The sequence below is a fragment of the Micromys minutus genome, assembly GCF_963924665.1.
Source record: "Micromys minutus genome assembly, chromosome: 16".
Taxonomy (NCBI): domain Eukaryota; kingdom Metazoa; phylum Chordata; class Mammalia; order Rodentia; family Muridae; genus Micromys; species Micromys minutus.
Genome location: NC_137985.1, coordinates 11,749,924 through 11,810,871, shown reverse-complemented (window position 1 = coordinate 11,810,871; position 60,948 = coordinate 11,749,924). Strand labels below are relative to the sequence as shown.

Genomic DNA, 60,948 nt, shown 5'->3' with positions numbered 1-60,948 from the left:
AAGGATAACCAGGAGGGACCTGTGTGGTCACACTCCAGAGACTTCTCACTAAGCAAAAGAAGCCAAGCAGTACTCACTTTGTCCTTCTCTAAACTTATTCAGTCAGAATACATCCTTTCCTGCAAGTATAGAATAGCATCAAGTGAAAAGAGGTGGGGACAGCTTAGGGAGAGCAGGAGTAAACAATGAGGCCAGGCCAGGACACGGGACACACACACACACACACACACAAAAACCAAGATCGATACCCAGTGTAAGACTATTATCTCCTTTATTCAAAAAATAAATATTTCACCTTGAGTCAACATATTTCAAATCCCATCAAGCACAGAGAAGAGAGGCTGTCCCCTTAGAAAGTTGTGAACGGGAGCCGGGAAGCATGCTGCTGGATGGGAGGGCGGCTCTGACCCAACAGCCTCACCCAGAGAGGCCTCCTCTCCCCAGGTGCAGCTATGCATCGATTTCAGGAGAAAAAGGGACACAGACGCCAGCACGCACACACACACACACACACACTGCTTTGAAGTCTGAAAGGCACATGAAGTGGACCATCAGGTAAATGGCACATTCACTGATAAAATGCTCCTTATTCCCCCCCCCCCCAAAGTAGAGAAATATTGATCAAGTCAAAGACAAGAAGAGACAGGGCACTCCTGCTCAGAGCTCGGCATTGCGGACATCTCTGCAGAGGAAAGCCGGAATGAAGGTGCTCACTCGGTGACGGCGGGGCGCGTGGCCACGTACACAAACACGACAATGAGGAGCACCACCACAGCCAGGGTAGGCAGCACCACAGTGGTAATCTGCTGCCGGGCCTCCTGCATGGCCTGCTTCCGCTCCTTCTTGTCCTTGGATGTCTCTTTCTTTGGCTTCCCTTTGAGCTGACGCATCTTCGCTAGATAATGCTGGAAAGATATGTCCAGACAGGGCCAGAAGAAAGGGCCACACTCCTCCGTCCAGGCAGGAGACCTGTGCAAGGAGAAAACTGTGGTCAGGAAGGAATGGAACAAAGGCTATAAGAAATCTCAGGGCTGGAGACTGGCACTGCACCCATGAGGGCTTGTGCTCAGACCCCAGCATCCACACCCTAGGCCGGGAGTGCCTGAACATGGGAGCGCCTGAACATGGGAGCAGAGGCAGCAAAAGATGAAGACACCCTACACCTGCTCTGGCCTCCTTTGTGTAGCAAACATGCCATCCCGAAGGGAAGCTCCTTTTAAGACTCAGGAAGTTCAAAGGGGAGAATCATAAAAACTTTATCAGGAAGTCCCAGAAGTTGACCAGATGGATAAGGCTGTCCCCTCCCCTAAGTTACATAAGCAGTGAGTAAGGACCTCTGAGGAGACCCAGGACAGATGAGCTGGACCGCCTGAACGGGCTCTGATCCGTAGATCTGCCTGCGAGTTGTACAGAATGCTCCAGGGCTGTGGGAAGTGGGTGGGGTTTCTGTGACGCAGCTTCCTTCCTACCACTCTGCTCCTGTAGGTGACCCTGAACTTACTAGTTCACTAAGTTGGTCTCCACAGTTCCCTCAGGCTGGCCCACAGCACCTGAGTCCCTGCAGTAAGCTGCCACTCTAGCCAACGGTGCAGTGTCTGATTCATGAGGACAAGAGGACTGGGGAGACAAGATCCCAGGAAGACTCTCTGTTCACACCTGCCCACGTGTAAGGATGTCAACCGGGGGCTGCTGTGGAAATATCCAGGAGATAGCGGAGAGACTGAAGCTGAGTCTGCCTGCAGATCTTCAGTGAACTAGGGAGGTCACCACAGCAAGGCACACAGAGGAGGACCTGGACTGAACCCTGTTTACACAGTGCAGCCTGGAAGCTGTGGGTCAGGAGACATGAAGAAGAGGAAAAGAAACTGAAATGAATGCTCAGGGCCCAGGAAAGCCAGGGTCACTACTAAGATGACAAGAAACAAGGCCAATACAAGCTGTACCATTAGTCACTGCACCAAGGCTGCTGTGAGGAATTTCAACAGGGCATGAGCTTGGTTGTAACCAACTGCATACAGCTACCAATGTCCCAAATGATTTCTTGTCTTGGAAGAGCATGCTTCAGAATTAAGTGGGCATGTTTCTTCCTTGAATTTTGTCATAAAACAAGTTGACTAAACACACTCAAGGCACAGCTGATTACCATGTTGGCGAAAACACCTCCATATTCCCCCAAACTGTAAAGAAAGACGGCACACATTTTGAAAAGCGAAGTGCAGACAGCTGGCTTGAATTTCTCCTGGAAGATGGTATGGCCAGAAAGAGTTTTCTGATTTTATTTTCAGGATGAGGGTAAGCAGAATGAGTCCTGTTGCTAACGATGGGTGAGAAGATCAGAGCTGGGAGTGGACTTGCAATGGAGAGAGGACAGGGAAGATGCTGATGAGGGACAGGAGGGTGGGTCCACACAGGAGGGTGGGTCCACACAGGAGGGTGGGTCCACACAGGAGGAGAGACAGGAAGTGTAGTTCTGCCCAGGAAGTGACATGGCAGTGGGAGGTCTGAACTGAAGACATAAGAGGGGTGGTTCTGCCTACCTGGGTAAGGGTAAGGTTGAACTGGAAAGTTCGGGGGAGGGGGTGCTTGTTTGTTTGTTTTGGGAGTAAACTAGGAAAGTTAGCTGATTAGGAGGCTGGTCTAAGGCAAGGGAGGCTTGAAATAATTATAGCAAAAGGAAAACGACCCAACAGGGAGAAATGGCCCACGTGGTAGGCCCTGCTCTGTGAGCACACTGGACTCCAAGGGCTAGTCTGAGAGCCTAAACCTGCTGTTCTTCTGGGTCAAGGCTGTACCTTGTAGATGTCGCCACAACTTTGGAAATGCGTAGCTTTCTTCAAAAAGAAACAGAGTCAACTGGCCTGCAATTCTGGAGTCTGAGAAGCATGATGAGCCACTATGGTGGGACAAGCTTCTGCACAGAGTGTGCCCTTGAGGCACACAGAAGAAGGAACTACAGAAGCTACTCAGTACCCTGTGTGACAACAGTGGGGACCAGGATATGGTGGCAATCAGGAACAAAGAGGCAGCCTTCAAACCTGGAAGAACCAAGCTCAACCAAGGCCTGTGTTCTTGGGTTTCTAGCAGTTTCCGTGGTGATAAATGCCTCTTTCGCCATGAGCTCACTCTGATGTTCTCTGCACTGAACACGGAATAGAGGTAGAATCTAAGTATTCCTCCAGAACCCCCGCTTACTCCAGAAGGGAGCACACTCCACTGCCAACCCCACGTTCTGACTATAAAATGCCACCACCTTCTGGGCACACCACACAGACCTTCCTGCCCTGGGCTGTCTCTGGGGCCACATTTGATGGGCCTTGCAGAGAGGAAGAAGGAGGCTAAGCTTAAGCTGGCCATTTCATCAGGCTTCCCCGAGACTGACCCCCGGTAGGATTCCCTATACATGCACACTGCTACATTCTTGGACGGACCTTTAGCCCAGTGTGGAGATCACTGTGTGCATACCTGATATACCCAGAAAGATGGAAGGAAGCTGACGCCACCAGTTGGTCACACAGCCTCTAGCTCCCCTAACAGAGGAACCAGAAACATCACAAACACTGGGTTCTACCTGATTCTACTGTGACTTCACAGGCTATGTCCCACCCCACCAATGGAAGCCTATGGCAACTGGCCAACTCTGGAATTCCAAGTGGCCAGTGGGTGGAGATTGGATGTAGGGCTGGGTGTGTGGAGGAGATGAGGAACTGCTATGGTTATGATTATGACATTAGTCTCCCACACATGTGCACACTGATGGACACACACTTAGATATGTATGTGATGTGTGTGTGTGCAATGTTCTTAAATGACTTCTTTCTCCCCATTTTAAAGATCATAAAGTATATGGCACTGAATCCTAGTCGGGCAGCAGCTGGAATCAGGAGCCTGGCTGAGAGCAGGGCCGAGTCTCAGCTCTGCCACATATACTTACAAGACCCCAGGTGAGGTGCTGAGTTTTTCATGACCTGACTTTCCTCTGTAGATGGGATAGGAAGGCTGCTTTGTTGAGTTACTGAAACACCAGAGCCAACCTACTACCTGTAGTAGCCAGTGCATTCAGTGGGCCACAGAGTGCAGTGCAGTGGGAATCACACAGAGGCTTACAGCCCAGAGAGGGCCGTCTTTGTACAAGAGGCTGGAAATCTGACCACATCTGCTGCTTTGTTTTGTTCTGTAATTTACTGCATAACTATGGAAATAGAATCCTCCCTTTCTCTTTCCCTCAGTAAGAAATCAGCTGCTGGGCAGATGTGTTCAAAGGCTGGTTCCTGCTATCAAGGGCAGGCTAAGAGAACAAAGATTACTCCCAATCCCTCCATCCCACACCGGCTAAGCTCAGCTCTGCCTGGCACTGAAGCCTGAGCATTTAACCCTCTGCCAGCGGACTGGAGGGCTAGCTCACAGTTGCCATGAGCAATGTTCTTGCCGAGACTGAGTTTCATCTACAGTATCCACATAGGGCAGCTCTAGCTGCCCGCAACCCTCTCCAGGGAATGTGATCCCTTCTTCTGGCCTCCACAGATGCCTGTACTCAACTGCACGTACCTACACAGACATAACTTAGGAAACCTTAAATGTGGCTGATCCCAAAACAAGCTGTGCGTAATACCAACTACATTTTGATAGATTACTGCCAAAAATGAAGAATGTAAAATACCTCACTAAAAAGTTCATAATACATACTGATTACATGTTGAAATGATAATATTTTGGATACTCGGGCTTAGATAAAGTTAGCCTCACCTGTTTCCTGTCTTAATTTGGCTCCTGGAGACATTTTAATTTCCTGAGAAGCTTGAATAACACTCAGCAAGAACTGCTGAGCTTGAATAGTACAGTAAGGAGTCCCAATACAGGCTCCACCCACAACAGGGTTCCAGGCCTTTCACAGCCTAGTGCCATTGGTTCTCCCAAGCCCCTCACAGCAGCATGACCCTGTGCCACTGACACGCTGGAGAACCTATGCCCACAATTAATCCAGTACTTGCCCCTGAGCACCCTCCTCCAGGTATTGTCAGCTGCTACAGCCCCCCACAACCCCGGCCAATCTCAATCACTCTCAACCTCCCACCCTTGACTTCTCAGGGACTGCAAATGTATCTTGGTGGCAACGTAACCGCCCCTCCCCGCCCCCGGGGCTCGAACTCCACAGACTCAGTGTGCTGAATGGAGGATCAAAGCCAGACTGAAGCAGCTGTTGAGCAAACCATGAGTGGGAAGAGCTGAAGGAAGGAGCTTGTTTTGTGTTTACCACAGTCCTGCAGGACTGCCACTTTTACTATGTTAGATGATGAAATTCAGTAAGATAAGTACAGTGAGTTTTCCAAGTTCAAAGGCTATAAGGAACAAGTACAAAGTCAACTGCAAGGAAAACCCACAATAAACATATGGAATAGTTAACAAGGAAATAATTGGCTCAGGATCTGAACTCAGACCCCGATTCAAAGCCACCAATCCTCTCTGTTACTCCTTGGAGCCACCAATCACCTCCAAGTAAGAACAGTCGCTACTGTTTCCCAGGCACCTCCCCTACTAGCAGTCTACCAACACGCAACTATACCATAGAAAGAGGCCCGAGTGAGAGGCACGGCTGTTTCCAACCTAGCTCCTGCAGCTCAGGTACTGCTTCATACATCTGCTCCCGAAGAGCCAGGGTGTGAGGGCTGAGAAGCTCCCAAGAGCCTCTTGGTCAGCGCAGCTCTCTCTGCCCATCACTACACCCGCCCAGGACACATGAAGGCGGCCAAGAGGTAGAGATGTGCCCACCCCGTACAGATTGGCCTGGCCTTGGGTCTGTGTTACGTTGCTGAGGACTGTGGCACTCTATATGACCACTCAACACATGGTGGGCAGAGACTCTCCTGTTCTCCGTGTAGACCTCACTTCCCAAGCACCACAGAAGATAGTCTCCGGAGCCTCTTTCTCCTACTGAGATCACTTCACTCCACTCTGCCACACAGAAGGGGAAAAGGGCAGGCAGGTTACTAGGGAGACTGAGGAAGATGAAAAACCTGACTCCCGCTGAGCACCTGTTGCTAACATAAGTGCTTTCCTGAAAACATACACAAGAACAATGACAGCCATGCAGGTGCCGGCTCCTCTGTCCTCTACCGCTGAAAGCCAAGGTCGGGAAACACGACCAGACTGAGGGGACCAGAACTACAGACAGAAGCACGCCTCACAGTGAGAGAAGAAGAATGAATAAGACACCGTTTGTCAAACCAGGATCAGTCATGTCTAAGAAGAAATCCAAGAACACAGTAACTTCTCAGTACCTTAGGTGGGTGACGTTTCTTAGCAGCTGAGGTTTGCAAAGTGTTTTCCTGAGCACAGCCTTACTTAACAGGGGCAGACATCGCACGCAGAGCAATTAAGGGCATGGCAGGGTCTCAGCCCTACCTCAGGACTTCTAGGGACAGTGGCCCTGGATGACCATATCCCTCTTAGACCTTCAATTATTCCATTGTGAATTAGAGATTTAAAAAAATACCTCTGATTCAACTATTTCTTAATGTACACTATACATTGGGACAAGGACCCAGCTGGGAACTAAGCAGGAAGAATTCTTCACTCACAGGAAACAGGAGCTAGACAACTGGCCTCCAGGAGGCTAACTTTCTGGTGAATGGCAGGAGAGGGCTCCAGGAGAAAGGGACCCTAGAAGAAGGTAAGGAACAGCCTGTTAAGATTTCTGGGATGAACTTCTGGGCGGAGAGCAGAGCAGAGTCCCCTGGTGGGCATGTGTGGCGTACCTCATCCTAAGCCAGAGAGCAGCGAGGCTGCAGAGGGCTGCAGAGAATCTGCCACCCCTCCCTTCAACCCCCCAGTCCCTACCTGTTACTGGGCCCTCCTGGCTGCCATATTCTTCCCTATATAATCCAGCCATTTGGCTACTGGTTCTATTTGTACCTTTGGGCCTCCTGGCTATGCACCTGGTTCCCCTGCTCTCCCCTGTCCCATGTCCTTCCCCTTCCTCACATGGCTCTGGGTCATGTCCACTCCAAATTCTCCCAGAAATCCTTGCCTCTGGCTGCACTCTCCCACAAATCTATAACTTTTCTCCTCCACCACACTGAGAAGCAGTCATGGTCCTTTCTTTTTTATTTTATTTTATTTTACTCAAGCATCATGCTGAAAAATCGGAACACTGGAACAGGCCAAGAGCAAGATGAAGACCCACAAACCATCTGCTAACGTTTTACAAGAACTCTATGGGAAAATTCTCCAGAGGCAAAGACGGAAGCAAGGGGCTCAGTGATGAATCTAACGAATCCTTCATGTGTGGTATGGTGAACTGGTCCAGGGGAAGGACACCTATGGTCGCATGCTGGGTGTACCTCGAAAGACTGATGGGGAACATGGTATGAAAGGCAGAAACAGACTAAAGACTGATCTGAACAACAGACCTTGGTGGAGAAGACACTGGAGTGGAAGACACAGGTTAACAGGAACCTGGACACAACTGTGAGAGCCCATTAGAGCACATCAAGACTCTGAGCAGGTAGCTGAACAAGGCCTTGTTCAAGGAGAAGCTGGTCTAGTCTCGGGAGCTATGGGAGAAGGGAGATGGTTTGAGAAAGCTGATGCAAATGCACAGGGTCCGAGAACCATGCTCTGCTACCAGCCAATGCATGGACCTTGGGGAGTTAAAGGAGCAGCAAGATAAGAGGGTCAGGAAGAATGAGTGGGCCAGGCGTCCTGCAGGCCAAGTGAAGATGGTGTTGGGGAAGGGCTGCCCACTGATGTGGCCACAGGTGGGTCATCAGAGCCTCTGTCAGCCGTGGGGGGGACGAGGCAAGCAGGAAGGAGGAAGAAACCCTCAGCAGACAATCACTCACTGAGGGCTCTGGGCAGCTCACTCTCACCTCAAAGTGGGGTGAGTAGCTGCACCCGGGGAGCTAAGTATGAGAACTACACCGAGTCTAATGCAAGCACCCATCAATCAGTTCTCATGACAGGGAGTAATGGCAAAGCAGCTGTGCAGAAAAGCGTAATACGGGGAGAAAACACCAGCCCGGCAGGCAGGGAGAGCAAGAGCAGAAAAGCCACAGAATGCCTGTTCAGAAGGACGTGGAATTGCTAAGGGGCTATAGTGAATGGTGCAGCCCAAGGCCCAGCTTGTCATAGGCCGTGCATCTCAAAACAAGGTACGCCAACTGCCCCTGAGAGAAGTCAGTGTTAAATCCTCCTTCTACCATGCCCACAGAGACACAGCCTCCCTTCTGACTTTCAGTTATTGCCGTATTTCCCAGACTAACTTATAATTGCATGCATCTCCTGTTTCTGAGAAAATAACCTTGGCTCAGAGGTGTGTGGGTATTGAGGGGACCTCCTGAGCACAGGCTGGTCTCTCACACACCTTCCGTCATCCACAGCTCTGTGTATCAACAAGGGATGAGCTGAATGTCAAAGCTGTGGCCCAGAAGATGGACCTGAACCAATAAGCAGGAGTTACAGAGAGCTAGGCTGGATCCTTCTCTCTCCAGGAGAGGCCAAAGGAGGCAGGAAGGTGAACTGAAGACTGCAGAAGGAATTCTGCAATTGGGTCAAAGAGACAATGCCCATGGCTGCTGCCATTCCCTTCTACTCTGGAGCATTCTCTACCCAATGGAGCGGTTCCTGGAGATGTAAGCAACATCACATGTGAAGGTGCCCAGGAATGTGGCCAGCTTTTCCAAACACCACCATTCCTTAATGGCGTATCCAATCCAAACCCACAGGCATCCTCAACTTCCTCTGCTATTCTGTTGTACATTCAAGACAGCGGGCAAGCCAAGCAAGACCACATCATCTCTCGGCTAATGATACATCAGCTTAGGACTAAGGCAAGGTTCAGGGAGAACCCACTAATAGGTTCAGACCAGTCCACTAGATATACTTAGTTTAAGTCGTTTCTCTAACTTCTCCGTCTGAAATAGGCTGAACGGGGTGATCAGCTCTCTTTAAAGACCAGGTTTGGGGCACTGCCAGTCTAATAATAAATAAAACTTCATTTTATCTGCTCTGTCACCTTCAGATGTCAGGAAACCTTCTGCAACATCAGTCTTGTGCTTATTGTCACATTTCACCAGGGGGCTTTCTGTGGCTCTCACTGACCCCTGACAACATCCTCAGGCCTCCCGCTCTCCCTGGTCACTAGGCCCTCATCCCAGAGAAAAGAAGCCAATATTGAGATTCTAGAGTCAGCCTGGGCTGAGAACACAATGGGTAATGGTTCAGTGTCAAACCAGAGCAGCCTGAGGAACTTCAGTAGTAAGCTCGTTACATTCTCACCCAACAACTATCTGCGTTTGACACTCTTTCTGTCATTTCCCACAGATGGAAACATGTCCTCGAGAGGACATGACACATCACCCTGTGGCTGCCTCACCTGTGGCTGATGCAGTATGTTGTACCCCAAACAAGAAAATGTCTTTTAACCAGAACTTGTCAGCCTGTTCTTGCAACAAGATTTAGGCACACCCCCCTCTCCTTCCTAGACATGACGACAGCCCTTGTGTTCTTACAGGTACAGGGTTCAGCAGCAACCAAAGTACCAGAAACATCAGTGTCGGTTGAACCTCTGAAATGAATGAAAACCTACCTCTAAGCTAAAGTATAGTAAGTAAAGTAGGGAGTGAGGGGCTGTCTGCAGTTTTGTTTTTTAAAAAAGAATAGCGACTGCCTATCCCCAAAACCGTATGTGGGCCCTTCTGGCTAAAGAAATTGCGGCTCGGGCTGGACAGATGGCTCAGCAGTTAAGAGCACTAACCTGAGTTCAAATCCCAGCAACTACACAGTGGCTCACAACCATCTGTAATGAGATATGATGCCCTCTTCTGGTGTGTTTGAAGACAGCTATAGTGTACTCATATATAATAAATAAATCTCAAAAAGAAAGGAAGGAAGGAAGAAAGGGAGGAAGGAAGGAAGGAAGGAAAAAAGGAAGGAAGGAAGGAAGGAAGGAAGGAAGGAAGGAAGGAAGGAAGGAAGAAAGGAAGGAATAAATTGTGGCTCAACCCACCTGCAGGGCTGACCCTGGAGATGAGGACAGACATTTGTCATGAGCCATCGTGCTGGGACCTCCACTCAAACTTCCCAGCACATCCCTCATGGCCATGGCTGATCCACTGTGGTGACCATGATGGCTGACCCATACGCCTAGGAAACAGTCACTATTCACCAGGTGATGCTGATGGTGGAACCTGGCCTCTTGGAACTTGAGCTCCGAGGAAGAGAGCAATAAACGACCATGTGCTGTGTGGAAGCAGTGTTGTGCTGTGAGGAAGGAGCAAGCTGTGAACAGAGGTGGAGCAGGAGGGGCTGGAGCAGGCAGATGCAGGACTGCCTCTCTGATGAAAAGGAGGAGAGGAGGGTATCAGGCAGAAACAGGAGGTGGAGGAGGAGTAGCCTGAAATGTGTCAAGTTCAGAAAGATGGCCAGGGCAGCCAGAGCAGAGGGGCCGATGTGATCAACGGTCTGGAAAGCAGGACTGGAGAGATCAATTCAGAACAAACCAAAGCAGACCCGTGACATGCTGATGCCTGTTATCTGTTCACCGTAGCCACAGGCTCCTCAAAAAAATCAAATATTCTGCAAAAGACAGGCAGTGAACTGGGAGCAATCAACATTTACCAAGTAGTGTGTGTTCATGAGGATTTCCTAAGAGTGGGTCTTGGGGTGGAAGAAGAAAAATGCCCCCCCCCCCAAAAGATGACCTTGGCTACTAAAGTTTATTTGCCATTAAAAATTGATGCATGTTTGGCCTTGAATTTAGACACTGTCTTTTGGTTTAACTGTAAGCTGACTGACTAAAGTGAACACGGAGGGTGGACAGCTTGAGTGAACTATACAGAACAAAGGGCCTTTCGAACATGGAAGGTGGGCTTCCCACCATCTCAGGCTTCCCTACATTCCAGGTCAGCCATGGCCTCTGTCCACTCAGACCTCCATGTCTTCACTATCAATAAGGACTTTCTAACGGCCACGTCAGGGAGAGCTTGTGTGCTCCCTGGCCTTGCCACCGCCACCCACTGCTGCTGACTTACTCATCGGGGGCTCCAGCAATACTAAACCTAGAATCTGAGCTCACTGCCGCCACATAAGAGAGAGCTGCAGACCCAGTGACTTTAGTGCCGCTCTGACCTGCCTCCCAGTCCCTCCCACCGAACCAATCCGCCTCCATGCCTCCCACTGCCAGTGCCACATGGTGCTGAGTGTGAACCTGGCCCCAGAGCAGCCCATCCAGTCACATCTGTCTGCACACAGTGGGCGAACACTGCTACTTCAAGCCTTCCCATCTGACTGCTGTCACCAGCCTGTTCCTCTTGTTAATACAGCTGGAGCTGAAAGCATGGACGTGCCCTGGCCTCCCCTCTGTGACCCCCTGGAGCAGAAGCCCTATCCTTGCCACTCCTCACCCACTTCTCCAGATACAGCCTCTCAGGGACCCTCTCTCCTCTATCCCCACAGCCCTGAATTCAGGCCTGATCTTTGATCCTGAAGTTTGCCAAAACAGGTGCCTAACTGTAAATTCTCCTAAACTCACTACTCTCTCAAGCCCAAGGTATGAAAGCATACCTAAACCCTCTGAAGCCCTGCTCAGATGAGCAGGGTAAAGCATGAAATGCCTGCCCATCCCCCTCACTTCCCCTTACCAGCAGACATACGGCAAACTTCAGAATCGCTGCAGCAGCAGATATGGGAGATGTGACTGTGCTCAGCAGAAAGTACAGATGACTCATCTAAACCCCATTCCTGTTTGAAAGTAGTCACTGGAAACTTTTTCAGCATGAAAATATCACTGGCATAAATATGCATTACTCGATATGCAGGGTTAAAAACCAACCTGTCAGACTAATAATGAGAAAGCCAAGCAAACAATAACTGATCGTTAAATATCTAGATTCCCAGCAGTTAGAAACTGCTAAGAATTTGAGATTTTGCTGACATAGCAGGGCCTGGCGAGCAGTGCCGGAGTGTGTCCACTGGGCCTCTGCATCTCAGCAGCATCTCATCTTCCTGGTAAGTCACTAAACTGGAGTCAGGCCTCACAACGTGGAGTCTAGGACTTTGAGTCTCACGTCCATGAGAACAGATTAAGAGCTGGAGAAATGACTCCACAGGTAGAGGTGCTTTCCGCCAAGCCTGACAATCTGAGTTTGACCCCTGAGAACTGCATGCTGGGAGAGAACCAACTCCCTCGCTGTTCTCTGACCTCCATACAGCCATAGTACATCCCCATCCCAATGCAAACACACAGGATAAATACATAACAGAGGAAAGGACACAGAATGGGACACTGCTGTTTTTCAGGGGATCTTAGGAAGGCAGTCACATTCCAAAGAGAAATCTGACCCAGAACTCACTATATAACCCTGTCCCCATGTAAGGCCCTCCAATCTAGTTCCTGCCTGCTTTCGAGCTCATGCCTGCCCCACACTCACCCACAACTACCTACTTTGCAATCTTGACAGACCTATCCCTCCTACTGTCTAATATAATTGGGAGTTCTCCTCTAAGACCCCACCATAGAGGTCACATGACTTTCTACTCTAAAGGTGAAGAAAGGGCCCTCTGAGCTCTGAGGGCTCCTCGTCACAAGCTCTAGCACAGTGCGTGCGACACCTGTAGATTTCCTTGTGTGGCATCTCATAGTCATTTTTGCTGTGATTCGCCAGTAAAGATTCAAGTTTGAGATCATATAACAGCTGTGTTCATTAAAGACCACCAAAACTGCAGCTGGAATTTTACTATTTCTGTTCATTACCTTGATCAGGAAGCTGTGAAGATGGAGTGTTAGATCAAGAAGGGGAAGTGTGCTGGCATGTGTAAACACTCATCAGAGAAAGTTCAAGGTCAAGATATAAAAAGCCAAGCTGGGGACAGAGCGTGTTTAGCAGGAGGGCTGCACACGCTAGCTTTGCTTTTCCTCCTCCTTAGAAGGTGCTGGGCTTTTCTACCACCAGCTTAGAATTATTGATGAGTTCCTGAGTTACAAAGCTACTGAACATTCTAATGCCAAAAAATTGGGTGAAGAGGACCACTCAGGAATGGAAGGAAGTGTCAGGATGTTATTTCACCATGCATTGCTTGTGAACTTAGGAAGGTCCCAAATAAAATGATCCACCTCTGAGTTACAGGAATTGAAGCTCTGGGGTTGTTAGGAACAAACCACCCTTGATCCATGTCCTAGAACAACAGCCATCCCATGCAAAACATCCTTGAGAGCCTGACATTTGGAAAATCAGTCATAGTGACCTTCAGTCCACACTGTCCTTTCACAGGGTTAGAGGTACAACCCAAGTGCAGGAGGGTGCCACTGACAGGCTGAAGGGGAGGAGGGAACAGGGGCAACAGATGTACTGTTACACTTCATTCTCAGCCCAAAAGGAAGGCAGAAGAGGCAGCCAGTGAGAGGCTCGGCAAACAGGAAGCTGGTGTGGACATGGGAAGGTGGGAGGTGAGTTTGAACCAACTTTCAGAGACACACTGATGCCTCCACGACATGACGGAAGGAAAGGAGAGAGGGTGACCATGACCAGATGACTCTCTAAGTCCTGGTTTAAAAGAAAAGCAAGTTACCTACTATGGGCCTGGCTGAGATGGAGGGGAGAGAAGAGATCTGTGAATAGCTAACCCACAGCCACAGTTAGTTCAAGGTGTCCATGTCATACCCACATTTGCTAATTGCTGAACAGGAAACAGAAAAGGCTACAGAGCCCAAAGGAGTTCTGGGAAATGATAGGCACCCTGAGGTGGTCTCATTACTGCCCCCTTTCTGTGGTCCTTTCCTGACAGTGACCCAGTGTCCCTGCCACTGAGCCAGCTCTGGTGAGGTGCAACCAATGAAACCAAGTCAACTATGAGATGCAACCAATGAAACCAAGTCAACTAGGAGCACAGGCTGCCTCTGGGGCAGCCTCAGCATCACAGGTACTAGACCTTTAAGGTTTAGAAAACAAAAACCTTCAGGTGTCTAACAAGAGAAATGGATAGAAAAACTGATAGATGTGGAATTTTTTTTCAGCCATAAGAGACAAAATTATGTCATTTGCAAGGAAATAGATGCTGCCAGAGATAATCATATTAGGCAAATTTATGCTTTAAAAGGTCTGAAAAAGACAAATTTCAGTTTGCTCTCACGTGTGCTTCCTAGATTTCATGAGGATAGATAAAGTGACGTATGCATATATGACATGCTCGTGAAGTGAGACTGCTTAGGGGAAGAAGGGAATGATGGGTAGGGGTCAAAGGGGACGGTGGAGAGATGTGGGTGAGGGCTGTATACTCACTTATATGAAATGGAAACATACTGTGGAAACTTTTTTTGAATTTGCTTTACGCTACAAGTGGAAGTACACAGCCTGATGTATTCTCAGTCACAGCATCATAGGAGGCTGGGTGACGTCTCGACTCACTACTCCCAGTAAATGCTGCCATCAGCCATGGGCCGTGCAACTTACACCTGAGAGTACGGCCCTGCTTAGAGGATCCTGCTCAGTCCCATGGGCAACTGGTATCAAATACAGAGGAAGGCCTTCCAAGGGAAGAGACCGGAAAGGTCATCCTATTTCAGGAAACAATGGTTCACTGAAACTGCATCCTGCTCTCAAGCTAATCTGCCTCCTTCTGGACCACAACCTGGCCTTGTGCTGTGGCGTCTGTTTTCCAACTTCCCCATCAAAGGACAAATCAAATGTCAGTTGACAATCTGCTTCCTAATTAAAAGTTGATTTTCTTTCTTTAGAAATTCCATTTAACTGAACAATGCCACATGGCAATTCAGTGTGCAGTGCCACCTTGATTGACAAGATCATTTGCAATTATTTTGAAAAGGAAAAAGAAAACACTGTCAGATGCAGCAGGATCAAGTTGATTAGACACTGACTTATGAAGTGTGCCCATGCCACACTCATGAGACTTCACTTGTAGCATTTAGATAAGCGCCAAGTGGAAGGATCGGAAGGAGGAACTGGCAGTGGAGGCAAGGTGCCAGGCTGGCGGTGGAGACTACAGGGTATGGTGGAGGGAAAATTCCCTGAAAGGAACCAGAGGTTGGAAAGGGTGGGAATCCAGGTTGACACAGGTAGCCTACGAGGAATTGAGAAAACAGACTATCTCTACATTGGCTCATGGCCTTGGAGCAAGCTTTGAGCTTCTGAACTTGTTCATTTGTTCACTCACAGTGAAAGAGTACCTCCTGCCTGCCTCCCAGGACTGTAAGGAGGAGGAGACTGGATGCTGTGTGTACAGTTACCTGCAAGCAAGTGGTTGGGCATCTACACCCAAGAGACTGCTGTGGCTGTGGACACCGTGGAAGGGCTAGGAGTTGTCTACCCGGGTACAACCACCATGAAGATGCATCAGAAGCTTCTTTGGAATAACTACTGGGACCATAAACAATTTGAAAACAGGAACCGTCTGGATAGTTTAAAGTAACATGTTTTGCTAGGAAGACAGTTATATGCCGCTGTTTTATTCCGCTGCCTCGAGGCTCAGATGGACGAGTGTGCCAGGCACAACCAGTGAAATTAAGACCTCACCTCACCCCTGACCCCATCCTGTGCAACTTTAATTCAAAACTAGCCCCTGGGCAGACATTTGAGGAAGGTCTTTGATGAGTAAGAAGAGGTCCAGCAGAGAGGGGGCCTGTTTGCCATTCCCCCCACCCCCCAGGAATGAGTAGAGTTTTTACCTTTTCTTCAAATTCAGGAATCACTGCTTCACTGATGTGAGTCAACTGATTCCCAGTCAGGTGACCTCAGTTATTCCTGTGGGGAAATTAGAAGTGAGAGTGTAAGTCTAGAGATGAGCTACCCATCCTGACTCCATCATGCTGAGAAGGCAGACACATGCTTCCCCAAGCAGCAGGGGAGGGAACCAGTCCACTGCCCTATCCCAGAGACTCAGTCCAAGCTGGGGGCCTCCTACGAGCACTCCCAGGAGACTGGTGAGTTTGTTCCCTGCATTCCTGAGAGTCCTTCTGCCAACTTAAACTGGCATGAGAACATCCCTGTTTCCTGCCACCAAGAGTCACTACTGTAAAATAAGAGACCCAGGGCTGGATCCGGAGGAAGTGGAAGCAGAGAGTGAGAAAATAATAGCTTCTGAAATAAAGACATGGGGTGGGGGGTGGGGTGGGGAAAAAAAGGGGGAGTGGCTTAAGTCTCACACCATTGTCTCAAGAGTACTCAAGGAAAAAGCCCCAGAGTGCAGAGCCAAAACACGGTTCCTAAAACCCCAGAGACATGCAAGATTAGTAATGGATGCTCTGATTTCAGGGGAGATGGGCTTAATAAGGGCGGGGCCTGTAAAACACCAACAGCAGGTCAGGAGAACCCAAGAACAGTAAGTGAGTAATGGAACAGACCCCACAACTCAAAGCTAAAACATGACTCAATGCACTGCCTTTTCTGCCTTATCAATGTTCTGTCTTAAGGAACAAACATTTGATTTGCCACCAGGGTTATGGTTTGGCCATGGCTAATTCTGTTTCTGGTGTAGCCCGGCTTACTGATGTGGCTGTCGGCCTTTTGGTGTCTCAGCTAGACTGGGTGGTCTAAAGTGAATTCACTGACCTGATGGTAAACTACTTTATATATTTTTCATTCTATTGAATGTATGCACACAACCATGCATATACATATGCATGCACATATATACATACATTTGCATACACATGTATAGATACATTCACATGCATATATACACATTCACGTTCACATACACAATATGCAAATACATGCACAAACACACACATAAGAACATCCCAGACTTTTGGCCAATGTCCACCACTGGCTATATCTCCCCTTTAGCTGTAGTGCTGGTGAATACACATGTTTCAAGAACCCAAACACCCATGTGTTGTGGAGCTCTGACTGGTAAGACTCTGAGATTAAGATACTGAAGGCAAGATTAGGAAGCAAGACTAGAAAGAGCATGCCATCACCAATTCCTCTGACAACCACCAATGTCAGGTTAAGGCACCCATACTCCACTGGGCAATGTCCGGGCTGGAGTGACCGCACCGTTCTAAGACAACGACCATTCAGAAAACACATAAAGAAGATGTGGCCAAAACTGCCAAGTCAGAAGTGTGGGCTGGAAATATGAACAAAGGCCTAAATGGCCTTCAACCTCTGCAGGTCCTTTGTTTCCTGAAGCTGGCTTACTGGTTACCATGTGCCCAGCTTCTGTGCCTGGACAACAGCTCAGTAGCCCGGCGATTTCCAATATTCAGCTCTCGTGAGCTGGTACAGTAGGGAGCAGGGACAGCAGCTGGCCTGCAACAGTAAGCCCTGGAGTAGTCTGCCACCTGCCCATCCTCGCCTGCTTATCCAACAGAAAGTCTGCCGACCACTGCTTCATCCAGGCCTCAGTTTCCCCCAAAAAACAAAGAGGATGGAAAGACTTACTTACTCATGGAACAAATAATGCTCCAACCAGTGCCACTGCCACCATGTGGCAGAGTGACAAAGTAAGCACAGAGTGGTTAGAAACCTAGTGGTTTCTTGCCACTGGGCTGACAGTTGATCAGGAGTCATTTTGTAATTGAGCACAGACTAGCTCAAAGCAAACTGTCCCCACATGAGGAGTGTAAGACAGCAGACATCTATTCTCAGTGCTGAGGTGACAAGTCTGAAACCAAGCAGGCAGTATACACATTCCCTACAGAGGTTCTCCCCGCCCCCAGCACTGATGGACGGTGGCATTCCTTGGCACCTCTGCCCCCATCTTCTCACTGCTTTCTCCTAGTCACCTGAGTCTGTAAGATGGCATTTGGGGTCTCCTGACTAAACCAGAATAATTCTACCACAAGATCCTCATGTTGGCAAATACTCCCGTTCAGCCCCCAGTGGCTCATTACTGGATCCCTCTCAGGCAAGTTATTGCTCTTACTGTGCAGTCATATCAGTCACAGCTGGGGAGAATACACACAGGTTTCCATAGCCTGAGCAGCACTGGAGCAAACGGGACTCTGATGTGGGCCCTGGAATCAAGCTCAGAGCCAGAAGCCAGGATGAGGCTGGCCCAGGCTCCAGCAGTCACTGCAGGAAAGGAAAGGAGGTAGGCGGCTGGTTCTTGGTTTACATGGCTGCCCTCTTACCCATCCCTTAGGACTGCACATGGCTTTAGCCACAAAACTAAATCAACTGGTTTTCTTTTCAAGTACTACCAAGTAGAGTTTTAAATGTCCAAGTCTGAAAACAAGAACAAAACTACAGACTGCAAGTCACCCTGCTGTTAACATGCGCTCTCTAAAACACTCATCCTCACTGACTTCATGAACTCTCCAGAAGCCTTCAGGCTTTGAAATGAACAGCAAAGGAACTCGGAGACATAGCAGGACAGGACTTCATTTCAAAACAGAAGACCACAGGTCTCTTTGCAAACTCACACCCCAGCCTTAACTGCAGACAACTTCAGAAGAGCCCAGGAGTGTTTAAATTTCAGCCTCGGAAGGGATAGTGCTCCACAGCTGATCTGAGCACTGGCCTTCTCATCTCTCAACTGCTGACAGGAACACAGTAGGTATGAGCCTTCCGGAAGGCTGCTCACCACACTGATTAAAAAGCTAAAAAATCGCATATACCCTTTGAAGCCACAATTCCCTTTCCCAAATTCTACATTAGAAAACAGAACTGACATAGAACAAAACTAGACAGTCAAGGATAGCCTTCCTTACCCACGAGGTAAAAAACACAAACACTTCTTGCCAACAAAAGGAAATTATTGAATAAATAAATGTGGGTGACATAAAAAATTATTAAGCTATTAAAATACAAAATCATGTTATGCACAATTTTCAATAAAAACAACTGCAATAACAGCTAATCTGTAATTGAGATAGGCATTCCACTAAGCATGTAAAGTAGTGTGACACATTCACACACACACACACACACACACACACACACACACTCCCTCACCCCATCAAAGGTTATAACAACTCAGGCGTGCAGGTGTTTCATTTCAACTTCTCAATCAGAAAATGACTGGCTGAGGATCCAGGTTCTTGCTCAAGGTAATCTGGCAATTGTGAGAGGGTTCTGGAAATTTAGCCCACATAGTCCAGCCTCAGAGCCCTTCTTACAGATCTGAACAAGAGCCCCAGAGATGGCAGGCCCTATCCTGAAAGCTGAGAATGGAACTTTATGTGAACAAGCACTTGCAGATGTCATCAACAACCTTGAGATCAGGCCAGCACAGAGTCAAGGCCATCAGAGGCCCGGGAGTGGGAGTAAACCTAGCCTGTGTAACTTAGTGAATCTTTCTCAATATTGGAAAAACAGTTGTTGTATTTAAAAAAAAAAAAGTCTGGGGACACAGCTCAGAAATAGTGCTTGCCTAGCATGCTTGAAGTCCTGGGTGTTGGTTCAAATCCCTATATTATATATATATAATCTGAATGAGCCTTTAATGCTACGGCTAAAGAAACGAGGGACCAACAAATAACCCTAGAGGCAGCTGATGGATCAGTCCAGCTTGCACCTTGATTTGGCACTCTGGTCTCTAGCCACGTGTGCTGTTTAGAGCCACTCCAACAAGTGGGAAGTCATTACAGCAGTTACAAGAAACCCATGCAAACCCCGGGAGTGTGCCGAAACCAATGCAGGAAAGAACGCTCAAGCTTAACGAAAAAAAATGAAAATTTACACACAATGATCTTAATTATGCATACAAAATACACGCCAATACAACAAAATGGTTTTAGTGATTATCCCTGAATAGAAACATGTTTAGCATTATGCTTTTTTATAATCTTTTCCTACTTCCAGAATTAGCCTGAGTTATTTTCACAAAGAAAGGTTTGTAAATTAGCAATTCATGATATTTCTGCAAATCTAATTCAGTCACAAAGACTAAAAATCAAGAGATCCAAAATTTCCTAATTATCATCTTAATTCAGTCTCAGGCCACCACCTGAAAAAGTCAGCAGCCGAGGCCCACCATGCTGTGAGAGAGCCACCAGCCCCATTTCTCAGAACCTGATGTCTCAAGACTCAGATAGAAGCTGTAACAAAAAATGTCGGGCTTTGGAAACACAAGGTAGCCGAGGATGGCGTAGGCCTTGTCTCCATCTAAGCAGACCTGTGGTTCGGAGGAGAAAGACTCGTTCCCAGAGCTCGGTCAGCCCAAAGTCTGCGGCCACATGCCAAGAACAGAAAGCACCAGTAAATGTAATGCGGATGCTTAATTCTCTGTAGATAATGTCACAGAAGGAAACATTAAGTGCCACCCTATTCTTACCCAACCCGGGTCCAAGGTGACTCTGCCTCAAGGCTGATGCTGTCAACTGAGCAGTCACAACAGCCAACTACACGTCACCTGTGCTTTGATCAAACAGACTCACATGATAAATTGTCCTTTTCCCAACATTTAGGCAGCAGTGGACCAAGACGGACAGGAAGATGTGTCTTTTTGATCTGAATCTCCTCACAAGGGGAAACCAAGAGTTGCCGGTTCCCTCCCGGCTGAAGCCAGACCAGGTTCACAGAACACACCACACAGGGTTTTCTCAAGCACATTTATGAATTGTTTGGTCAGCCAATGAGTACATTGCCCATAATGTCTCACATGCCAAAAAGACAAGTTCAATATGCCGCCCTGGAGGTTGACTCAGCCTCAGGTATAGTTGACATCATTATAGTACACCTCCTACAAAGAAATCCCCAGACACACCTGCAGTCTCGGCGACTAGCTAATGTGTGTTGGTGTCTCCAACTCACCCCTCCACTTCACAGTGCACCTGTATGTGTCTAAATGTATGGGAAGAACAAGCACCAGCAGTCAATTTTACTGTCTGGCAAAAAGGAAAGGCCAGGGCTGGAAAGACTTCTTCCAGAGGACATGAGTTCAGTTCCCAGCATCCATATCAGGGTCGCAACTACCTGTGACTCCAAATGCAGGGATTGGAGAGAAAATCCAGGGTACAGGATTATTACCTGAAGAACATCCTCAGGACCCTAGCCCTATGAGCCATCACAAGTTTCACATCACAGATCACTTGCAGACACGGCTTGAGATACATTCCATCCCACAGCTTCCTTGCTCTACTAATACTTTACAAAACAAAAGCCACAAACATTCTCAAAGTAAAAACCTACTTGAGCATTCCCAAATCCTTCCCAACTTAACACCTGCTAGTATCACACACACACACACACACACACACACACACACACACACACACACACACAAACCAACAACAACAAAAAACAAAAAAACAAAAAAAAAAAAACCAAAATCCTGAAACCCCGGAATGCTAAGTGTTTCATCCATTCAGAAACAAGCTATCCATCCCACACCATAAAGAGAAGATGGTGGTGGAGGAACAGGAGGAGGACTACATCTTATACAGCCCAGGCCCACTTGCCTGGGCATGGTGCTGCCCACGGTGGGCTGGGCCTTCCCACATCAATCATTAACCAAGACAATTCTCCACAGACATGCTCATAGGGTAATCTGGTGGGGATAACTCCTCAACTGAGCTTCTCTCTCTAGCGTGTCAGGCTGGCAACAGAAATGAAGCACCACACAACGGATGACCTCCAGGTGACCCTGGGACAGGGTGAATGCTGAGGAGACCACAGTAGCTTCCAGTCAAGCAAACAGTGCCACTCCTCGTAGTAAACGTTCTGGGCTGCAAACAGTTACTTTCAATAGGAATGTGAATCCGGCTGAAGAGACACCGTGGTGCATAAAACACTTACCACACAAGCACGAGAATAGGAATTTCCATCCCAAAAGCCCACATGAAGCTTGGCAGCCATGATCCTGAGATCCCAGCACTTAGAAAGGAAAGACTGGCAGGCCGGCTAACTAGACTAGCTGGAATTGGTGAGCTGCAGGTTCAGTTAGAGATTCCGCCTAAGTAAACAGAGTGGAGCATGACTGAGGTAAAAGACCACCATCAACTTCAAGCCTCTACATGCATGCATATTCATACACGCACACACACCCTCTCACACATGTATGACCATGTACAGACACATGTGTGCAAACACGCATACACACCCATGCAAAACTGCACAACGGATGAAATTTGCTTATTGTTATATTTAACTTAATAAATATTCTAAAATATAAATGTTTCTAGACATGGTTTGTGTAAATCAAAGGTATTCAGATGGCTTAGTTGGAGAAAAGCTCAAGTCCAAAGCTGGGCACAGTGGCAAAATGGGTGGTGGATAAGCAGGTCCCTGGAAGCCTGTGAGTGGGCCAGCCTGACCAGCATGGCTAACAAGAACCTGAAGACCAATAGCCAAGGCTATCCTCAGACTTGTGGATACAGGTACTGTCAATACACAGACCCCTGCCCTATACAGTCACACACACACACACCACACACACACACACACACACACACACACACACACACGCACACACACACGCACACACACAGTGTTCAATACAATCTTAGTAATTTTTAAGACTTAGGTAGCAGAGTCCTAAAACCGAACACTAGTGCAGTGCTGTGGGGTCAGGGATGGGAGAACGGAGGCCAACACTCTGCTGGGTACTCACAAGTCATCTTCCGAGAGGCAACAGAGGAGTGTTAACTCCCACAACTGCCACTGGCAGACTTGCCTTAGAGAAGGAAACAAAAGTGTGCTGTGCCCCAAACAACAGACCAGATGGGAAGTCAAACTGCAGGGCCCTGAAGGCACGTTATTACACCCTAAAAAATGAAATACACATTTCTATAAAAGAGCAGAAATAGAAAAATATTAAAATTTAATGATGGAAGAAAGAAGGAAAGCCAGGTCTTGCAAAACAGACTGTATCCAAATAAAATCCTGCAAAGTAAAAGAAATTGTGGCAACAAAATGCAGGGTTTTAAATCTCTCAAGATGCCCAAATCAAGATGCATTTCAGGCATGTCTGAGAAACAAAACTACAGAAGCCAACGATGAGCAGTAAAGTGGAAAAGAAAGCTCACTGCTGCGAACTCAGCTCTCACTGGACCGCTAGAGGCTAACCTGGGCTTCAGGGTGAGAGCGGGTATCAAAAACAAAGCCAGATAGAGGATAGGTGCATAGATCAGCATGCACATAGTCAGACAGAGAGATGACAGACAGACCTAACCAGAGGAGACAAGGGGAAGGACAGTAAGAAGGAATCGCTGGCTCAGTGGCAGAGCTTGAGTGTGACCTGCACCCCGCTGCTGGAGAAGGGAGAGGAGGAACAGAGAGGGAACATTTTCAGAGTGAGGGATGGCTCTGCAGAGCCAGGTCCGGCTGACCTGAGCAAGAACGTCCTCTGGGAAATATCTGCTTACTCCTACCTAGACTGCGTGGGGCAAACTCACTCTCAGGCAGCTCACACACTCTCTGCTAACTCACAAAGTCTACTGATGGAGCACAAGGGCAACTTGGTCAAGCTTACTGGGCCTCAGTTTTCTTCTCTTCTAACAATGAGGGACCAACACCTCTCCTGGAAAAGAGGGTGGAGGTGTCACAGAAGTGTGGCCCAGGGCAGACACTCCACAAGCAAGCCAGAGATTATCACTGCAGCTTCTCCTCCAGGGACAAAGCAGGATCTAGGGTTCTCCAGTCACCAGCTATTGTAGGCCAGAGGGCTCCCCAAGGTCAGCTCACAGTGTTTCAAAATCCACTAACATCTTAGATACAGAGAAGGAATTTGAATGGGTTTGGCGAGGATCATACATGCCCAGTTGATGAGCGCTGCCCTTGGCCAAGGCCAAGTCCACGTGGCCTTTCTGGTGCCAGAGAGGCTGTATGACAGAGGCTCTGCCCAGCAAGAGACCCAACAGGAAAGGTTAAAGAAATAACTGGCTTCCTGGACAACAGGATGGCAAGTGCCAGGCACCATTCATGCCCCATTCCCTGCCCTGTGTCAGCATCACCTACATGGGAGCTGACAGCTCTTACGACCCACTGGCTGATGGAATACATGGCTGTTTAACTGCTCAGTGTGTGTGTGTGTGTGTGTGTGTGTGTGTGTGTGTGTGCGCACGCACACATATGTATGGAGTGCACACATACATGTGTATGGAGAGGACGGGGTGAACCTCAAGTGTCTTCTTCAGTCTCCACCTAGTTTTCTGATACATGGTCTCTTATGTTTTACCCAGAGTTTACCACAAGATCTTTTCTATGTTGGTACTAGAATTCAAACTCAAGTTCTCATGACTACATAGCAAACACTTCACCAACTGAGCCATCTCCCCAGATCTGAACTGCTCTTGATCTAAGATCCAAGACTCTGTCCAGACTCCAGCAGAGTGGAAAGCATGCCCAATAGGTGTGGATCAGCACCTCAGCGTCCAGTTAGGCTAGATGTTGAGAGGCCTGTAAACATATGGATAAAACCCAAAAGACTTTGACAGAGTCAACGAGATAAAGATAGTCAATTAAATAGATCCTGAAAAGGCCAGGCAGAAAGTCAATTAAAGACTGTTTTGACAGAAATGATCAATTGACTCTTCTCTCTTCTTCAGCTCTGGAATATTTCTGTATTTCCTTGGTATGCTTTTGCCCCAGTGCCTTCAGACAGACAGTAAGTAAACAGGAAACTTTCTTTATAACTGTTTTAAGGCAACTTGTAATGATGACAAGTCACAAAGAGGCCCAAGTCTGAAGTCACCAGTACAGATACAAAGGCCCCAAGGTCTCTCAAAGTTGGTTTATCTAGTGCTGAAAAACCAGTGGGTAAGAAAGAAGTCAGCAGAGAGGACCTAGGAAGCAGACAGAGGCCAGAGGCACGGGCCCTGTCACTACAGACTCTTTGACGTGAATCGGCTCCTAGATTCCCTGAGGAAGGCGCTGCTCCATCTGTCCTTCTCCAAAGTGTGGAGCGATGTATAGGGCTGTCACACACAGCCATTCCAACTTTAATTAATGGCAACATTCACATAAGACACACTCACAAGCACACACAGCCTGCACTGAAACAGTGGCATTGCCTGTGAACCTGGGCCACTTTAAAGTCCTGAGATGATTTTACCAACTGTCCAATGCTGACAATCCTAATGGTGCCATCCTTTGTGCTGTTGCTGGGATGGGTAAATCAGTACACACAAAGCCCTCGCCAACATCAGCCCTGGTTTACAAAAGCACTGTTACACTTGTGTCTCACCATATAGATCTACATGCAGGACCTCCAACTTCACTACAGCAGGACCACCAGCCTCACTACAGCAGGACCTCCAGCCTCACTACAGCAGGACCTCCAGCCTCACTACAGCAGGACCTCCAGCCTCACTACAGCAGGACCTCCAGTCTCACTACAGCAGGACCTCCAACCTCACTACAGCAGGACCTCCAGCCTCACTACAGCAGGACCTCCAGCCTCACTACAGCAGGACCTCCAGCCTCACTACAGCAGGACCTCCAGCCTCACTACAGCAGGACCTCCAGCCTCACTACAGCAGGACCTCCAACTTCACTACAGCAGGACCTCCAGCCTCACTACAGCAGGACCTCCAGCCTCACTACAGCAGGACCTCCAACTTTACTACAGCAGGACCTCCAACTTCACTACAGCAGGACCTCCAGCCTCACTACAGCAGGACCTCCAACTTCACTACAGCAGGACCTCCAGCCTCACTACAGCAGGACCTCCAGCCTCACTACAGCAGGACCTCTAGCCTCACTACAGCAGGACCTCCAGCCTCACTACAGCAGGACCTCCAGCCTCACTACAGCAGGACCTCCAGCCTCACTACAGCAGGACCTCCAGCCTCACTACAGCAGGACCTCCAACTTTACTACAGCAGGACCTCCAACTTCACAACAGCAGGACCTCCAGCCTCACTACAGCAGGACCTCCAGCCTCACTACAGCAGGACCTCCAGCCTCACTACAGCAGGACCTCCAACTTTACTACAGCAGGACCTCCAACCTCACTACAGCAGGACCTCCAGCCTCACTATAGCAGGACCTCCAACTTTACTACAGCAGGACCTCCAGCCTCACTATAGCAGGACCTCCAGCCTCACTACAGCAGGACCTCCAACTTTACTACAGCAGGACCTCCAACTTCACAACAGCAGGACCTCCAGCCTCACTACAGCAGGACCTCCAGCCTCACTACAGCAGGACCTCCAGCCTCACTACAGCAGGACCTCCAACTTTACTACAGCAGGACCTCCAACCTCACTACAGCAGGACCTCCAGCCTCACTATAGCAGGACCTCCAACTTTACTACAGCAGGACCTCCAGCCTCACTATAGCAGGACCTCCAGCCTCACTACAGCAGGACCTCCAACTTTACTACAGCAGGACCTCCAGTCTCACTACAGCAGGACCTCCAACTTCACAACAGCAGGACCTCCAACTTTACTACAGCAGGACCTCCAGCCTCACTACAGCAGGACCTCCAACCTTACTACAGCAGGACCTCCAACTTCACTACAGCAGGACCTCCAGCCTCACTACAGCAGGACCTCCAGCCTCACTACAGCAGGACCTCCAGTCTCACTACAGCAGGACCTCCAGCCTCACTACAGCAGGACCTTCAACTTTACTACAGCAGGACCTCCAACTTTACTACAGCAGGACCTCCAACCTCACTACAGCAGGACCTCCAACCTCACTACAGCAGGACCTCCAGCCTCACTACAGCAGGACCTCCAACCTTACTACAGCAGGACCTCCAACCTCATTACAGCTGGACCTCCAACCTCACTACAGCAGGACCTCCAATACTTTCCATTCCACCTCTTTCTTCCTGGATCTCTGAAAAACTGATTTCAGCATCCAGTGACAAATGTAATGACCTGAGCTTTGAGATGCTGGCTTGAAGCCAGGGCTGAGTAAGGGCAGCAGAGCCCACAGGACTTGGTGAGCACTAGTGAGGGACAGGGAACAGAAAGACCCTCTCAAGTGTCTGCAGTAGTAGTGGTACCATCAGTTGGGGATCCAAAAAGAAGGATCAAGTTCATTCTGAGGGGTCAGAGACTGTTCTTTCCCCCACACCACCGTCACCCTCATAGGGTGGCATCCAGCAAGAGGCTCAGTCTCACAGTAACTGACTGATTGGGTCCCAAATACCACATTCAGATGCACAGTTTCTAGAGTCACTCCCTTACACTGTTCCTGAAGCCACCATTCTAACAGCAGGGGTTACAACTGTTAAGCACTGCCACACAGCTAAGGACATGTCAGCTCCTGTCATCCTCAGCCATTCCTGCTGTGCTGGTGACACAGTGACACTCGGAACAAAGCAGCTGAGTAAGCAGTCATGCCAGCACTCCGGCTGAACCCACTTAACTACACAGCCAAATCCACACGCAATTATTCTGAAGTCTTAGCACCGTTCTCCTTGTTAGAGACATGGAGAACACCGTCCGACTTAGCGATGGCATTCTCTGCTCCCCGGGACATAATTAACCCAGAAAAACATTCTTTAGGCTCACAAAAGGCCATAATTTATCAAGAGCCACTCATTCACCAGAGGTCAGGTCAAGCAACCCCAGGATCACAACTTGAAAGATTAACTGTGCTCACAGCACAATTTGTTTAGAAAATTAATGATATTCAGGACAGTGGATTCATTTGTGCCATGCAGTTAATAAAAGAATTGTGGAAGTTGAAATGCCCCCTCATCTCCTGTTATAGTCACTAAGACATGCAAGCCCAGGGAGTCACTAAAGGTCAGTGTTTACTGCCTACAACTCTTGTGAGTGTCAGAGGGAAAATTTATATTCAGCTGGGACAAGGAAAGGATGTAGCTGAGGGGGAAGAAATAGTGAAGCCTGTACCCTCCCTGAAAAGCCTTGCTCCACACTGAAGTCTTCTTTCACCACATCCCACAGGCAGACACTAACTGTAAAGCACCGATGGTAAACACTCAGCCTTCCGCAAGACAGCAGCTGGGATGTTTGGGGGGAAAAACGGATGAGAAAAGACAGGCTCGGTGGACTCATCTGCAAACAACAATATCCCAGAACTAGAGAGCCCATTCCACCAGTGTGGGCAGACCCCGCCCTCCCCTCACCATGAACCAAGGGAACCTTCCTTAGGCCTTAATAAGCTGCAAGGTGTGTGAAAAGAGAAATAAGGGTAAGGTGAATATGGGTGAATGTGTCTGTGTTCATGCATGCTCATGCGTGCGTGTGAATGTGTGTAGGGGTGAAGAGATGGGTGTATGTATATATGTGTCTAACTGTAGTAGGCAAGCTGTAAGAGCCGAGCTCCGTAGGAAGAGAGAACAAAACCCTTGCCCTCTCCCTTTCTTGGCTTTTTCCCTCCTCTTTTAACTACAGAACCAGGTCAGCCTTGATCTCTGATTCCTCCTGCCTGGGTCGCCCAAGTGCCAGGGAAACAGGTCTGTGCCTCCATGCCAGACTCCCTGCTTTAACTGATGCCTATCTGGCTTTTCTGTTTGACTTCCTTGCTCTGGAGAACCAGCTGTGCCAGGTCCTCTCGAAGACGTCACGAGACTATGTAGACGTCCAGAAGGCTAGAAAAGGGGCATTGTCCTTTTCTTCGAGGACTAACGTAAACCTCTGTGGATGGCGAATGCCTAGCCCAGGTCTCTCCAAACCTTTGCTTCTCTCCAGATGTACCTTGTTCTCTCCTCAAAGCAAGGAGAAAGATGGCTGTCTGCTATGCACTTACAGCATGCCCCGAAATTCCCATCCATCCTCTCCCGACAATCCTAATGGAACATGGTATTTTAGGCCTTCCTTAAATATGCCGAGAAGACAAAGAGCACTTCTCAGACTCATGTGCCTATGGCACAGAGGGACAAGTCAGGACACAGAGGGACAAGTCAGGACATCAGCCTGCCAACTCACTCCACACTTCCTTCCTACACACAGAGTGAAGAGCCTCACCCAAGAGCAATTGTGAGGCCATTGTAAAACCTCACCTTCATGAAGACATGTAGAGCTATCTATCTGAATTTTTGCAGTTGAGGTGAGGCAAGAACCCTGTTTACTGCTAGTAGGAATGTACCCCAGTACATCCATTATGGAAGAAAGTATGGTGGTATCTTAGTTACTGTTCATTTGCTGTGAAGAGACACCATAACCAGGGCAACTTATAAAGAAAAGTATTTAATTGGGGCCCTGCTTGCAGTTCAGAGGGTTAGTTCATCATCATCATGGTGGGAGCATGGCAGCGGACAGGCATGGTGCTGGAGCAGTAGCTAAGACCTTACATCCTGATCCAAGGCAGAGAAAGGATGAGACTGGGCCTAGCCTGGTCTTTTGAAGCCTCAAAGCACACCCTCAGTGACACATCTCCTCCAAGAGGGCCACACAATCCAAAAATACCATGCCTTCTAATCCTTTCCCTGAGGAGTTCCACTAACTGGGATCCAAGAAACAAAACAAATGAGGATATGAGGGTCATTCTTGTTTAAACCACCACAGGATGCTTCTGAGAAACTTCAAACAGAACTACACCAGGAACCACAAAGCAGGCTCTGGGTCATTTCAACCAGGAAAACCAGCAGGACCAGCACAGGCTGCAGACACGCACAACATCTGTGGTTGGACTGTATTCACTCCTTGTCTACATTCTTGTTCTTGGTAAAACCACATTTTCCTGTGGGATAATATGAACCCGAAATATCAAGATGGCATCTTCAGTCTTTAGAGCCCACATCTGCCGCATCTCTTCAGAGGTCGTGCCTGAAGCAGCAACAGCAGATTAAGTAAGACAGACTCAAAAGGAGGCCATGGGAAAGACAAGTAAGCCTGAGAAGCCATGTGGCTTACACCTGAACTCTACATCCCTCAGCAGCTTTCAAAAGGGTTGTGGTCACCAGTGATCACAGAGCTGATGGGGGGCACACAGGGATGCTACCAAAAGACCATGCTGTGCTCCTTTAAATGAAAAACAACACAGTTGAGTGTCTTCAAAGGACAAGGCTGACATTTCTGATATAAGCAAGACACTAACATGGCGGGCAGCTGGCCAATCAGGTAGCGGGCTGGGGAGTTGGCAGGATTCACCAAGCAGGTGTTCAGTGAGGTAGTAACCATGATGAAAACAACTCAATGACTTCATTGTGCATTCCTGTCCAGCAGAGCCAGGAGATAAGCCTGAAATCCGATGGCAGGCGAGACTCCGGCTCTGCGCTCTCAGGGGGCTGACAATGACAGGTAAAGGACCAGATTACACAAGACTGGCTCCGCCAGCTCTTTCCGGCGAAGGAAGAGAGCAGGGGACTGCAGATCACAACATCCTAATCAGGGGCTGCTCCAAGGAAGCACAGGGGGAAAGAGGCAAGGTGTAAAAGCCAGCAGCAGGCAGTGGGATCACCCTCATTTGTAGCCTCCCCAGGTGTGAGACTCCGCCAAGCTGAGACTTGACCTGAACACACCAGGCAAGACACGCGTCAGAACATGCTAGCAAAAGCAGACACCAGCACACCAGCACTATCTCCACACAGCCAGGAAGAGAAAGACATAGTGGATTTAAATTGAGGCAAGAAAAAAAAAGCCGTGATCAGGGCCAACATGGGGCAGAGTAGCTAGCTACAAGTCCTTGCTAGAGAGGGGGACCCCGACAGTGCTGCAGCCTTCACCAAGCCACTCAACCACAAAGGAAGCAAGACACTGGCAGTGAAAAGCAGACTGTTTGAGGCAGCAGGTACCCACAGCAGATGACAACACCCTTGTTTCATACAAATGGTGCTGAAATGTGTATAAACTGAAGACATGACCCCTCCATGACATGTTGGGGTGGGAGAGGTTACTGTAGACAGGAGGAGGAGAGCAGGCAGAGGAAGAGCAGGCAGAGGAAGTAGCAGACTGGGCCGGGCCAGGAGAAGCAGGAGCAGAGGAGAGCTAGAGGGCAAAGATGAAGACAAAGGACCAGGAGAGCACAGCCAGACTAGCAATGCTGGGAAAGGAAAGCTGGGGAGGAAGCACAGGAGCTAGAACAGTTCAGGGTGAGGAGTTAGAGGAGCTGAGAAGAGTCGGGACGGAAGCAAGGACTCTGAAACAGGTCACAGCTTGTAAGGCCTGCAGCCAGCATACCTTTGGTATGCCAATAATCATCACCTCCACAGATGGACAAAGATAATGGTTCCTTTGGTAGAGGGGAACCCTCTTTACAAGTTCCTGGGGAGTGCTGGCTTTTGTCTAACCACCACAATCTGGAGAGATGGAGTTAGGATCCCTAGAGCCCCATGTAAATGCCAAGTAGGTGTGGAAGTGCACTAGCTAGCTAGCAAGACCAGTCATACCAGAGGGCCCTGCCTCAATGAATAAGGTTCAAGATGATCAGGAATGACTCCCAACGTCAATCTCAGGCTTCCATATTTATGAACACTCATATGTGTACACACACACACACACACACACACACACACTCGTACCTATACTCATGCATACCACACACATGTGCAAATGCAAAAAGACAGTAAGGTACTCACCCAAATCATGGAACCAGAGTCCAGTCTTAGACTGGCTGGAAGTCTGCAAGCTTAACCACTAAGCTTGTAGGGACACTATGTTGTTCCCCAGCATGGAGAAGAGATACTATTTCAACTAAACGTCAAGAAAGAAACTGCCTATCATTGGATAATTCTCAGCACGCACACTGTTACCTCCTCACGCACATGGGCACCCACACACAACACTTAACAGAGATAAAGAACAGAACTATTTTAACTTTGGAAGGAAGAGTTCATGGCACTCAAGCCGAAACTACAGGAGTAAGCAGATTCAGACTTGAAAACAAGGGTTGAATGCAGAAACCCGGCACACACTCCTTTGACAAGCCTGGAGTATGTGTGGGTGGTCGACCATGGCCTTGGTGTACTGCGGGGCAGTTAAGGCCAGAGAATGATCTCAGAACCCTGTGTTTGCCAGCCTCCAGATAGTCCAGTAAAACTATCGCTAGGCTGGGGAAAAAAGCCACCAGGTTCCCCCTTGCAACTGTGATACCATTTTAGAAAATAAAAGGCACCAGCTGAGCCAAGCAGCTTCATTGGTTGAACGCCAGCACAGCCCCACTTCCCCATCTACGCCTGATGTTCCGTGTTCTCTAAAGTACAAAACCAGGACATTTCCTCAGCACACACCTACTCCTCTCAACAGCCTTTCCTTCCCTGGTCACCACCAAACCCCAAGTTAAGCTTCAAGTTCAGTTCCAGAGTTCTGGAAGGGGCCTCCTACAGGGGCATGGCTCCAGTGGCACTCTGAAACCTACCATGACTCTGGCCATTTTTCTTAACACTAAACACAAAACCAAGAGCAGCAGGTAGTATGTATAGATGCTAGGCACTGTGCCAAAGGCTTTGGCTTGAACCATCTCATTTCATCTCTGGTATCCCTGAGGTAAGCGTCATTTTCAGGCCCAGCTTTAAGATGGAGGACTTTTCCAAAGTCGCCTAAGAATTCATACCCAGGTTTCTCAATCTTCTCAGTCAGAGTTTTTAACGGCCACTCGACACTATAGTAGTCTGCCCTCTGAGGCATCAACAAATAGATCCATAAAATAAATTCACAGTAGGTAAATTCCCCCACACAGGGCATCATGGGGGAAGGACCAGAGTGCAGGGGGACCAGGAAGCAAAATGCCCCAGGAAGGGGGGAAATGCAGATGATTTGGGGAAAAGACGAATGGGTTCTCACAAAACCAGGTGTGTCCCGTGGCAACATGAGTGTGACATCGGTGACATCCGTACAATCTTCCCTGGCTGACAAGGCGAGTTGGGATAATTCACCTCCTTGCCTGTGCCTCGCCCTACTTGAAGTCCAGATCGACATAGTGGAGGTAGTAGTTCCAGATCCCACCATCTCCCCGATTTCTTTATGAATAAAGCTAAAGTGAGACCCTCTTCCTGGTTCTTGCGGAAACACCATTCTGCAAACTGAGCTAAACATTTCTCTGACTGTTCCTTCAGCTGTAACAAGTTTTCCCAGGCAGGCCCGCCAATCAGCTGGGCAGCTGCTGGGCACAGGTGAGTAACAGAAGTTTTGGGAGCAAAAGAGGAGCTGTCTGAAGCTGAGACATACAGCCCTTCATCCTACTAAGTCCTCTAAACAGAAGACTACACTTGCAGATGGTTAAGTCTCCACTGCCACCACCATCCCAACAAGGCCCAACCTCTGTGGGAAGAATCCCAGGGTGACTCTCGGCTTATGATCAGGACTTGGGGCCTGAGAAGAGTTAGAGCCGCACACCAACTCCAGCTAACAGCACCTCCTGCACCCTGCCAGCGGGTCCCCAGTACCCAGAGCCATCCTTCCTTCAAGGATGGTCAAGCAGGCTGCCAAGCCTTAACCAAGTACTCATCCCTCAGAGGACCCAAGCTCAGAAGTGTTACACAAAGAAAGGCTAGACTCTGACCAGCAGGCCTGTGTGGGTGTCCTTGGCTCCACTGTTTCCACACAGGGATGTGACTGCTCCACTTTGATCCCCAGTCACTCCTCCATGGAAAACAGAAAGCAAACCCTCGCCTTCCAAGGTGGCTGGGAGGGTTTTGTGAAGGCAGCCACAGGAAAAGCTTAGCAAGTAGCCAATCAACAACAAGCAGCTACAGCTACTGACTTAGCAAAGTCAGTCACAAAAATAAACTTGGAGCGGATTTCACAGTCAGTGCAAGAGGAAATCCACGAGGGTAGGGACTTTCAGAAACCCAGGAAAGTAGAGCAGGAAGACCCCACCCACCACCCCTCCTCCTGAAGGGTTCAAGGCACCTCTGCTGTTGCTCCCCAGAAGGCCTGGGGGTCCCAGTGTCTCCTACCCCAGCCTCTTCACACTGTATAAATATACCCTCCAACCAGAGTGCTCTCTGCCAGTCTCCTGGGCGAACGAGGGCGGCTGCATTTCCTCTGGAAATTAAACATCCGTGGAGCATGGCCGCACTCAGTTTAAAACAGGTATCCATGACCTACTTCGTCTCAAAACAGACACCGGCGGACAGTGAGATACGGTGACTTCAGCAGAGCTCGTGCAGAGACTGTCCCCTGTGTCACATAGAGCATGCAGCAGAGATGATTCAAAAGGTGCTGGGACAGGCGCCCAGCTACAATCTGCTGAAGGAGAGTTGCTGAGAAGCAGAGAGGCGGAGGCTGTGAATTCCTCGTGCCCCTTGACCCCCAGCGAACATTTCATCAGTGCTGACCAAGGGTCATCGGTCCCCAGTGCCTGCTCACGCTACTGACACGCCCCCACCCCCACCCCACTGTGATCTCACTCCCAAAACCAGGGCTGCTATGAGAGCTACCCCATCTTCTCTCTGGTTCTTCTTCAGAGTGAGCACACAAACACACAGAGAAACATACAAAGAGGGAGAGGGGGTGGGGAGGAAGGGAGGGTTGAACAATACAGACAGCCAGAGAAAACACTATATGCTAATACTGTCAAGCATACAAAACTGCAAAGGGATCTAAATGACAATCTCGTCAACGGAGGAAAGTGAGTCGTGCTCTGAGCGGATCTGAGGAACTTGCCAAGGTAAACAACAACTAAAACCTTGGATCATTTAGCACTAGGTATACAATTCGGGGTACACAGCACCTCTCTAGGGAAGCAAGGGTAGAAGGAGCCTGACAGTGGCCAAGCACCTTTCCCAGCCTCTGACTGTGGCCTGAGCACCTTCCCAGCATCCTCATCTCCTGACCACCCAGGGTTATAGGAAGAGTTTGAGATATTTATCTCAGAATAAAGAGAAGGGAGGGAGAGAAGAACTGGGACCAAGCAAGAGGACACCAAGTTCAACGCTGACTCTCTGCTGCCCCAGGCCCTCTGCCTGCTATCCTCCTGCAGACAGTTCCTGGCAGGCAGCCTACACACTTCCACCTCCTCAGTGACAACAGAAATACGGTGATCACCAGCTTCAACCCACAAAGCCAGGCTGAGCAACACACCCTGACCACACTACCCCAATGCACACAGTGAACAGCTTTGTACAGTCAGTCCTGGGGTAGCACAGGCGACCTAGGGACTCCACAGCTACAGAGCGGAGCACCCAGGAAGTAACCATCAGAGCTGCCTTCAAGTGTGGCCTCTGGAACTTACTCTAACCGCCCCAATAACCCTGCTCAAGCCCGAGCTTCCCCAAATATAAAATGACAAGTTCAGGAAAGTATCACACAGCAGAGATACTTAGTAGCCCTGAACTGTAAACATGAAGGGGCTGGAGAGATGGCTCAGTGGTTAGGAGCACTCCCTGCTTTTCCAGGGGACTTGAATTTAGTTCTCAATACTTCAGGCAGCTGACAACCACCTGTAACTCTAGCTCCAGGGAATCTGACAGCTGTGTACACTCCTATAGATAAACGGAAGTAAAAATACACACCTATCTCACTCAGTATGGCAGCAGCGGCAAGAGAATCCAAAGTTCAAAGCTCAGCTAGACAGTTTACAAAAAAAGCTTAAAAGGGTGAGTTTCATGCTATTTATACTTGATTACAATCATAAAAATAAGTTAATGTTCATGTTTTTAGAAATAATTTTACTAGTAGGATTCGGTAAGGTATTGTTAAAGGCATGTCTTACGATGTTTGGTACGTACTGAGTTCTAGTAAGTAGCAATCTATTATTAATACTGGTGTTTTTACCATGTATGACATAGAAAAAACCATATCTGGGCATGAGATGTATGTCAGCTGGTAGAGTATGACCCAGCATGCATAACATGACAGCACACCCGCAGTGCCTGCGGCCCAGCATGCATAACATGAGAGCACACCCCTGCAGTGCCTGCGGCCCAGCATGCATAACATGACAGCACACCCCTGCAGTGCCTGCGGCCCAGCATGCATAACATGACAGCACACCCTGCAGTGCCTGCACTTGGCAGGAGGAGGCAGGAGGAGCAGAAGATCCAGGTCATCATGGCAGGTGTGGGACCAGCCTACATACATGAAACACTGTCTCAAGAAGAAAATAAAGATGCAAATTTCCAAGGAGACAAAATACCTCTGTAACTGGGGAAATAACTTTTTAGTATTTCTCTATATGAATGCTTTCTCAAGAAATGTACAATGTAATATATATACAATCTTGTAGTCATGACCCATTCTTTTTCTTACTTGTTTTACGAAAACAGTCCCCAGAAATGGAGGCCTCTGCTGAAGGCAGGCACAGCTGTGTGCAATGGGGAGAACAGACACCCTAAGCAACCGAAGCCACCTGCCTCCAGAAACGGGAAGTTCAGTCAAGCCCTCATAAGCTGGGCCTTCATCCCTGCACAGGAAGGAGGACCCTGGAGGGGGAACAGCAGGGGACAGCATAGAGTAGTAGGGATGCCGGCCATGACTTCTAGGGGAGTCTGACTGTGCCAGGTGCCCAATGAATAGAACAGCCCTCTCTCAATGGCTTCCCACTTAGGTGAGATGAGGATTGCCCAATCAGGAGAGAGGAGCACAAGGAACAGAGAAGACCACTCCCGCCCTCCATCCATCCTGCAGATTAAAGGCAAGACAACTACAAAAGCAGTAAACTTGGGAGAGGCTCTCTGGTGTAGCTGCCTGCAAGTTGGGCAACAAGCTCCAGGTTGTGACTTCTGTGCTGTCACCCATGATAAGGTGGCATGTCTAGTCATGCAGCTGTTTCTGAGTTACCCATGCTCTGGAAAGTAGCTCCAGATAAAGTCTCCAACCCAGAGTAGCAAGTGACTTCCCAAAGCAGCGGGAATGAGGACAGGCTTTACTCTTACAGTCCTAATCAGGGACTCTGATATCTGATCTCTGATCTCAGAGCATTCAATAAGCCTGAAGCCCCACAAACATTCAATGCTATCATGGCCAAAGGAAATACAGGGTGTAGATGCTGAAGGAAAGGCCATCCAGAGACTGCCCCACCTGAGGATCCATCCCAAATGTATCCACTGATCCCAGACTCCGTATTGGCCAACAAAAGTGCTCAGGACAGAGTCAAAGCTATCCGGGCCCTGACTCACAGGTACAGTGAGTCATCACCTGGCTATGAGACAAGGGTCCTCACTGTATATATGACACAGAAACAACACTGACCCTGTAGCATCTACAGGACACCACCAAGTCATTTCCTGAGGGCCTCTAGCAGAGAAAGAAAGCTTTTTAAAAAGCAGTTCTACGAAAGCCCTGTGGATATGCTAGGAGAACACACCCCAAAATAACCCTCTCATAGCACGCATGGGTAGCCGGCAACATTGACTCCGCTGTACTCTGGAGGGAGTGGGGGATGAGTGTGCATTCCCCCAAAGGCAGCTGCTCCTGACACAGGCCATTCTATTTCCTTCCCCACTTATCCATAATTATCATCCTAAACCACATTCTCCACAGGGGCCTGGGCAGAAGCACCATGCAGATTACCTCCAAACATGGGGGGACCCCTCTGTGAGTGAAGAAAGCAGGCCCTCCCACGGCCCACCTCTCAGGAGCCTTGCTCACACAGTACCAGGCCTTTTCCTTCCGAGGCTACAAGAGGAAATTCGGTTAGACACGCGCCTTCCCTGTAGCTCTGAGTTATGTCCTCAGCAGACACACACTGATCCTGCAGGTTTCAAGCAGGCTGACCTAAACTTCCACCTCAGTCCCTTCTTTTTAATGACAGAAACTTGGTGTTTTTATAAAACCCTGTGAGTTAGAGTGAGAAGGCCCTAGGTTCATAAACCAAGAACACAGGGCAGTTCAGCTCCCTCCATGGGTCTCCACCAACACCCCTGCATTTTCAAGGCTAAACATGGCAGCTGACTGGATTTTGCTGCATCTTGACTTCACAGCTTGCAAAGATCTGTATGCTGAACTGAATTTGCACACTGAGCTCAGCATTTCCAACATCTGCCTGAGGCAGTGGCCACCTGGACTACGTACAGTGCCTGCCACTCTAAAGTGGATAGGATAGAGCCTGTGGGATGAGGGAGGGGAAGGCCATGTGACTCGCTGGACTACAGCTTTGAGATTTCTCTGTGCGAATGTGCCACGCAAGCCCCATCCTCACACTTGTAGCAAGTGGGGGCGGGGCGGGGGGGTGAACAAGAGTCAAGAAGAGCAATGAATCTGTGGTGAAGAGAGGTCCAACTTCTTCCTTTTAAACCCTATAGACAAAACACCCAAGTGTGTTCACACACACACACACACACACACACACACACACACACTGTCTCTAAGGAAGAGCCCTCATACGACAAGACAAACCTGCTACATTAACTGCATATTCTGTGTCTCTGGAGACCCTCGGGTGATAGCAGATGACAGCGGAGGCCAGGATAATGAGCAAGGAGCAGATGCCCTGAGCATGAGAGCCACTGCCCCGGCACTCTGTCACTGCACACCTAGCACACTCACAAGATCCCCTAGCCAGCAGTCACCAGGACTCAGTAAAAGCTGGGAAACAACAATCTGTCTACCAGGAGGAGGGGTGCTACCTTAAGCCTTGAAGAGGCTAATGTTCTAACTTCCCTCACAGACAGACAGGTCAGGAACTGGACTGGGAACTCATCCATCCAATTCACAACACCAGCTCCCCCCAGGTATGGGCCTCCTCCCCCCAGAGGGCTGCCACAGTAAGGACTGCAGTAGGCCAGGGGCAGGCTCCAGGCTTGGCTCTCCTCTCCTTCACACTATGACCTTGAACAGGCACCTTGCCCCTGGGTCTCAGTGTCTTTATCTGTCAAATGCAGCCAGTGAATTTGCTCTCAACAGGCTAACCAAGGCTCATTTTAATTTGTGCTCATTCTGAGAAGCCAGACCCAAGGTGAGGCCTTGATTCTGTGACTATTATTTAGGGCAATGCCTTTGGCACCCACGGCACGTTGCTCTCAAGTCTCTCTAATGCCGCAGGCCTCTATTATTCCGGTTTGGTTTAGGGTTTTTGAGGGGCACTGGGGGGATATAGGTTTCTCTTTGTAGCCCTGGCTGTCTGGAACTCATCCTATAGACAGGAACAGTCTGGCCTTAGACTCAGAGATCGGCCTCCCTGTGCCTCGCAGGTGCTGGGATTAAAAGCATGTGTCACCTCACTCCTTTTGTAGCATTAGCTGTCACACTCATCGTCTGGACTTATGTCACAGTCTCTGCCTACTCCCGAGGACTTCCAGCATCTATGCAGAGAACAGAGACCCCATAGGCCCCATACCACATGCTTACTCACTAAGCACAGCTCCCAGCAGGGCTGACATTTTCCTATGTAGACACTAGCTACAAGATGTTCTGCTGGCCTTGGCCTTCTCCACATTCACCCTTCAGGCCTCAGATATCCGGTGGCGGGAGTGGGGGGGCATCAGCAAACAAACTAGGGGCTCTGCGTGAACTTGTCAGCATGTGTGTACATGCACACACAGAGAGCTGTAAACACTAGTGACGGGTGACTGGGGAGAATGAGTTCCATGTACCTCAGCCTGGGTGCTGCTGTCAGGAGACAGAAGGCCTGAGCCAGATTCCAACACCAGTCACCTCCTCTGCACGCTTCAGAAACCTCAAGGCATAAACCGACCCTGAGCATTGGAGCCTCGGGTAAGAAACGACACAGCGATACTGTCGACATCTGGAAACAGGTAACAGGGCAGTGTGCAGAAGGTGGGGAAGTCCCTCCTCACTCTCAGTCTGGCCATCCATGTGACTTGAGACACGTCACCATTCAGAGGTCCTATCAGTCACCTCAAAACAAGCAGTAGAGCTCCAAAACCCAGTCTCTAATGAAAGTGCAAAGGCCTCTGCACTGGGGCATGATGTACACATAGGAGTTATTTACTGGTAACCAGTGGGTTGGGATGAGGTGCCTGAACCCCTCTCCTGCTGAAGTTCGAGGACAGCCTCCCACCAGCACACTCTCTGCCCCATCTGTCTCTCAGCAGACACCGATCTTCAGACCTAACCCTCTCAATGCTAGCAGCCTATATATATATGGAACCAAGCAAGTGTACAGTTGCTCACCTAAAAGCATTTACTGGGCACTTACTTGAGATGCTCAGGAGGTAACAGTACTTGCCACACAAGCCTGGCAACCTAAGTTTGTTCCTAAAACCAATGTATAGATGGAAAGAGAAAACCAAGACCACAAAGTTTTCCTCTTACCTCCACACAAGCACCACAATACCCATGCACAAGCACACACTTAAAAATTAAAAACCATTGCTACAAAAGGAAGCTTGCACACAGAAGAAATGGCTTCCATCACTTAGTACCTGCTGGGTAGATGTCAAAACTCTATGAAAGAACACACAGAATCCTCAGAATGATCCTGTAACTTATGTCTTAGGTGAGCCTGGGTCCCCAGTGAGAAAACTGAGGCTAAAAAGAGAGCTAACTTTGCTGTAGCACCAGGATATAATATACTTAGCCCTCCCGCTTGATGAGGACCAGGAGCTGAGTTCCAAAAAAGCTGGGCTCTAGTGTCCCTTTCCCACCTCACTGCAACCACAATCCCTACTCCAAACCCCCCTCAGCAGCAGAAGATTGAAATGGTCTAGTAAGCCAAAATCTCTGAAGTCCATGTCCCATGCTGTGGGGACAGCCTGGAAGAGTCAAACTCTCAGATGTCTTTTCCTCTATCAGCCTGCTGGCTACCTGCTAAGAATCCAGAGTTTCTCCCAAAGACCCCATGGCAAACCGTCACAGCACCCAGGAGCAGAGATGATAGCCTTGCAGCTGGAAGACAGCTGCCTCACACACACCCTACCAGGCTTTATGAATGTCACAGCACAGTCTCCAGAAAAGACCAGCCTCCAGAAAGACCAGTCTCTTTTGGTACTTACACAAACCCAGTTCCTCAGAGGAACACTTCAAGACATACCCAAAGGACCTACACCAAGTTCCATGTGTCTTGTCACCATACCTAGCCTCTGGCAGAAACGGAAAGAATGTGAAAACAGTCCTGCTCCCAGGTGCCACACTGCCACCCCTGGTGACACGGTGCCTATTTTACCCTAAGCCGAGCCAGACAAGTCTTTCTGGGCTCTACTATAGGCCCGCCCACTCTGCAAGTTAAGATCTCACCACTAAGATCCAAGGTTAAGCATTAGGTGTCACAACTTTACCAGTAATCAACAGAATGCTTATAAAACACAATCTATTTCTTCCATTCAGCATAATGTCGTCAGCCAGTAGGAAAATGGGCAAACATGTAAACTGTAGCAGAGGTCAGGACAGCTAAGATCACCATGGGTACTGCTGCTGTGATGGGCTGAATTAATGTAAACATCTGACAGATCATTCTAGTCATAGAGAAATACAGGCACACTAATGTAAGCACAAACTTCATGAACTAGTTCATCTGCCCATCAGCAGGAAACCGATTCATAAACTGATACACCTATAGCATATGCCGTAGACAAAAGTAAACCATGTCACAATCTAAGATGGAGAAAAGCAGTGGGATGGTGCGTACAATCAGACCCGTGTAAAACACAGAAACTCTATGTCCATGTGTCCACACAGGCTGACAATGGCTTGAAGATACTCATCCAACTGCTCCAGCCTGTTGCTCCGAGGACGGCAGGGGAGGTGGCTGGGGGAGGCTGCCAGTGTCAGCACGCTGCTCTTCTCCTCCGCACTCTTTCCATGGGAAGGGGGGTTGCGGGAGCAGATTCCCACATACCACCTGGGTCATCTAAGAAAGCAAATGGCCTCACTGTAAACAGCACCCCTAAACAGATTCCCCACTGGCAAAACTGCACCCCAAGTCAGTGTATGTTTCCACGTTGTAAAGAGATCCAGGCCTAATCTCTGTGCCTTGACAACAGGTCAACCTGGGACTGATGGAGTAAGAGGGATACAAAGAGAGCTGCGAGGCCTTCTCTACCCTGACCTGCCATCCCTGAATCACCCGTTCTTCCTTCACTCAGGTGCACAAAGTCAAGAGAGTCCCCTCAGGCAGAAGAGGGGAGGTCTTCCACCTCGGCTCACTAAGCATCCCTCAGGCAAACGGACAAGGGGTGTGGACAAACTCCCTTCCCAGCAGAGGTGCTGTGCACCAGTGCCTGCGTGAGTGGAGAGCCAAGACTGGCAGAGAAGCCTGCTCAGTGGAGTCCCTCCACTCCGGCAAGCAGCCCAGGAATCTCCTCCCTCAGTCCTGAAACCCAAACTGTATCAGTGTACAAATCAGACGCCTCGTCCAACAGAGCAGCATTAGCAGAGAAAGATAAATCAGCGGTATCCTGGCTAAATGTATATTTATTCTTCCTGCTTGCCAGACCCACAGCACTGCTGTAGATTTAAACATTTGACAAATATCTTTTCTGATTCTTGGTAATAATTAAAACAAACAGACCCCAATACACACACACACACACACACACACACACACACACACACACACATCTCAAAAAAAGGCGAGCAAAGAGGCTTTGCTGCAGACATAACAGGAGGTAGGCATAACAGCCACTGTCTGCAGTAAGAGCGCTCTTCTCCAGCACGGGCCTCACCACCCAAAGATGCTGTACATGTCAAAAAGAGGCATTTTAGTACAAGAATGTGAGGTTACCAATTCAAAGAAAACGCAAGCAGTAAGGTGGGCCTCACGACGTGCCCACCTGGAGAAACTGTAACACATGCTAAGAAGCAGTGTGGTGAGGTCCAACCGGATCCCCAATTGCTCCCTCACAAATGCATAACCCAGATAAAGCCAAAACCCGGTCAACAGATCACCTGCCTGACCAGAACAAAAACAAACAGAAATGCGTTCAGAAAACAGTCGTAAGCGGGTTCGCTACCATCTGTGGCTCAGATAGGGGTGATGACATGGACGTGTTCCATCACGCTCTGCTGCACAGGCTGCAGTCTTCAGAGGAAGAGAACTCCCCTCCTTAGGGCTGGCCACTCATCACAGTATACACACCGTCACTGCTTTCCCCAGCAACCCCACACACGCATACACAGAGAACTGAGGACTGGCCCTATCACACCTGCTTGGGGACCAGCAATTATTAAAACTACTTCTAAACTAAGCTTTATCCTTCTAGTCAGTGGGGCTTCAGAGCCCAACCTTCCATTCTGAGAAGCTCCGAGAAATGATAAGGTCAGAAGGAAGCCACAAAGGCCTTTCAGATCAGACTCAGCCTCCTGAGAGGGAAGCTGCTGCAAGTTCCCTCTCAGCATCTTCAGGACCAGAGGAGCAGGAAAGAATGGGTCCTCTCTGAACTCCATCATCCAGAGAGACCGAGGTGTTCCCATCCACTGTGGCCCTGTGCAGAACAGGGCCACAGTGTCACGGTTTTCACATGGTCTGCGTTTTGAGCCCACTGTACCGATGAATTCTTCTCCACTAATTTCCACTGTGTGCTTCACACTCCACGCAGCCCTTTGAACAACCTTCCTTGATACAGACTTAACCTTCCCTCCTTGATGAAACTCCCAAACTAAAAGACAAAGGCCATCCCATCATCAGCAGAGAAGCACAGCCCTGCCTGCCCAGAATTGATGTAAACACAGGCCATGGTCTAAGACTATTTGTTGGACACTTGTCTCTGAGGCATCACGACACCTGTGGCGGCCTTTCAGACTCCTCAAGCTTGCTTCTGAACCTTGGAGACAACACGACCAGCCCTTCATATCTGCTAGATACATGTTCTTGAACCATCACTCCAGCTACACCATGCTTTGTGGATTATGTGCCATCGTTATCTGCCAACATGTCTGCATCAGGACCACATCCTGGCAAGACAGTTTAGCTCTCCAAGAGTTAGCATCTGAAGGCTGTCCCCAGCCTGGTCCAGTAAACCGTGCTCCTTGTCTCCTCAGATTCAGTGAGTAAGAATTAACCCAAGAGAACAAAAGGCAGAAGTTCTGAAGTGTAGAAACTAGGCTATCAAAATGTAAAGGAAACCCAAAGTAACTCATTATGAAAATAATGTGAGAACAGTGAAGGAACAGGTCAAAATATAAATTCCTGGGATGTTTTAAACCTCGTTTGTTTCCACAATTTAGGAGGGTGACATTTCAAAGAATCACAATGAAGACATTTCCACGATTTAAAAACTATTTCTTTTAAAATGAATATCTTCAGGGAACTAGGAGGTACTTTTACAGACTGACTAGATTCTAATAAAAATCCTGGCATCCGTCACAACAAACACCCTCTTGGAATTTAATTTTCTTTTCTGCACACAACTGACTACAGAATTTCACTGATGTTGCCACTAAGGCAAGTCATAATGGCCGGAGAGCGCAAAACCTGAACGCCCAGCAGAGAGGCTCCCAGGGCTGGACTGTGGCCCCTGTGTCTCCTCAGCTCCACGTCTAACTTGTAGTGTCAGCCAGACTCACCTCCTCCGTGACCTTCCTGCCTCCCTCCTCACCTTATCCAGAAGCCCCCTAAACTTATCTTTTCCTCGTCCAAAAATGGAGAGAAACCTACAAAAGAGAAATCAGCAAAAGAAAACCAGCTATAACTACATCCAACTTCCAACCTGCCCTTTCCGGCTTCTGGTTTTGTTCAGTTCCTTCTTGAATCCACCCATAGCCCAAGGCCCTGGAATGTTCTCTGTGTGTGATGAGGTTGGTGTGAGGAGGCGAAAGCCAGAGGAATTATTCATAAGGACAAAAATGTACTTTAAAAAGCCTTTCTCCCCTGAGGACAATTCCTACTGGAAGACTTAATCAATCCCATTATCTGGAGTGCCTGAGCAGGAGAGAAAGGAGGGGCGGCCCTCACGCAGCCTTTGGTTCACAGGTGAGGGAAAGCAGCAGGGCTCAGACTGTGCAGGAGCAGAAACCAGAGGAGAGGTGAAGCCAAGGGCTCAGGCCCTACACCCAGGCCTGCCGTGCTCCCAGGACTCACTCCCAATGCCCTCCAGTGCCTAAGGCCCAACATCCTGAGTCAGACAGCAGACAGCACGTTCGTTTCCTCCTGTTCTCACTGAGAGATCACAACCTTGTAAACTAATAAGAATTCCTTTCCTGTCGCTGCAAACGGCTCTCTAGGTGCAGAGACACTGCTGCGAAACAGAATTGTGCCTCTTGGCTCTGCCTCCTCTCCGGTGACCTGAAGCCCACCCCACTTCACAGAGCCTAAAGAGCATCAGAGGTCCAAATGAGAATCATACTGAAAACATGTTGTTTTTGTTAATCTGGCAATCTGTTAAAGTCATATTCATGCATGTACACACTTGGATAGTTTAAGGACTGGATGTAATTAGTGAAGTTCTGTGTTTTTAAGGCATCATTTTACAACTATCTTAAACCTAAGAGAGAATCATCTACTGACACCTCCACGACACTAACAAAATTGGTGACATGGTCAAATCAAAACTGATGAGGATCCTGAAAGCTGGAAATGGAAGTGGACAAGAGAAAAACATTCGGATATGATAAAACAAGAAAGTCCCTCCTTGGTTACAACACCATTAATGAACGGCTTAGCCCAACCACTGCGATTGCCCTGAGGACCCAAAAACTGTCTCAGGTGAGAGGCTGCCCCAGTGCCCCAGAGCAAACTGGGGAATAAGAGTAGACACAGCATACACCACTACCTAACCTATTTGTAGCGGGCTGCCCCCAAGCGGACCTCGTGCCTATGTATTTACTACTTGGACTTGGAAGAAATCAGCTCAGCTCAGAAACAGCATATGCAGTGGGAAGTTGGCTCACTACCTCTAAAACTGGACCAGAGGAGATGGTAAGGATGCAGTCACGCAGAAGGACAATTAGATCCGGACATCCCTTCAGGGAGGGCCCCATCAAGCCAACTGAGCGCCCACCCCAGGCTTGAAGGCTACAAAAAGAAGCAGTCTATGCCCATGGGTGACACGTTCAGGATGCTCTCAGCTGTAGGAGCAACTTTATAGCAAAGACAAACCAGCAGCCCATAACGCCCACTACCTGCATGAGTGCAACACTCCAGTGTACACCTGTTACCAATGACGACTTTTTTGCTCTGTGTGTTTTCAATCTTTTTAGCTCCTGTCTTCTTTAAAGCTATCCTAATGTCTTCCTGGGCACAAGCAGAAACATTTGTGTACATGGGCAACTTCAAATTGGACAAGGCTACCCTTCAGGCTCCCTCGGAAACCTCCTCCTGCGTCCTACAAATTACCTGGCTTTTCTCTCTCACTGCACAGATAAGAACGCTGAGGTCCATAGGGCTCACCCAAGGTCATGTCCTGCTGACACATCTAGACTCTCCAAGGGCTCAAGACCTGGGCCCTTAGCCATTCCCTTCTGTGCTCAACCCGGCATGGAGGTGGCTTGAATGCTAAGCTTATTGGGGAGGGACATCAAGTTCATTAAGGGGCACCACATAGGCTGTTCTGACACCGCATGGACATCTGTTGAAACCTTGTCTGGAAAGTGGCCAGCGACAGACAGAAAATCAGAGGCCACGTCTTCAAGCCACACACTATGGCTAGTGCTGTGCAGCTTTGAGCAGCTGCTGGCCCAGCCCGGAGAATCTCTTTAACGCTAGGGGGCCCGGAGTTTCGCACTGAGCCGGGAATGAGAGGTTGGGTGGGTGTGCGTGCTTCATGCGGTCCCATCCCACTCTCTTCGGAACACCCCACACATACCGTCCACTCGGCGGCCCGCTCAACTTCCCCAGGACAAAACGCACCGCAGTGAGAGGTGAATGAGGCACCGGGAGGGGCGGTCCTGGGGCCCGCGACGCAGGAAACCAGGCTCAGCTCCTTCCCCACGGGGACCCTGAACGCCACGAGGTGCCCCCAACTCTCGGCCGGGCCCCTGGGCCGCAGCGGGGAAGAGGCCGGCCGGTCCCCGCCGCCCCGCTGGGTTCCCCGGCCGCCCGCCGCCACCTGCAAACGCGCGCCCCTCTGCGGACCGCGCGTGTCCCCGCGTGTCCGCGCCGGGTCGCCTTCCCGCACGGGCCCTCGGCCGCCCGCGCCGCACTTCCCGCCCGGCCCCCGAGGCCAGCGCACCGCCCCAACTTTTCCTGGCCCGGCCCGGAAGGCGCGGCGGGGAGCGCAGAGCTGTCCCGCCCGCCAGCGCGCACCGCCCGCGGCGCCCCGGCCTCCCGCACCCGCGCGCCGAGGCCCCGCTCGGAGCCGCCCGGTCCCCGCAGCCCCCGCGCCCACCTGCCGCCGCCGCGCACGGCCGGGTACGTGGCAGGGGCCGCCGCTCGCCCGCCTCGCCTCTGCTCGCGCCTCGCGGGCGGCTCCGGGGCGCGGGACCGCGGCGCCAGGCGCCCTCTGCCGCCGGGAAGCCGAATCCTGCTCCCTAACCCTAACGCGGGGCCGGGCCACGCGGCACCCTGCGCCCTGGGCCGCCCAGCCCGCCGGGCGAGGGGACGGGCGCGCCGCGGTCAGGCCCGGCGGAGGCAGCCAGGCCTGACGCACCCCGAGTCAGTGAACCAGTACATGGGAGGTCGGGGTCTGGGTTGCACGAGCGAAGTGCTTTCCTGCGTGCTCAACTGCCAACAGGCCAGGTACACTCGGATGCGCCTCCGCCATTGTTGAGGGGAGAAGGGAAGGTTTAGGGTCACCATTTGCTGAGAATGGGTATTAGGTTCTACATGGAGAGGCTGAGGCTGCCCTGTCCATCGGACTGTGACCAGAAGCACTGGCTTCCTCATGTGACCACCCTTGAAGGACTGTCTTTAGGTAGCCACTGGGGAAGTTCATATCTGGCTCAGGTTAGGAAGCAGGTGAGTGCCTAATGGCGGAAGTTTGTCCTGTGACCTCTGCCTGAGCTTTATGAGGAAGCAAAATACAATCACAGACCTCCTCCCCGCCTTGCCAAGTAGACTTTCACACCTCAAGGGGATGTTCCTACCGGGATTTGTTTATTGTAAAGTACACATGTTCAACTTGTCGTAAATAAAATGGGATTCCTTGTCCCTTATCAGTATTAAAACTCCATAAGGCCCTAAGCTAAATGTTATTAAGGACTTTTACCCAAATACATTTGGGTTTTAAATCAACCACTTAAAAATTGAGAAGTCTTGGGAAAGCTAATCTTTTGCCAAAAATGAACTCATACATAAGAGTCATAAAACCTACTTCCTGGTATAGTCGTAAAAGCTACTTGCCAGTGTTACGGCTTGAAGCTCTATAGGGATCATGTACAGCGCTTAATATAGCCCTGCCTGGTGCTTATTTGAATTATTATTGGCTACTGCAGGATAAAAATACACATATGTAAGAAGATTACTTTGGGGGTCTAACAAGATGACTCAGTAAAGTACCTACCACCCAAACATTAGAACCTAAGTTTCCTGCACCCCCCCCAAAAGCTGGGCATAGCATCGTGTGTGTGTGTGTGTGTGTGTGTGTGTGTGTGTGTGTGTGTGTGTGAAATCCTAGGGGAGACATTCAGGTCCCTGGAGCTTTCTGTCTGATTGGCCAGCCAGCCTAGCCAAAAGGCTGAGCTCTAGGTTCCATAGGAAATCCTGTCTCAAACAAGGTAGTGAACCATAGAGGAAAGGCAATAGATCTCCACATGCACATATATCTTCAGGTACTTATGAATACACACAATGGTGTGTTTATAAAAGGATAAAGCAAAGATATGTCTGGGATTTCAGCATCAATGTTAGGAAAAAGATAAAGGGGGGTTATGTTTTATGGAGGTGTGAGGTATGGGGGCCCATGTTGGGAATCCCTTCCCCCTGAAGGACCAGCCACACGACGGTATAGTATAGAATATAGTTTATTCGGGCCATGGCTGGGGGGTGGCAGTTAAGAGCGTAGTGAGGGCAGAGAGAGAGAAGAGGAATAGAGGAGTAGATTCCGGCCGTGAGCATGTGGGTGGGGGGGCCAAAGGGGTAAGAGCAAGAAAAAAGAGCAAGAGAGAGATGGGGGACAAGCAGCCCCTTTTATACTGCCAGATAACTGTGGGGCCAAGCATCCCTGGCTGTTGCCAGGTAACTGTAGGGTTAAGTTCAGAAAAATCCTAACACACAGAAAAAACAATAATAAAGCTTTTTTAAAGGTATATTTTTGTTTATGTGTATGTGTATGTGTGTGTGCAAAAGGAGACCACAAGAGGCATTGGGCCCTCTGGAATTGCAGTTACAGGAGGTTATGGGCCACCTTGTAGGTGCTGGGAATAAAACTCAAGTCCCCTGGGAGAGTAGCGAGTGCTGTCTTCTGTGCTATCTCTCCAGCTCCTAAGAAGGCTTATTGTTTTTTCACTTGGAGACAACCTTAAGACTACAGGTGGTGGTGGTACTGTCACCTGACCAGCAAAGTCAACCGTGGTCTCTCCTCCCCTGAGTCCTGGTAACACCTTGATTTGTTAAGAGCTGAGGCTCTTGCACTGGGTTTCTTCAGAGCCTCTGTGACCAGTCACTTAATAAGGAATGGCCCAGTCTATGAGGCAATCTCTAGAGCACACAACTGTTTCATAAAGGCACAATGTAGTTTGCAAGCTCTTGGGGACATCTATTAGTGTTGTGGGTCCTAGACTTAAGAAATAATTAGCAAGGTGACTCCAGAGTCTCTTTACCTTGGGTAAATACTTGTTTTGCATCTTAGTGAAAGGGCCCTTATTTACATGGTAGAGTTGCAGATTTCCAAAGGTCAGAGCCACTTGAAGGAAGAATGCTCCCTCTGAGAGGCCCTCCCATGCTGCTTGACTCACTTCCACCTGTGGGTATATTAGGAAATCTCTCCAGCTAAGATTTTGAGTCTTGCTCTTTGCTCTTTGGGCTGCTACCTTAAGATTGCTACAAAGAACCTCTACACAGAGGAGAGACCCAAGGAGAGAAAAAAGCCTGACCACACAGCCAAGTCCTACCTGAGTCCTGGGCCGAGTCAGCCACAAGTAACCCAGGGTCTCAACCCTGAAATGGTCACTGAGCATTTGGAATGGATCTTACAGGACAGTAGATAATAGAGACACCCACCCTTCCTGGTAAGCATTTCCACGGTTACAAGGTCTTGGCGAAATTCAACCAAGAATCAGTCTCCTGCTAGTGTTTCCTGTCATGAAGTATTCAGCTGAAGTCTGTGTCTGAGCTTAGCCGAGCATCACATTTTATGTAAATGCCTCTCCAAGAGTCCTTCACTGAATTGCTTCATCACTGAGCCTGGCACTTTAAAATTCTTTTGCTGCCAGTATGACAAGGGGCTGGCAAGGTCAGCTTGTAAGCTATCAGGCTGTAAGCCTGACTGTAATGCCAGCAGTAGGTGTCATGGAGGTTGGGTAGCAAGCTCCTTAATGACAAGACTGTGTGTGTGTGTGTGTGTGTGTGTGTGTGTGTGTATGCGCGCGCGCGTGCGCTCGAGTGCAGTATACTGTGTGGTTTGTGTACCTGTGGTACATGTGGAGATCAAATAATGTCTTTGGGTGTCTGTGTCTGCCTTCAGTCTAATTTGAGGATGGGTCTCTTGGTTACTGATGTGTGTACCAGGTTCGCTGACCTGTGATCCTCTGGCAGTTCTGCCTTTGCCTCCATCTCCCAAGAGGGCCGCGTTGGGCATCTGGCTCTTTATACAGTTTCCAGGGATAGAAGTCAGGCAGTACCACCTGTGCAGAAAGTGCCTTACTCACAGCCATGACAAGGCTTATCAGAGCAGGAAACATTGGAGAGTTAAGAACATGTAACATCCTTGACCCTAGCACCTCACTCCATCAAGAAGAAGCACCTGAGCTGATTAGAACCTACAGGGTCCTGGAGCGGTTCAAACCAGACTATTTTGCACTTCTGAACGCTTCTGGTCTCCCTTTTTGACACTTTTGCCATTTAAAATATTCTTCCCAGGGCTGGAGAAGTGGCTAAGTGGTTAAGAGCACTTGCTGCTCTTGCAGAGGTCCCAAGGACAGTTCCCAGCACTCATGTCAGGAAACTCATAACTGCTTGTAACTCCAACTGCAGATTGGTCTCCTAGTGCACACACACATAGCATACACTCACACAGACACACACACACACAATTAAAAGTAAAAATATTTTTAAATACAATGATCTTGGGCAATATTTTGGGCAATCTAAGGGACAGGGTAGACAAAGTCACCAAAAATAAAAATAAAAGCTAGTGGACAGGTAGATCGCCCATAATTCAAGTTTCAGGAGAGCCAAGAGCTAGGATCTCTCAACGATTCTGGGAAGACAAACAGAAGCCTCACCAAGACCCAACTACTAAAACAGCTGTTGGTTTTCTTCTGCACCTTTTACTCCATATTCCAAGCCCTGGAAGAAAAGCAGCTTGGCCTCTCCTGGTCAAGAGCCCTCCTCCAGCCAAATAAACACTCTTACAGAAGTGTATCTTCCCTGAGCTAAGAGGGGGAAAGGTGTGTGAGGATGGAGTCTGACAGTGAGCAAGTTCAGCCAGACTCAGAAAGACAAGTGTTCTCTTCTCCTGTGGGTCTGAAATGTTATGTGTATGCCTATAACTGTGTATGTATGTATGTATGTATGGATGGATGGATGGATGTATGGATGGATGGATGGATGTGTGGGTGGGTGGGTGGATGGATGGGTGGGTGGATGGATGGATGGATGGATGGATGGATGGATAGGTGGATGGATGGATGGGTGGGTGGGTGGGTGGGTGGGTGGGTGCATGGATGGATGGATGGATGGATGGATGGATGGAGACATGAGACTGGGAAAAGGAAAGGGACCCATGGGAGGGAGTAGTGAATGTGGTAAAAAGTTCATCATATACTTGATAGAAATGTCTTTATGAATCTCACCACTGTGTACCATAAACATCCCCCAGTTAGAAGGGAAAGCCAGATTGCTTTAAGCCCCAGTGTACCTGAATTTCCACCAAAAGATAGCCTGTTTGCTTCATGCACTTTGCTGGAATCTGAGTTCCACCAAAAAAAAAAAAAAAAAAACTAATATATCTATCAAGTAATGTAACAAACACCTTCTTTTCTCTCAGTAATATCATATAATTTTTTAATAAAGACCTTGGACAGAATTATCTCTACTCCATTGCACAGCAAAGGGCACTCTTGACTATTTTCACAAGGCTGTTGAACCCTTATGAGGAAACAATTTAAGAACTCTGCTTTCATCTGTGCAGAGGACTAGATGGAACCCAAAGAGGTTCTGTCCAGCAGGTCCCTTCAGGTTTGCTGCCCTAACCTCCTGGAGGACATCATCAGCTAAGAGGTCAGGAGCAATTCCCAACCTCATGTCCCAGGATTGTCTCCAGTTTGCAGTCTTCCTGCCTCAGCCTCCAGAGGCTGGGGTTGCAAACCTGTGCCAACCAGGCCCAGATCAAAGCTTGATTTCTTCCCTGTTTTCACCCTGCCTGCAGATGTCAGACTTCTGTTTCAAGATTGCCATTAACTTCCCTGTCTTCATGCTCCCTTGACTCTCCGGGATTTCACAAGGCTTGTTTGAGAAGTAGGACCACCCTAAACCATTATTCCCTGGACCCCATAAAAAATGGAACTGTCCATGTACTGAGCTTCCCATAGGCTGAGAATAGTCCACTACAGTTTTGAAGCCCCAGACTGAAAAGGAGCCCTACTGATTTGTCTTAATTTACCATGGCCCTCGGAGATTCATCAGTGACTCATCTAACAGCTGTGCCTTTTGGTCTGGAAATTCCAACATCAAAACCTGTTTCCTGTCACCTCTGTCCTTGTCCCCAAGTGAATTTTCTTATCTAAAAACAGTAACAAAGTTGCTAGTCTGTGCTTACCTCCTCAGTCACCCCATGCCCTTTATCTGAACACGTACGAACTGTTCTGCTTTGTGGGTGCAGGGGTTATATCTAAAATAATAGTCATTTCCCTCCAGGGAGAAGCTCACAAACCAATGAGGAAGGTTAATAAAAAATTTGCAAATAGATTGTTGAGAAAAAGAACTAGTCCTGTAAGATACTTTAAAAAAGGAAGTGGCTTGGAACTGACAGGCCATGAGATTTGGGGAGGGGATCTGATGAACAGCCAGTGGCCCTGTAAGGAAACTATTCCTACAAAGTCCTCACTCCAGACTTCCAGATCTCAGACAAGGATGGGACAAGAATGGAAGCTTCCCAGTGCATCAGAGGAGAGTTCTGGAGTTATCTCTGCTGTCCCACAGACATGGTCACAGGGACTCCTCACACTCTTCAATAGCAGCTCCTTTCTCCACTCAACCCACACTGGATTTCCAGAAACTTTACTCCCCTTGGCTGTAGCATCTTTGTTAGCACCCAGGTGAGTGTGAGCTGTGTTAGCACCCAGGTGAGTGTAAGCTGTGTTAGCACCCAGGTGAGTGTGAGCTGTGTTAGCACCCAGGTGAGTGTGAGCTGTGTTAGCACCCAGGTGAGTGTGAGCTAGGTTAGCACCCAGGTGAGTGTGAGCTGTGTTAGCACCCAGGTGAGTGTGAGCTGTGTTAGCACCCAGGTGAGTGTGAGCTGTGTTAGCACCCAGGTGAGTGTGAGCTGTGTTAGCACCCAGGTGAGTGTGAGCTGTGTTAGCACCCAGGTGAGTGTGAGCTGTGTTGGCACCCAGGTGAGTGTGAGCTGTGTTGGCACCCAGGTGAGTGTGAGCTGTGTTGGCACCCAGGTGAGTGTGAGCTGTGTTAGCACCCAGGTGAGTGTGAGCTGTGTTGGCACCCAGGTGAGTGTGAGCTGTGTTAGCACCCAGGTGAGTGTGAGCTGTGTTAGCATCCAGGTGAGTGTGAACTGTGTTAACACCCAGGTGAGTGTGAGCTAGGTTAGCACCCAGGTGAGTGTGAGCTGTGTTGGCACCCAGGTGAGTGTGAGCTAGGTTAGCACCCAGGTGAGTGTGAGCTGTGTTGGCACCCAGGTGAGTGTGAGCTAGGTTAGCACCCAGGTGAGTGTGAGCTGTGTTAGCACCCAGGTGAGTGTGAGCTGTGTTGGCACCCAGGTTAGTGTGAGCTTTGTTAGCACCCAGGTTAGTGTGAGCTGTGAATGTCAGCAAGGTGAGCCCTGGTCAGTGTCACTAGGCTAGAGCTGCACTTCCTCTGTTCCTGAATCCTCTACATCTAATCTCTTAGCTCCTGGAGAGGAAGCAGCGCCTTGGTCTCCTGATTCATGCCCAAACCCTTGACGGCTTGAGTCACAGCCGCTTGTTTGTTTACGGAGGTGAGTTTTCTCTCAATACATTGCAGGTCAAGGTCAGAGGAAGAACTGTGCTTTAGAGCTGCAAAGATTAGAAGGCAATGGCAGGAAGGAGGCTGCTGTAGAAGTGTCCCTGAAACCAAGGAAGATGGCAGACAGGGCTTTGATTAAGCTAAAGAAACCACAGTGTCTCCAAAAATCGCATGCCCTTTGACATACATCTCCGCAAACCTGTTGCCAATGGAAACATTGTAAGTCAAAATGCATTGCATATGCCTAGTCTGCCCAATACCACGATGTGGCCACAGAGTCCACCACAGTCTGTCAGTGTGACTGTGTGGCTTCCTGGAACAGGAAATGTATAAAACACAAGGGGGAAGATCAGCATCCATCACTACTTTCATGGGACACAGCACAGACTTTGGTCCCCATCTGCTTCTCATCCATGCTTCTTGGCGGAGGGACGGTAAAGCACCTCAGATTCCTTCTGGAACCCTCTTCCTTGGATTTGTAGACAGTAGTCCCACACTCAGTCACCCAGATGTGAGATACAGATAAGAATGCCCACATCTTCAACCACGACTGACTGGCTCCTGAGTCAGATCCTGTCCGATACGCAAAGAACCTAATAGAACGCTGCCCTTCACTGTTAGTCTGAGATCTGAGGCTCCATGGACTTGGAAATGACGCACGGGCGGGTAGGTACAGGGGTCAGCAGATATGCAATTTAATATGTATGAAACGCTTTTTTTCTCTCACAGGATGGTGTCCAATTCTCAAAGCTGTCTGCATCCATTGCTTTCCCCGCTGCTGTGACAAAGTGCCCCACAAAAGCAAGGATAAGAAAGGAAGTGTTTGTCCTGGTTGAGTTTTGAGGGGTCATTCCATCATGGTGGAGAGGTCAAAAAGAAGGGAGCATGAGATGGCTCACATCTTAAACTCAGGGAGAAGAGAGAGCTCTGCTTCCGGTCTCCTTGCTATATGATTTCATGCAGTCTGAGATTCCAGCCCTTAGGCTGCTGTTGCCCTCTGGTCAGGCGGCTTTTCCCACCTCAGTCCAGCCTAGAAACCCCCTGAGACAAGCCCAGTGGCTCATCTCCTAGGTGATTCTAGAGTCTGTCCTTTGGCCATCAAAATCAACCAGTACAGGCCCGTAGCTGAAATAGCTTCGAAACCAGCCATCAGTCTCAGACAGACTTTATCTCCGGGGTCTGAAGATGAATTCGTATGGAAATATTTTTGCTTGTGTTGACTTTCACCATGCTCCTTTCAGTATGAAGCCAGGCAGCACTCCAAAGTCATGAGCAATCCCTATGATTTTGCCACTATAAAAATCAGATATTTTCACATCATAGTGTTAAAGAGATCTTGAAATATAATGTATGCCTCTCAGTACTCTAAAATTATAGCATTATTAAATCCATAGTAGATGATGTTATTCAGCATGTTAATGAAGTGTATGAATTACTGGATCATTAATATTTTATAATTGTTTCTCAATATAATTGGTTTTTTGCAGTCCATATGCTTTATTGTTTTTTAAAACATCATCCTGAGAAGAGATGTAAGCTCCATCTTGCTGCTGACACACCCACAACATACAAAGGCCTAAAGAGTCTCTAGGGAAAACCTCATTGAGATTCTCCTTCCCCAACACACCTGATTCTGCCACAGCCTAACATCCTGACTCCCTGCACTTCCACTTCTGAATTCAGCCCTAGAAGCACACATTGCACAGGGCCCAGAGAAGGAGCCACAGGACAGAAACAAAGTGAGAAGAAAGAGGGAGGGAAGGAAGGGAACAGGGGGGGGGGGAGCAGATCGGTGGTTATAAGTGTGGCTGGAAGGGGACATGGGGGATCAACCTCTTGGGGCACAGGACTTCCTTTGCACTGGTGACTACTGTATAACTAGACAGAGGTAGTCATGACCCAGTACTGCACATGTTCTAAATGTCACCAAATTGTACACTGCAGAGGGTTCATTTTAATGTGAGGATTCTGTTCTATTCTAGTAAGATATAAAATGCAACAATATGCTAAGTTTACTCCATAAACAACCCTGCTGTGAATTATGTGAGGCCCTCACTTGGAGAAATAAAGGGAAAACACTCCACGGTTTAGAACTATGTTTCTCTTTTTCTCCTCTGCCCACCTTCCCTACGGTGTTAGTGCCTACTGAAGTTTCAGATGGCTTGTGAAATTGCTAATGTGCGCATTAGCCTCCACATTAAGTTCTGGTTTGTACGTATCCGTATTAAAAGCACACCACTAACTACTCACCTGACAATCTATATTTCAATCCTCAAACTAGGTTATAGTGTGCCGGGTTGCATTTTTAGTGCACCTGTCCCTACTTTGAAGAATGCCTGGCAGTGGAGACTGGAAAGGGACCAGGGGCCATCTCTCATTTCTGCCCACTCCTGACCTGTCCGGTGTCCAGGGTTGTGAGCTAGAGGAAGTGGGGCATGTGGTGGTGGAGACATTAAGTCTCTCGGTCCTTGTCCTGCTTTAAAGGGCTCTCCTCTATTAGCTCCATGTGACTGCTGGGTTAGCGACTCCTTCCGGAGCTGTGCTGGCTATATCACTCATCCCACACCATGCCAGACTTCGGCTTTTGGCTGCTGTTTTTTCAACCATGTATAAGCATGACACCAGGCGGCTGTCCAGATTTTCTGGTTTGTGAGCCCTACAATGTGCTAGCCATGGAGAGAGTTTTAGAAAGAGACCTGAAGCACCATTTTATTTTGCTCCTCTCACTCTTAAATTCACTCCACATCCTAGGCCTCAGAGTACAGCCTCAACCAGAGTGCCCTGGCCGACTACACTCCCCTCCTCAAACTCCTCCTCTTCCCTGCAGTTCTGCTCCGCCTCTGTCTCACACCAGGACAATAAATAAATCATAGGTATTTGAAGTGAAAATTTGTGCCACACATTCTGCAAAGACACGCATGCCTTTTCCTTGGGACTCCATCTTAAAGATTATTTTTCCAGCTTATTTACCATTTGTCCCAATTATTTCACGCATACATTCATCCTGTACAAAACTTGTGAAAAAATAATACCTGTCATTCCTGACTCTCAATCATTTCTAAACTTTACGCTTAACTATACACTTTCATGTTCTGTAACTGAAAATCTTCTCCAAGTTGTCATGAAAGGCTAAACAAAAACCAAGCTTGAAGATACCTTCAATTCTTTAGCAAGAATTCCTTGCTAAAGACTCAAGGGCAGACCAGCTCATGGCACAACTTAACTACTAACCCAAGAACACTGACTCTGGGACTCAGGGACCAGGGACTATGCCCCATACCTTCTCTGAGCCTCAGTTTCCCCAGCTGGGACATCTCCAGTCTCCAGTGGGCTGTGGGCCACGGTGGGCCATGGACTGCAATGCTCTTCCACTGTCGGAAACACGCGGCCTGTCAAGAAAGTAGCAACACAGTCCTCACCGTGCCAGAGACCAATCTTGAACTTGGCACGCACCAGCTCATCAACTTCTCATAAGTCTCCATGGTAAACCCAGTTTATACAGTCTAGTGTCCCCCCTAAATCCATAGGTTGAGTCCTATAAGGAGATGGGGCCTGCAATGCTGTCACTGTCTGTACTTAGTCGGGACTCTATGGAACATGACTCCTTAGTCTGTGGGCTGTGGTCCCTTTGGGGTTCATATATCAGAGATTCTGCATTCAGATGTTTGCATTACAATTCATAGCAGTAGCAAAATTACAGTTGTGAAGTAGCAACGAAATAATTTCATGGTTGGAAACTGTATTAAACAGTCACAGCATCAGGAAGGTTGAGAACAGACAGGATGAACAGAGTTTGAAGCGAGAGTTAGTTCATTGTAGACTACTTAGCAGGACAATGGCTGCCTGCACACTGAAAATGCTGAGTCCACAGCTGTCTGGTCCATGAAGCTAGATGCCTAGGGGTCCCAATCGGTGCTGAAGGCCTGAAGGATTCTCCCAGACCGCTGGTCTACAGTCAGCATCAGAAGGCCAAGGAAGCACGATGCAGAGGTCAGCAGGGGTCAGCAGAGGTCAGCAGGGGTCAGCAGAGGTCAGCAGAGGGGGCAACAGAGCCAGCAGTCAAAACAGTCACACTCTGGAGCAGGAAGTAGAAGCAGGCAGGGAAGCCTGGCTGTTTCCCATGGACTTCTTTATAACAGGACACAAAACAGATTCCATGTGGCTTTGAGTGTATTTTATTTTGTTTTTTTTTTTATATTTTGTCTTACTGGGGTTTTGTTGGTTGGTTGGTTGATTTTGATTTCCATCTTTTGTTTTGAAAGTTGTTTGGTTTTTTTGTTTTGAAGGTTTTTTTTTGGGTTTTTGTTTTTTGTTTTTTTAAAAAAGAGAAAAAATGAAATCAGGTGGGCAGGAAAGTGGGATCTGGCAGGAGTTGAGGGACAGGAAAGAAGATGATCAAAACTTACTTCAGGAAAATTACTCTAATTAATTAAAATGAATATAACAACAATTAAAAACATTTTCATGAATAGCATTTTTAAAAGGCTAGCCATCCAAGTGTCTTTACAGCTTCTGCTTTCTGGGGTTATCGTGAGAAGATAGTCATCCAGAGGGGGCAGGTCCTCAGCACTAACCTTGAGCTTGAACTCAGTCTACACAACTGAGAAAGGGGTTTCTGTTGCTTGGTGCCAAGCCTCTCAGCGTGGTGCTTTACTAGAGCAGCTAGACCCAGCTCCCACGGCTCTGATTACCTTCACTCCCAGATGACTTCTAACCCTCCGAGAACTCAGCACAAGACGGGGTGACAGGTTTGAACTCACGGTCCCCAGCAGCTGGCTCTGTTTTGGCAGACTGGAAACTGCAAACGGGAGGCCACAGCGGTCATGCTTCTGGTCTAGCTCTCTGCTTTCTGGTCTTCTGAGGTCTGCCCATCTTCAGGTCCTTCCACCATGGAGTCTCATGCTCCCTGCCATGACTGTATCCCCTCAAACCCCAAGCCAGCAAAAGTCCCTCCTCCCTGATGAGAAACATTACTAATGCACATGGCTGGTCATCAGCAGATAGGCAGAGGCTCTTACTGTGGAGTCCACACTACCAACACCACTGGACTGCATCTCGAGACTCGGGAATCTAGAGAAGAGACATTAACTTTATCCGATCAAAGTCATGGGGGACCTCAGATGTGAGTTTGTATCTCAAATAAAAGCATGAGGAGAATTTCACCTGACAGGGACAGGAGCAAGGAGCAGCCAACACAGCAGCAAGAGCGACCATCTGAGGATTTCCAGTGCCAGGAACCTTGAAGAAGCTGCTGGGCCACTGAAGCCACAGAGAGGAATGTGGGCCAAGGCCCCTCCTGTTAACGTGGTGATTCTAATGTTTCAGAGAAGCCGCCACTATTTGTCTATACAAATGCAATCACACCAAGCCGGCTTATCACTGGTACACACATCTTAGTGAACCCCTAGATAACAGGCCTGTTAAGTGACAGATGCTAGTACGTGCAGGTGATTATTGCTTAGAAGAAATGTTAGAGCTTTTAAAAGACATAGCATATATTAAGACACATACGCCTCACATGTATCTCACCAAATGCATGTTGAAGACTTGTGTTGCACACACACAGCTGGCTGGCAACACCAGTGAGTATGACAAGAGAACTACTGTCGCACATGTCCCATGTGCAGACAGACACAGTAGGGAAGGGTAAACCTGGCCATGAAAGGCCTAGGTGAGTTTTCATCAGTAAGAAGTCAGTCCCAGCCTGGGACTTCATGATTGGAGGGAAGGGTCATATTTACCTGTCAAGGACAGCCACCCAGAAAGGTGACATCGTTACTGAGAGATGAGCAGGATCTGGTAGTCAGTGGGGCTGAGGACAAGTGTCTGTGACCAGCCAGTGCAAGGCTCAGGTGGAGAAAGGGCTCCCTGTGTGGCTGTGTCGATTAGAAAGGAGGTGACAGGGGCCTGTCATAAAGATGATATAAGAGAAGACTGTAAAATGCTCAGTGGAAGCTCACTACAGGCCACCTGTCTGTCACCACCACCCTTATCACCGTCATTGTTGCCAAGTCAGTTCAGTGAGCCAGGAGCCAGGTCATGCCAATCACTACAGCCCAGATAAGGGACCAGGACTTAATGAAAAAGCAATTGCAAGTCACTGCTGAGCTTTGTCTGGTTTGCTAGCACCCTCATGGAAGAAAGGGGAGGGGGATGGAGGTGGGGGGAAAGGGGATAATATTTGAAATGTAAATACAGAGTATCCAATAAAAATATATTTAAAAGAAAAAGAAAAAAGTGTTGAGTGCTTAGCACGCTAGGGCAGGAGATAGGAATATTGAAAGGATAAAAAACATATAGCCTAACCCTTCCAAGGACCCCAAGCTACAGGAGCCTTAACCCCCGCACCTAAGAACCCTTAAATAACTCAAATTCCAGACCCTGCTCTCTGCCAGTAAGTAGATATAAGGTCACACCTTGCTGTGCTGGAGCCGCTTTCTGTATGAAACTGGGTGAAAGGACATAGGACAGGCCCTTGGATACGAAAGCCAGGCCTAGTAAGTTAACAGGAGATAAGCTGACTTAACCACTTCTCTGGCTTCTGCAAACTGCTTGCACCACAGAAACCCCCGCCCTAGTGACTTTTCCTAACTGCCATTGTCACCCCCACACAGGAAACCGGGCAAATACAGACCTCCGAGACTATATGGAACAGGATTGGTCCATGAAGCTTAGATAGTTTAACATGATTGGTCCCCGGAGTGCAGGCTTAGATAATTTTAAATGATTGGTTTGTGATTCACAGGCTTTGCCATGATTGGTTTGGGATTCGCCGGCCTTGTGAACCCTATAAAAGCTGTCCCGATCCTGCACTCGGGGTCCGCAGTTCTCTACCCCTGTATGGTGTATGACTGTGGGCCCCAGAGCGCTTGGAATAAAAATCCTCTTGCAGTTTGCATCAAGACCGCTTCTCTTGAATGATTTGGGATGTCACTTTTCCTAGGACGGAGCATGGGGGTCCTTGCTTTGAAGATTTAAGAATATGAGTCAAGAGGCCTCTGTAATAATACAGACAGAAATTCAGCATATAAACCTTTAACACCTGTCTCTTTGATCTGAAGACAGTTTTGAAAAACTAACTCCTATGTATTTTTCAGTTCGCTACATATTTTTGGCAGAATATGCTTATATACAACCTGATATAATGTTTCAATG

General features: G+C 48.7%; 1 protein-coding gene across 2 annotated transcripts; it reads right to left on the bottom strand.

Moving 5' to 3' along the window:
• Window positions 1-271: 271 nt before the first annotated feature.
• Window positions 272-46,967, bottom strand: SMCO4 (single-pass membrane protein with coiled-coil domains 4). 2 transcript variants are annotated; one of them, XM_080930615.1, is made up of 4 exons: window positions 46,865-46,960; window positions 35,697-35,789; window positions 15,677-15,752; window positions 272-969 (listed from the first exon to the last, which is right to left on the bottom strand). In XM_080930615.1, exon 4 carries the CDS (start codon window positions 888-890, stop codon window positions 711-713), a length of 180 nt encoding a protein of 59 aa, XP_080786741.1. In that variant the 5' UTR covers window positions 891-969; window positions 15,677-15,752; window positions 35,697-35,789; window positions 46,865-46,960; the 3' UTR covers window positions 272-710. The 2 variants fall into 2 exon arrangements, with proteins under 2 accessions (XP_080786741.1, XP_080786740.1); XM_080930614.1 differs by lacking the exon at window positions 35,697-35,789 and having other exon boundaries at window positions 46,865-46,967.
• Window positions 46,968-60,948: the final 13,981 nt, after the last annotated feature.

What these genes read in the sequence shown, in the direction of transcription:
- SMCO4 (XM_080930614.1), bottom strand. Translation starts at nt 890, where the DNA reads ATGCGTCAGCTCAAAGGGAAGCCAAAGAAAGAGACATCCAAGGACAAG.